The sequence below is a fragment of the Dermacentor variabilis genome, chromosome 11 (genome assembly GCF_050947875.1).
Source record: "Dermacentor variabilis isolate Ectoservices chromosome 11, ASM5094787v1, whole genome shotgun sequence".
NCBI classification, from domain to species: domain Eukaryota; kingdom Metazoa; phylum Arthropoda; class Arachnida; order Ixodida; family Ixodidae; genus Dermacentor; species Dermacentor variabilis.
Genome location: NC_134578.1, coordinates 60050951 through 60117557, shown reverse-complemented (window position 1 = coordinate 60117557; position 66607 = coordinate 60050951). Strand labels below are relative to the sequence as shown.

The window sequence follows — 66607 nt, the reverse complement described above, 5'->3', positions numbered from 1 at the left end:
CTCGTACGTATTGAAGGAAACATACGTGACGCATTTGTACACAAACAGTTTTTCTTATCGATATTCCTCGATATCGAGAAGGCGTACGATACAACATGGCGCTACGGAATCTTTAGAGATTTATCAGAAATGGGCATTCATAGTAATATGCTAAACCTAATAAAAAGCTGGCGTGCCCAGGGACGCGTGCTCTGTTGCACATTCTTTATTGTTAAGATGACAACTCTTCGCGCTTCCGTGCCACCGGCCAGTTTGCATTGCGCCTACGTGGGCGACATTCAAATGGGTTTCACATCTTGTAACCTCGCAGCGTGCGAGAGACAGGTACAGCATGATTTGACCAAAGTGTCAAAGTGAGCAGAGAAAAATGGATTTAAAATCAATCCTCACAAGAGTTCTTGTGTCCTGTTTATAAGAAAGAGAGGCCTGGTTCCGGATCGTTACTTAGAACTGTGTGGACAACAGATACCTGTAAACAAAGAGCACAAATTTCTAGGTGTTATACTTGACTATAGACTCACTTTCGTCCCACACATAAAACATCTTAATGAAAAATGTATAAAAACAATAAACCTAATGAAACTTCTATCCCAGACTACATGGGGTAGTGACAGAAGGTGCTTAATGAATCTCTACAAGAGCCTGATTCGGTCACGAATAGATTAAAAGTGCCGCAGTATATAACTCTGCCGCCCCGAGCGCGCTAAAGATGCTAGACGCTGTTCACCATCTAGGTATCCGCTTAGTCACGGGCGCTTTTAGAACAAGCCCGACTGAAAGCTTATATGCCTAATCGAATGAGTGGTCACTCCACCTGCAGAGATCATACATCATCTTTACATATTTCCTTAAAGTGCGCTCTGATCTTGAAGATCCATGTTTTAGTACCGTTACCAATATGACCTGCGCCACACTTTTCCGCAATCGCCCCTCTAAAGACAGCCTTTCTCGCTGCGTGTGAAGCAGCTTAGCGATGAAATGCTTGTCCCACTCCTCGAGCATCGCTTAATGCACCTAACCAAGCTCTTACCTCCTTGGGAGTGGCAGGTGATAGAATGTGACGTATCCTATATAAAAGTTACAAAGCACACTCCAGAGGCCGAAATCCGAATGCATTTCCTAGAACTTCAGCCGCAGAGTTCTACACAGACGCTTCAAATTGAAATGCCGAGGTGCCCTATGCAGCCGTGGGACCATCCTTTTCGGAATCCCAGGTACTGCATCCGGAAACAAGTATCTTTACGGCCGAGGCCTACGCATTACTCTCTGCTGTGAAGCATATAAGAAAATCAAAACTTCCAAGAGCAGCGATCTATACAGACTCTCTAAGCGTCGTGAAAGCCTTAATGTCAAACATATATACCCCATATTTATTGAACTCTATTCAGTCTTGTGCAGAGCGTACTCATCTAAACAGCATATCATGATATGCTGGGTACTTGGCCATAGGGGAATCGAAGGTAACGTTCTGGTGGACGAGATGGGGGGGGGGCACATCAATCACATAGCAAGCTGTTAACCCTACCGCTGATGTTGCTGTTACAGATCTGAGGCCTTTCTTACGACAGTAACTGCAAAACTACTGGTAGTGCACGTGGGAAGCGTAAACAAATAATAAGCCCCACGTGATAAAGCCACAGTTAGGATTCCGGCCCTCTGCAACAAAATCACGCCGAACACATGTCCTATTCTGTCGTCTCAGAATAGGACACACATTTGGCACCCATAATTTTCTGCTTACTGGAAGTGAACCTCCAGCCTGTGGCAGATGTGGTGAGAGGCTGACCGTCTTCCACGTGATCCTGGAGTGTTGGGAAGCCGAAATGGAAAGAAAGAAACATTTTCCACTTGCATGCCGTCATTACAGCCATCTACACGCTGCTATGTTTCTTCGTAAGGAACCGCTTTTTAAACAGCAAGGCAGTCCTCAACTTCTTAAATTATGTCGTTCTACATGTTATAAGCCCATTAAATTTGTAGAGCACTTGGCTCCAGAGGATGCCGCTGCGATATTTGTTTTGCATAGCACATGCCTCCACGCCCTTGTGTTTCAAGGGCTCTAAGGAGGCAGTAGTGCTCTAGCATATCTTGTAACCTGATATATTTTTACACATCGTATCATTCTTTTTAAATTCATCTTAATGTTCATAGTTTATGTCAAACGTCATCGCCATAGTCTTATTATACATACTTTGCGCACTTTAAAGCGACTATTCTTAAGGCCCCTTTACCGCCATGTCATACCAACTTCATAGAACTCATAATTACACTGCAAACTCATTACCACGGACATGGCGCTCTTTGGCCATACTTGGCCCTAGCGCCATTAAACATCAAACATTGATTCATTCATTCATTCATTCATTCATTCATTCATTCATTCATTCATTCCTTGATTTTTAGAAAACCGTGCCCCAACACAATCGAAAGAGGAGGGTCCATTGTGGCCTACGCACCTTCGCTTGCGGACAGCTCTTTTTGGACTACTCAGTTCGCGCCAAGGCTGCGATGGGGGCGCTGGGGAAGGGTTTTTCCGCAGCGCCACCTTAGCAGAGTCTGAGGTCTAGATCCATAAGGTTTCGGAATTGAAATCTATGCGCTCCGTAGATTCCGCGGCATCTGCTAGATGCCGCGACGAGCCCGCTCGCCATCCAAACGCCATCGAAACGTTGGGCTCGGATGGGGCTTTCTTGCGTTATGTGACTCCAGGTGCATGGGCGTTGCCACGAAATCCAGCGCGAGTTCGCAATCGTCGCGCTGAAATGTCTTTTCGAGCGTGAAAAGACATTCTAGAGAAAATCCAGAATGATTTCCTGTGCCGGGGGTTGTATTGGTCGATTGGTCGGCGGTGAATGACAGCACGAAAACATTGTGGGGCGGGGGCTGTAGCCCCATAAGTCCCCCCCCTGGTTACGCCCCCGTTACGCCCCTATTCAAGTCTTCCACCATAATAAGAGCCCACTAAAATGTGTATAGCATAGGCGACATAGGCGGTTACACATGCTCACCATGTAAGAAAGTTTTCTTGGTACAGATGCTTTCGTCCTAAAAATTAATTCGACATTTACGGTGCTAAAAATGCCGTTGATAACATCCAACGCTCATGGTGATAACCTCAGTGTTGTCTCTGAAATAGAAAGTGAAATATTCGACGGGAAAATTGAAGGTCACCAATAATGTACATTTTATTTGTGTGCATAGGTTGGAATGTTTTCAGAAATAAGCAAAGGGTTTGAGGTTGTCAAACGTGGACAGATTGTCATGTAAAAAATTGTGGAACGGTAACACAGTGCAGCGAAAGCTTTTCAACAAGCATGAAACACGGAGATTGTGGAGATTATGAGTTTTGTCGTATCATTCGATGAACAGGCCTGAACGATATGTTAAAAATTTATGGAAAATCATAGATTACCCAAGAAAGAGAGACAGGAGTTAACTATTTACAGAAAAGGAGAGCCCCCGTCCCGACCGGATGCGCTTTTGTTTGCTGTTGTTCAATGGCGAAGATAGCCATAACTTTTGATGATGGTTAGGGAAAAATAGGACACATGTATGCGCATTATGCGACCGCCCAAGTAGAGCCACGCGGGCAGTCGAGTGACAAGCAGAAATTCTAATAATGGTCTTCGTATCAGCCTCCTCGCAATCGCTGTACCAGACCATGAGCAGAGTAGGGCATCATCCCATAGTGCTTTGTAGATATTCTGGTCAAACGAATGGTCTTTGTTCCAGTGTTTCGAGGTTCTAGCAGTGCCCGGCACATGAGTTGAACCTTCTGCAACATGCCTAGTTTGCATAGTTTTCAGGAGCTCGTGTACTTTTTCACCTAGGGCAAAGACATAATTGTTTATTAAGGCAGTCATCGCTCTAAGCAAAAAGTTTATTACTGAAGTAGGCGAGGCGAGTAAGCCTCGCGTGCTGTTACTGCGGACTAGGTTAATGGGAGATCTCTCTATAAATAACCTGAGACCAGGCAGATGTTGTATCGGCCTCTCATTGTATGCTATTTGGCCCTATAAGGTTTATTCGCGGTATGTAGTGCAGTTGCCTCAGCATTTTCTAAAAAAGAAAGCCAGGGAAGCTTCTGGAAGCAAGAATCTCAATTAACTCCAGATAAGCGAACTGCACAGTATCCGCGGCAATAAAGGGCATAGAATTGAAGCGTTGATATTCAAATGTATCTAGAGCACCACCTAAGCAGTCTATTCTTCTTTTTTTTCATGTCAGCAGAAACCAAGCTAAATAGTGTCCTAACGTTGCCTAACAACAGACACGCCACACAGCTTGGCCACAAGCAATTTTAAAGGACCCTAAGGCATGTCAAAATATTTATGCAGATCCCACGCCCTGTGGGAATCGAGGTAAACGAAGCTATCTATGCTGTTTGCTTTCATTGATAATTAACGCTAACGTTGACAGCGAATGTGTAATTACTTCAACGCTTACTTCTATACGAGACTATTGCGACCACTACTACTGTCTCGATACTATTGTCTCGACCACTACTACTGTCTCGATACCCAGTCGATTCCCCTGATAGAGTGTAGAATGCACCTGAAGCCTTTGTTCTTTCCATTAGAGACTTAGCACACATAGCAGCTGCACAGTTCCGCGTCTCCTCTTTGTGGCATATTATAGATAATCTCAGCTCTCCACACTCTGACCCTTCCCTACGATCGTTTACACTTCTACAATGGCCGTCCTGACGGCGTTGAGCTCTTTCTTGTTGTTCCCACGTATCTTCGCTCTTCTGCTTTGGCCAGCTTCACAATACACCCACTGCCGGGCACTACACAACTTGGTACGCTGTAGCACAAACACATCCCACCGGTTGTGCTTCTCATGCAGACGATTTCATTCTTCTCAATGTTATCCTGGGTCACGGTGCTCTTCGTCAGTTAATCAGGGACCGCGTCCGCAGCTTCCCCTCTAAAATAATGGAAGATATTCTTTGCACAGGCTCGACCAATCACAAGTTCACCACAGCGTGCCATCCACAGACAAACGACCTTACTGAACGCCTCACCCGTACCTCCACAGATATGCTTGCAATGTGCGTGTCTGCGTACCACCAAGACTGGGACATCAACCTGCCTTTAATCTCCTTCACCTACAACTCTTCCCGTCACGTGGCAGCTGGCTACTGATCTTTTAATGTGCCGTTTGGCTACGACCCACCATGGCCCATAGACACCATGCTCCACCCTCATGCACACTCGTCCGCTATCTATGCTCGCAATGCTCTTACCCATGATGATATCGCCTGTAATGTTACACGTGATCGCTTATCGGCTCCACAGGTTAATTAAAAATGTATTTATGACAGCTGACACCGGGGGCTGAACTTCCCACCAGGATCGCTCGTCTTCCTGGGGTTGCCGTCACTTCGCGTGGGCCTATGCGAAAAATTTATCTCACGTTATAATCGCCCTTGCCGCATCAGACGCAAAGTCACTCGTGTGACATTCAATATTGCTCCGCTAAATCCTAAGTCAGCATCTGCAGCTCACTAATGACATAGTTCATGCCTAGCGCCTTAAACCGTACCGCTCTCAACCGGAGTCCTAATTGCACCCCGATGGTGCTTCCGCAGCCGGCGGGTAATGTCAAGGGCGGCGATGCTGTGGCCGCTGCTTCGACGAGGACGGCTACGGTGTTTCTATCTAGTGTGTACGCGCTAGTCATGTCATTCCTGCAGCATAGTGAGACTTTCCTTGTGAAAATGTCCTCTTTTAAGGTTCGTGTGGTCTGCTGGGCTTCACGATAAACTGTAAGAACGCAGCCCCCTACCGCTCTGTATTGTACGTGATTTGTTCGTGCTTGTCTCTATTTCTCTCTATCTCCCTCTTCCGCTCTCTTTCTCTTTTTATCTCCCTTCACTCTTTCCCCCGAGCAGGGTAGCCTACCGGGGCTGCCTCTGGTTAACCTCCCTGCCTTTCTATGCATCCTTTTCTCTCTCCTCTGTATATAGATTCTCCCCGTAGCAATAGCAAGCCAGCGCCTATGTGAACGCCCATATGTAGTCATCAACAGCATTTTTATGACCATCATCAAGCTATATTTGTTTAGGTTTATAACCTATATATTATATCTATATATTATAGCTTGATCTTCCTTGAAACAGTGAGAACGTCGCCAGTAGATGTGCAGCGTCGGCAAAGTACTCAGCGAAAAGATTACCTTGTTCTATCTTTGTACTGCTTGGATTTGGCGCAGATGATATGCGGTCTCTGATGCATCGTTGTCCTTGCTTTACTGGATATATGCGCCAGTACCAGTAGTAGTCTTACAGGACGGACGTTGGTTGTCTGTGCTACCTATGATCCTTTAAGTGTTAAGTAGATAATGCTGACGGCGGGAGACAGAGCAGTGACCAGACGCTGTTCTGCGTTCATTGCACAGTGATGACGAGCGTCCTGTGGTTGGCATCTGTAGTGGCTGGAATTCCTGCCACATCCGTTCATGCGGGCACCTTTGTGGTCATCAATGCAATGAGTATGCGTTCCCTTGCCTGGAAGGCGCCATGACTATTCGGTGAAAATGAGGTGTTCATGGACACCTGAACTATTCATGACAGACGCTGTACAACCGCGTGTCGCTATTTGCACCATTCTCACGTTCTGCAACTGTACGTAGGCTCTGCGGGTATCCCTATGGTTACAAGACCCACTTGTCTACTTCTTGTTCATCCTTTTGCTTTAGACGAGTCTATAAAGCCCAAATGATGACATCAATTGGTAGATGTTTTCAGCTGTCAACCAAGTCGCTACTCATGCTGCTATCGGTTTCAGACACAATTTTCCCTGAGGTACTTCCGCGTCATTGAAGATTTCTTTACTTATGCCGTTCTTTCTTTTAACTTCTGCAATGCAGTCATGCCTTGTAACATCGATCGTGCGATCTTTTACCGGTTGTATCTTTTGCAACGCTTCATGGCATGGCAGTTATTAGATGGCCATTCCGCTTCCATATATTTGTCACGCGTCTTCAGTGTTCACACTCAGTCTAATCTCAATATCGAGCAGGGTTATAGACTGAGTGTAACCAATTTATTCCTATAGTCTACCTGAATAGTACATTCTTCATATGTGCCAGACTTCTGTGTTAACCAATTTATCGTTATATTCTGCTTGAATAGTTTATTCTTCATATGTGTCATCATCAGAAATCAGTATTTCGATGTTTTCGTTTAGAAAACGAAGACTCTCATGAAGCATTTTGGGCCGGATGTTCATGAGGTAAACTTGAGTATTTGTGGCCTCACAGAGAACCGCGTCGTTATCGTCAAAGATGACGCTTACCATCCTTTTGGGAAGTGCCCTATCATTGATCAGCTGAGCCTCCTTGTAGCAGCTGGCTGTCGGTGGATGGATGATGGCAGTCCCTTCCATTGGCTCCGCACTTCCCAGCGTATCCGTGCGCGAGCTTGTTATTGGTCGCTCATGGGGACTAATCTGTCGTTGATGAACCCAGCTCCCGCATTTCGGCACCAGTTTGTGGAAACCCGTGAAAGACCGCACAGGAAAAGCGGTGGCCGAACAAACATTGAGTTTAAATGGAACTCTGAGGATAGCGATGATGATAGCAGTTGCGCAAGGAAGAAGTTTCAACGTTGATATTAGCAGTTTCGCTGATGGCTCGAAGCACTATTACCGACGGGTAGAACTCTGTCCAGTATTCTGCAGACTCAAAGTGACGGAAAGCGCGATATTGCGAAGTTCACGTGCAGCGTATACTCTCGATAAAGGTACAAATAGTGTCGTTGCTCCAGCTTGGGCACGTCATGCAACATCATTTGCGAGATGATTACAAGCGATGCCGCGATCTCCCGGCTGGCAATTAAAAATGATATCACGTCCAGACGCAAAGGCAAATATTGTTGATTTGGGACAACAGTTGGTCCTAATTTCCACGTCGTAAACCTCACACGCTTTCTTGGGCTGCTTTCGAGTCCCATAATATTGGCCATTTGCTAGGTAGTTCTCTACCAACGCATTCTACACCAGCGTGAAGAGCTGCGAGTTCGGAACCTGCAGATATTGTGGCGTGTGAAGGCTTAAACTTGATGACGACTAATCGCGATGGTATAACAATGGCGGCCATCGAAATTTCTGAGAGTGAACCGTCCGTGTAAACATTGATTCGCTTAGCGTCCGAACTATTCAAAGCTCCAGTGAGGTCAGCTTGAGAGCTGCGGAGGTCAGGCTAGCCTTCTTCGCAATTCTTGCAACAGCAATGTAAACAGGAGTCTTTATGAGGCACCACAGAGGCGGCAGCGTTCTTGCTGCGGGCGAGTACCTGAACGACAAAGAGTGCCAATCTGCCACAGCTCATCCGGAAAAGGCTGCATTGAGCCTTTTCTAAAGCAAGCGAGAGATATGGTGATCAGGAACTCTGGATATATGGCGAACATGCGCCCGGAGTGCGTCGACAGCAATATAACTCGTTATTGAGTGGTCTCTCCCGATAGCAGTTGTTGACATAGAGATAGAGAGAGAGCAAGGACAGGAAAGGCAGGGAGGTTAACCAGACGAGCACCCGGTTTGCTACACTGCACTGGGGGAGGGGGAAAGGGGAATATAAAGAGGAAAGAGGGAACAAGTAGGCACTGAGTGCGTGTGGGAGAGACACCATGCACATGCACACTATGAACGGTGTCTTAAGTTGGTGCACTTCATGTACTGCGCTACTGCACGAATCGCTTTTCGTGCCAGTGACGGGTGTGGCCAGGGTCCCATCATCTTTGGCATGGTCAACGGTCTTCAGTCCAGTCGGTGCAAAGTATCCCGCAGGGGAAGGCGTTGTACATCGTAGCGAGGGCAGGTATACGATAAGTGCTCGATGGTTTCCTCCCACCCACAGGAGTCGCACACCGAGCTATCGGCGATTCCCAAACGATAGGAGTAGGCGTTCGTGAACACCACTCCAAGCCACGCGGGAAAGGCTAGATGGCATTGCGGTGGAGCGTCGACCAACGTGCTGATATTTGCTGCTTACTTCTAGGGCCTGTTTCTCCGATCGCCAACTGCCCACCTGTTCCCCTTGCGGCCTGCTAGCTTGCTGGCCGGCTGATCAAGGAGGGAGTAACGGACAGCGTACGGCGCAACAACTAAGCCACGAGTGGGGGCGGTCAGCGATAACATCATCGCTGATGACTGATGGCAGCGGTGATGTCAGGAACCTGGACGGTGCCAACACCTGTACAAGGAAGGACCAAACGATGCTGGAGTGCAGTCCGGTGGAGCGTCTAACAACGTGCTGATCTTTGCTGATTACTTCGAGGTAAGAGGCGCCTATTTGGTGGGATCGGTCGTTTATCTTTTTGCTCCATTGGGCTGCCATCTTGTACACGTTCGAAAAACCGACGTTCAATTTCGCCTCGCGCGATGGTCCAGGCTGCTCTGATATCGCGGCCTAGGCCAATCTAGTCCAATCGCGTGAGGCGAAATCGAACGTCGGCGTTTCGAACGTGTACAAGATGGCGGCCATCGACGGCACTCCTGTCTCGAACCACGCCGCCGCGAGTGTGTACAAAGTGTTGAAAGCTGATTGAAAAAGATCAAGAGATATCGTGTTCCAAATGCAAGAAAGTATACCACGCGGGCAAATGTCCGGGCATGAGTAAAAAGGCTTTCAAAAACATGGGACCTCGCGAAATCGACGGCTGGATGTCTGATAGCTGTAGAAAGCACGAATCAGAGGAAGAAACGTGAGAAACCAGTGACGGGAAACGCGGAGAAGAGGGGAAGGAAGCAAAGAAAAATCAAATGAGTCATGTTACAAAACTGATTGAGGGCATTAGCCAAAAGATGGTGGCAGTCTTAGGCCGACAAGAAATGGAAAAGAAAGGTAGACAGACAGTGCACGACCACAGAAGGAGTAGAAAAATCTATGGAACTGCTGTCGCATGAATATGACGAAATTATGGCCACCACCGTGGGGCAAGAAAAGGACATTGCATAATCAAAGTTAACGTCAGCATAGCTGACGCGAAAGATGGCAGAAAAAGAAAATGAAATTGCAAGGCTGAAGGATAACGTCGAGAGTGCTGAACAGTACTCGAGGCGGAAAACCAACGAGGTACATGGCGTTCCGTACAAACAGGACGAAGATCTGTATAAGGTTCTAGCGGGGCTTAGCGCGAAGCTGGAAATACAGACAGTCGAACGTCACTCACTCAAGGCCATTCACAGGCTAAAAGAGAAGAAAGATAAGATACCCCCCAATCATTGTCAAATTTAAGGAATTGGCTGATTGTGACCTGTGGGTTTCGAAGAAATACGCACTTCAATCTGATGGCAGATACATAAACGAAAACTTGACACGAGCACAAAAGAAGTTGTTTTGGCTGAGCAGACAGAGGCGTAGACAGCAGGGCTGTAAATTTGTCTACATGCGCAATGGCGGAATTTTCGCGAGGCGCAACGAAGGAAGTCCCGCTATGATCATTGCATCAGAAAACGATTTGGAAGAAATAAACTAATGGCAGAGTTCGCGTCTTATTCTGAGTGGGATTGTCATATAAATCAGTTCATGAAGGTAGAACAGTTAAAGCAGGAGCTAAGTTTATTACATATAAACATACGAAGCATAAAGAAAATCTGGGACCAGTTATGTGCTTATGTAAACACTCGGCAGACATTAGAAGCTGTAATCGTCTTGACAGAGGTCAATCTCGATGCAACTCCACAAAGCTTTTACAGCCTTGCTGGGTACTCTCGTTACGCATGGTGTCGAGAAAACAGAAAAGGAGGAGGGGTGGTCGTGTTTGTGAGCGATGCCTGGTTGTCATGTGAAATTCACAGATGGTGTGATGCTTTTGTAAAACTGCTCTAGACACATACATTCAATTATCCTGTCTCTGCTCTCGTACGCTTCCGCGCTCTTCAGCCACTCGACTAGGTTTGCCTTTAAGTTATATGCAAACTCCGGATACCCCTCGTTATATTTCTTGCCTGTGCTCCTGTACCTTTGCTGAAAAGCTTCGGCTGAAAGGCAGTATTTCTTCAGGGGACTAGCCTTAACTTTCGCATAATCATACGCATCTTGTGCACTGAGTCTGGCGATTACTTCCGCCGCCTCATACGGCAACATAGACAGCAACCGCTGTGACCATGTACTCGGACCGAAGTTCATCTTCTCGCAAGTCCTTTCAAAATTGCATAGGTAGAAGCCTATGTCGGTCCCGACCTCAAATGACTTGAATAGCCTGTCCATGTGGTATGATTCTGCCTCACTTGATCATCCCAGAGCCTCTACACTTCCTTGAGACAACTCCAAACATTTGCTTTGAAGTTCAAGTTGCATTTTTCTTAACTCGCGATCTTTGTCGCGTTCCTCTCTCTCTCTGACCCGTTCTTCTTTCTCTCTGTCCCGTTTCTTTCTTTCTTTCAGAAGATCTAACCCCATTTCAATTTACTCCTCACTGACCTGTTCGGAAATTAGCTCCAATAACTCCGCTTTTAGCGTTTCTTTGCGTACATCTAGGCCCAGTTCCTTCCCAACAAGCAACAATTGGTCACTCAGCAGTGTCCTTAACTCCATGATTGCTGCTTTACAGCCTTGTTCCTGCTCGCTAAATCTACCTACGAAAACACAACCCAGCTAACAATCAACAGTCTCGCTTCCCTACAGTTCTAAACAGAACAACCACAAAATGAAGCCTAGAGAGTCAAAGCAAGAACCAAGCACTCACCGCAGACACAGCACAACGTCGCAGAGTCCGTCTCACCGCTGTCAGCTAGTTGTAAGGATTGGGAGGTCAGTCCCACCGCTCGTAACCAGTTGTCAAGATTGGAGTCTGGCATGAATTAGATGGTAGCTTGCCCATGCCTTCGTCCAACTTATCCACGCTGAGGACGTTGTTGAAGGGAAGGACTGCTTCTCTTCGAGAACGAGGAATATGGGTTTATTTACAGTATCTAAATAAGGACGTTGCAATTCATCAGTCTAGCATGACTGCGAGAGAAAGTACACTAAGCAGCCGCACAACAGCGGTTTATAAACGCTCGGTCCTCCCTCGATACCTAGGTGAGGGAAACGTTCGACCAGTCATCGTAGACGAGCCGCCTCTCTGCGGGAGGGCTTACACAAACACACACTTCCGCACAGGTTCACGGTCCCCACCGAGATCAGACGGTCTTCGCAGAACTCGGGGCTTACGTCAGGAAAAGCGCATCTTATTCCCCAAGCTGACCCCCGCAGCGTGGCCGCCGGTTCTCCATTGTCTTGCGTCTTGAAAGGCGCGTGGGACGTTGCCGCCAAATACGTCCCCTGGGGAACTCCCCCGCTCGCTGCAGACGAGGTCGGCGGTGGCGTGTTCAGTCACAAAGCCTGGTTCGTCGAAGTCATATCGGCAATCCCGCGACGCAGAGTGGCAGACGCCGAGCATTATCCGGCGCACACAGTAGACTTAGTGACGCCGTTTGGCTATAGGGTGATGGTTGCTTTCTAGAAAAAGTCGACACCGCTCTCGCACCTGGCTGGCAAAACTTGCACCTCAGCTGGCCGTTCTTAACAGCGCAACAACAACAACTCTTCGATCGCTCTTCAATTATAAACGTCGATGCGACACATTGGGGTTGCGCAGCACTCAGGGCTTCTACTGCTGGGTAGGAGGAACAGCTCCCTGGCCAGACGGCCCATGAGCTTTTTACGTAGAAGAGCGAAAGGGCATGGCTATTATGGCCAGACACATAAAAGCTATACATTTCGGTGCCCATACCCCCGGATCCGAACGCGTCCCCTTTAAAACCCATCTATCCGGACGAAAATCCGGGTGCACATGTAAAACTGCTGGAGAAAAAAAACATACCTTTAGTCTCACTGCCCAGAGCACTGCACCAGGGCCTTAACGGATAACATTTAATGTGCTTTGAATATTAGCCGACTACCTTTCCAAGAGCTTGCGGATCTCTTTAAGGAGCACTGGTGAAACTTATTATTGTTTTAGCGCGGAATCTGGAAAGAAGCAAACGGAGACACGAACGCAACAGGCGCTAACTTCCAACTAACGTTTCATGCCAGATGTTCTGAATACATGCAACAAAAGAGAGAAAAAGAAAAAAAGCACAACTAATCACTTCTCCGTAACAGCACGTGTGCGTTACCGAGCCTTTGTGACAAGCTGCCCTAAAGAAACCCTATTTCTTTGGCACATAACAAAAAAGACGATGAGCTGACTCACTTATAGTCATCACTGTTGGTTACTGCAGCACCCATAGTCTCGCGCGTGCAACGATCTTTGCCATGAACAATACTGCAGTGCTGTGAAGATATTGAGCACACCCAATGTCACGGCATTGTAACACCGTGTCCCTGTCCTTCCTCCCTTTGTCACCCTGTCTAAACAGGCGGGTGATTGAGCGGGTGAAAGCAGCAACGTGACCTTGTATTTATTACCCTAACAATTGATAGTTGCAAGTAGTGCTCAATTGGGTATGTTTCTCTTCTGTGTGCCAGTCAAAATGTTGCGTCATACAAGTACTAGAAAACACAAAAGACAACTTAAATTTCTCGAATCCACGAAGCAGTGGTTCCTCAAGAACAACTCCAAGATTTAGCAGGCTGCGCCACAAATGCGCTTGGCATGTGCCACTCTTCAATAAAAGTCTTTCACGTCAACTCTTTAGGGAGCTGCGTCATGAACTGCGTATATGCCGCTTGTCAGTGGACGTAAGATCACTGAACATTCACCACTGGGTGTGTGGCAAGCGAGGTCATAGACATCGAGGTGAATCACTCCAGCAGAAAGGACTTTTCCTCGACGTGAATTCCTGTGTGTTCAAATGATTAGATGCCCGTCGCATACCTCTGACGTGTTGAACTTTAAACGACAGATCGTCACGCGTCAAAGCAGTTTATGGCTCGGGCGATACACGTACCCATGCCGTTCCAGACATGAACCCTTGATAATTGCCAACATATATGCGGATGAACTTTTATGCCATCTGCTTAAATAAGAAGCGCTATCGCTCTCTCCCTAACCGATTTGTGCAGAAAGCGCTCCAGGCGTTAAACTAAATTTATTCACTGACGTATTCATTCACGGTGAAACTGGTCAAAATTCAGACCCATGCCATAAGACTTAAATAAAGCCTTTAGACAAGGCCTAGCTGCAGTAGTTGATATTAAATAGCTTAGGCTTTAAAGGTTGCGCTATAATTTAATATATTGTACTGAACCTCAGGAGCATAGATGGAAACATTTGCATGAACCTCGTGTTTGCGTTCCCGTTCCATGGCATTTGTTTCTGCTGCCCCCATAAGAGCCGCAATGGATTGGTAAAGCACCCGCCGTGGTTACTTAGTGGCTATGGTGTTGGGCTGCTGAGCACGAGGTCGCGGGATCGAATTCCGCCAACGGGGCCGCATTCCGATAGGGGCGAAATGCGAAAACACCCGTGGTACTTAGATTTCGGTGTAAATTAAAGAACTCCAGGTGGTCAAAATTTTCGCAGGCCCACACTACGACGTACTTCATAATCAGATCGTGGTTTTGGCACGTAAAACTCCATTATTAGTTTTTTTGCATTGTTAAAGTACAGCTGCGCTTGCACCCACGAAGCGCACTATTGGAATACGCTATAAAGAGACAGAGTTTTTATTTGATAGACCTTTTCATTTTCGTTATAAGAGCCGCAAGTATGAGTGATCTTAAATACATGAGTTTAGTGATACTTCAAAAGCAGTCGCATTGCAGCTCTGACAAAATACTCGTTACGTGCGATAACGTGTAAACCCGGCCTTGTGAAAATGTGGTCTTCCTATGGACTGGGGTGAAGATAAAGCAATTTATGTCAATAATTATGTATACATACAGCCAGTCATAAGGCTAAGGATGTACGTTTGTGTAACATGTACTCCTAATCTCTGCTTGCTTATTTGATTATCCTAGTTCTTGAGGAGAGTAGCATTACTGCTGTTTTACTGTAGCCTGCTCTGCTATTTGGCTGAGCAGGCAACAGATAAAAAAATGTCTGACGCATTACTACGTACAATAACCACACACTACCAATGGCTTTCACTGACAGTATTTAATGCAGTATGAATGCAACTTTATACCAATTCGTTCTTCCACTAAGCGAAATTTTCGGCTTTGCATAAAGAGTTCGGTAACTTTGTATCGAAAATGTCGCGTGGATTTCTGTTCACCGTCAAGAGACGTGCATGAAGGCAAACAGCCTCACGCGACGCTTGATAATACTTAAGCTTTTCAAGCCCAGAGCATCGTCACTACATCTTTGAGGGACATTTCAGTTTCATCTAAGAAAAGCAGTAAAAACTGCAAAAAGAAAGCTAGCATACGGTTAGTTAAATAGCATTTGACGAAGAATTAGTCAGTGGGCTTCGGTAAGCGTTATACTGATCCGTCTTCGTTTTTTTTTCCGCAACGTTATCTTTAGAAAAAGACAGTAATCGTATTACGCGCTCCGAATTGATATTGATTGGTTTTGTGTATGAATAATTCAACAACGCCTTTCTTATTCATTTTGCTCTTTTGTGTTACTTTATTAATTAGTGGTTTTATGGTCTTCGTGCGTACGCGTGAAACAGCACGAGTTGTGCGATTATCTTAACAATGTTCCTTTCTGTGAAATTGTATGTGTATCTATAAAATGCTTTCCCGCTGTTGGAAGTACACCATTTACACTAGAATGTGTTCAATGCAGCATTGTTTCCTATGAGTTTAAACATTTGGTGTGGCCATCTCTTAGAGTAATCAAAACATAGACCGAAGTACTTGTTTGCATGTTGGACGGAAGTTTCTTCGTCAGTGCATGCATCCTTCACATATGTTATCGCTACGTACCAGTGTTATTGAGAAGCATGACGCATAGTAGTTCTTGAAACGTGTCCGACCCGTCGTTGGGCTAACTAGAAATTGTTACGTGTCACTTTTGCGTCCAGAAAATTTCTTTTTTGTGGTCATCGCTACTTACTACAATTATAGCGCCATTTTGCGACTTTACCGAGTATTTCTGCGAAAGGTATAGATTGTATTAGAAATTAGCCATACCGAAATAAATGAATTGTTTCTTCGGAGACACGCGTCAATGATGGTGACCGTAGGGTGACGGTTTATGCTTGTAATTAGTCGCTTCTTAATAAAAAGCAGATTACTGCTTTTTAAACTATTACTTCAGACGGGCTCACCGTAGCTGGGAAATTGAAGCAAGCTCTTCCCCTACAGGCCATATGAACTTTTGTAGCTGGAAAATATCGATTACCCGTTGAAGTGCGGCACGACGAAATTTGGCTATCAGAGCACGAAACCTAAATTGCCAGGTTGCAGAGAGCGCAAAGCCCCTCCCCTTGAAGAGGTGTTCTGCATGACGTCACCCAGCAGCGGGCAGCCAGCAGGATGTGGCTCCTTGCTGTCGCCGCGCGCTGGTGGCCCGCTGCTGGGGGACGTAAGCAGAACGACGCCTTCAGGGGTGCGGCCTTCACCTTCGCTTTGTCTTCGGGCTGTGTCGATAGCCGAGTTTAGCCTTACCACGCTTCCGCAGTAATCACACTATGCCAGATCCATAAGTTGATATTTCATGCACGTAGAGCTGGGTTGAATTTCCCAATGACGCTAGGCCTGCTGAAACTGAACGTTTGAACGGTAATTGAAGGAGTTACATAGTAAAGGATTACTCGTCACCTTGTTCTCGGCAACCCTGGTGATATATCACCGAGGGAACCACCCTTTCATTTCAAAACATCTACTTTCAAATATTAATTAACGCCTTTGTAGAAACACCCGGTATATAGTGGGCTTGGAGTGCGCTAAACGCTTGGGACGAAATTCACAACACACTTGTGCCAGCATCAAGAGAAGCAAAATCTCGTAGCAATAATCCGCGAAAAGAAATAGGCGAGGAATAATGAATACCTTCAGAAAAAAAGCCCTAATGAAAAAATACCAAATGAAGTAGATATCGTACTCTCTTTGAATCCCAGCATAGTGCGAGATTAAAACTTTCAGGTAGCGTTAAGGGATGGAATAATAGGTTACTAAAGTATAGGATTGCTCTCAAGTTGAAGAGAATGCAAAATTTCCGCAGAATGAAATGAGAGAGACGATACGGGGCATGGGACAGGGCAAGACGCTTCCAGTAAATGATAAGCAGACTAATGTCATCAACAATTTTGATAATATAGCAAAATCAGCATCATAATTCTATAATGACCTGCACAGTACGCAGAGTAGCTACGCAACCTTCATTGGAAGTAGTGATGAACAGGATACAAAGGCTGGTGATCAGCTAGCGATCAAGTTAGACGGAGCTTGCAAGACAGAAGATGGAATAACAGTCAATTTAATCAAAGGTGAAAGAGTTATTATGCCTAAAAAGGTAGCGGCGCTTTATACACAATGCTTTGCGACTTCGAGGGCACCAGACAGCTGGAAGAATGCCCAGCATTATACTGCTGAATAAGAAGCGAGACGTCAAAGAATTGAATAATTATGCACCCATTAGCCTGCTTTCAGTATTTTTCAAAATATTTACCACGATAGTTTCCAATAGAATCAGATCGACGCTAGAATTCCATCAGCCAAAAGAAAAGGCTGCTTTCAGGAAGGAAGATTCTGGAATTGCTCCAGTCCGTGCCATCACTATGCGGAGTACAATGCACCTCTTTAGAGTCTCCATTGATTAAAGCTTGGTTACTTCATCCTCAAGATACTTGACAATTATTCTGCCCGTATATTTTTTAACAGTTTCTATCAATATTTTCACTATTGTCCTGTAAACAAAAAGACGTTCTCTTTATATATCTATTTCTTTGCCATTTTCATGAAGAAATGGCGGGAAATTATTTTTTTCAAATTTGTTTTTTTCTCACGACGAGAACGCAGAAAGCCATGACATTACCCATACTGCGTTGAATACTTACTGCATGTATGAATATACCTCATAAACCAAAATGTTTATGTAGAAAACAAAGCTTTTCACACATATACTCGGAAGAAAAAAACCTCGTGAGTCTCTGTTTTTTTTTGGCCGCCGTCTCACATCCCACGGAAATTTCCGTAACCTTGCGCTTCTCCGCGTCTTTATCATTGCCAGTAGTACAAAGTACTCACAAAGTAACAGTCTTATTTTTCTTTCTTACGAAAGTAATCCAGCGCCACTTATATAACGAGGACCCAGAAAGACATGACAGGATGGGCGTCCTCCCTGTCGTGTCTTTCTGTGTGGGATGTGCGTCTGTGGCTGAAAAAATAAAGAAACTCACGAGGTTTCTCTACCAAGTATGTGTGGGAATAAGCTGTATTTTCCACATAAACATTTTCTCCTTTGATGTATATTCATACACGTAGTAAGTATTCGACGCAGTAAGGATAAAAACAGACGGATTAAGGCTGCTGCTCGAAAACAAATGTGACGCTTTAGAACAGGAAGATGAAGAAAACATCGAGGTAATGTATGAAGCGTTGACTAGGCCGATTTCAGAAGCGGCAATAAGCTTCCTAAGGAAAAAAGGACCTAATAAAAAAACATAAAGCACGCAAGCGACTCACTCAAGAGATCAGCTTGAATTCGCTAGACTGATAGACCTGGTAAACAAGAAGAAAGTAGTAAGTATTCTAAATTATAGCGTCCGCAAATTGAGGAAGCAATAAAAGATGGCCGCAGCATGAAATCAGTGAGAAGAAAACTTGGCACAGGACCGCGCAGGACACATGCACTGAAAGATAAGTACAGCAGCTAAGCAGCATCAGCAATTTCGATAATTTAGTATGAGCAACGGAAGAATTATATACTGAACCTTACAATACAACGAGCAGTAACACAACCTTCACGGGAAGTAGTGAAGAACAGCATACAAAGGAACCTTCTATAACTAGCCACGAAGCGATGATATGGCCTGGGATTGCAGCAGGATAATAGCAGAATAAGGTGGAATAACAGTTCACCTATTCAAAGACGGATGATATATCATTGAAAAGCTTGTGGCCCTTTATACGCAGTGCCTTATGAGTTGAAGTGTACTAGAGAGATGAAAAATTACATAAATATTATTATCCATAAGAGATATGTTAACGAAATAAAGAATAGCAGGCCCATTGCCTCGCCTTCAGTACTGTATCAAGTATTAAAACAAAATAACTTTTAATAGCACTAGCTCAACACTTGAATCAACCAAGAGAGCATGCTGGCTTCAGGATGATATATTCTGCAATGGATCATATCCATGTCATCAATCAGGTAGCTGAGAAATCAACAAAATACAATCAACATGTCCATATGGTCTTCATAAATTATGAAGAAGCATTTGATTCTGTAGAGATGCCAGCAGTCATGGAGGCATCGCGACATCAAGGAGTGAAGGACGCATACGGGAATATCTTCGTAAATGTGTACAAATGCACCACAACTACCTTGGTTCACAAGAAAATTATATATTTACCTTTCAAGAAAGGGGTCACTATCTCTCGAATACAATTCACTGCATATTTAAAGAAGCATTCAAGCTATCAGAATGGAAAGACTTTCGAATGAGGATCAGCGGCGAATATATCGGCAACCTTAGGTTTGCAGATGACATTTTTATGTTCAGCAACACTGGGGATGAATGGCAGCAAATGATCGAAGACCTTAATCGAGGAAGAGCCAGAGTAGCATTGAAGCTTGCTATGCAGAAAACAAAGGTAATATTCAGTAGGCTGGCACGGGAACAAGAATTTATGATCGCCAGTCAGCCTCTAGAGCCTGTGCAGGAGTACGTTTAGGTCCCTCACCCATGGGGCACCCTGATCATGTGAACGAAATTTACAAATGAGTAAGAATGGGCTAAAGTGCCTACAGTAGGCATTACCAAATCCTGACTGGAAGCTGACAACAGTCATTGAACAGTGTACTGTCATTGTACTCTACCAGTGTTAACATATGGGGCAGTACCTTGGAGGATAACAAAGAAGCCGAGAACAAATTAAGGACCACGCAGTGAGCGATGGAACCAAAAATTTTGAGCCTTACGTCAAGAGAGAAGAAGAGAGCGGTGAGGACCGGAGATTAAGGGGGGATAGCCAATATTCTAGTTGACCTTGAGAGAAAAAAAAATGGAGCTGGTCAAGCCGTGTAATGCGCAGTGCGGTGTGCCCTTACAGTTACAGGAAGGGTGCCGAGGGAACAGAAGTGCAGTCGAGGACGGCGCAAAGTTAGATGGGGTGATGAATTTACGAGATTTGAAGGCGCAAGTTGGGATCAGCTAGCGCAAGATAGGGGTAATTGGAGATCGCTGGGAGTTGCCTTCGTCGTACGATGGACATGAAAATAGGCTGCTCCTGCTGACGATGATCTTCATAGACACTATGTGGCATGCGGTTTTCATGTGAAATTTTTATGCGTATACTTCCCTTTTAATGCGTAAGCACACTTTGGCGAGTTGCCCAGCTCCGTCAGGCGAAAAGTCATAAGAAAAAGTTCGGGCGCTGTGTCTCCGCAAAAATGCGCAATTTGCTAAGGCATTTATTCGTTATAATAAAGTAAATCTAGATGATTAGTAGCTTTATAAGCGACAAGGATGAATTTTAACCGAAAAACGTAAACATGATCGGAGAGAATACCCATATAAATACAGAGCGCTCCATATAATGTGCATGGGGAAGCTTATAGTAGGGTTGGGCCAACCTAACTTTTTGGATGGGCCAACTTGAAGTTTGAGTGGGGGCGGGGGTGCAGGATGTGCTGTTTAACATTGAAAAGCTGCTCTCCCTGATAAAAATCAGTTTCATGATACTTCATAGATCACTGAGCGCCATTTACTGGGCATTCACATGCAGCTCTTCGATGCATTTTGCTTGCGATAGCAACTATATGTACACTCGAAGCGAATTTCTGCCGTCGCCTTGAGTTTCCGTATTTGAGTTGAGCGAGAACTTCTCAAAATAACAGTACATTTGAAAGGGACACTCTACGGCGCTTTCTCACCTCCTTCCTTTCCCTCAACTCGTTCTCACTTGCTGTTAACGTGTACTGTTTCTGCTGAAGTCATGAACCAATTAGCCGAAACACAGTATTTGTGTGATTGGGCTGTTGTATTCTTCTTCGCATTAAAGCAGAACAAACACTTTTATTAATAAACTCAGTTTAGGACGCACTTCTCATCTTTCATGCCCACTGTTTCCGTATGCGTTTTACAGCTATCCTTTTTTCAATATGGTTAACCGTTTCGCCAATGTTTTCGTCTTGAGTTTCCCACAACGGTGCAATAGTAGGGCGTCTCATGGCATGCGAAGTGAAATTTGTTTTCGGACAAACTTATGTTTCCTCCACATTCGGACGTTGTGTAGAGCCTTTTCGATCCACTGCATGTGACTGGAGACCTGCGCGTAAAACGGTGGTCTACTTGGGGGGCATTTTTTTTGTCCCGAACCAACAATTCCGACTTGCAGTGTTCTTCCATCGTCGCCCCTGAGCGTTAACGGTGCGCCTGAATCCCCCTGTAGGTGACAAGGAAAGACATGATTATTGTAGGGGCACAATATAAAAACGAGTGTAAAACTGTTTTCTGATAAACTTTATTTTCAGCGAAGGTTTTGCTTTTGTAGCACGATGGACATCGGTCATAACAACTTTAGGCGTACTTGCAACGTGAAGACCTACTGACGTATCATTTTTATGGTAAATGTTTCTTGTCGGAATAATGCTAATGAAGTAAAAAATTTCATATTCTATACATCTGATCGGCAGAGTTGACGAAATAAAAGAAAATCCCACTGGAGGTTTCAGCAATAATCATAATTTTTTTCTCATAAACTGCCAGAAGCTCAGTTACTTGTGAACGGCATGTGGCTCTTCGTAGTTTCTAATTTACCAGCCTAATGACCTGCAATATGGCCGTAAATAACCTCAAGATTATTATTGAGCCAGCCGATGCAGGTTATGTGAATAAGGCAGCATGCTCCAAAAAAAATGAGCGCTGAGGCTTAAGCTCGAAGTGATGCGAACCATGGACATTTGTGAAATTTCAGGTGGAGCCATGTCCACCTGCACCATAATGCTGAAAAATTGTTTGATTAGCATTGTTGATGCGCACACTTCTGAAAATATCTTTCTTTATATTTCTCGTTGTCGAATATCTTGAGCAAGAGATTACGATTCATACAGGAAATCATCGGACTTCAAAGTGCTAAAATAGCATTTGGTAGTGCTGTACACATCAAATCTACTGAAGAACTTCGGTCCGTTAGCTTACCCAGTATATTTTATTACCTAGGGGCAATATCTTACTGACCACAAGCGGTCGTTCTCAATTGGTTGTTGTTCTTAAAACTAAATTACAATAATGTCAAGACAATCAGCAAAACGTAAACAAGATGAAAGCAGCAGCCGATGTTTCAACTAGCGGACTTGTCTTTTTTAAGGCGACAAACGCTCTCCTCGGCACAATATATCATCATCATCATCACCAGCCTGGCTACGCCTTCTGCAGGCCAAAGGCCTCTCTCATACTTCTCCAACTACCCCGGTCATGTACTAATTGTGGCCATGTTGTCCCTGCAACCTTCTTAATCTCATCAACCCACCTAACTTTTTACCGCCCCCTGCTACGCTTCCCTTCTCATGTGATCCAGTCCGTAACCCTTTATGACCATCGGTTAACTTCCGCCCTCATAACATGCCCGACCCATGCCTATTTCTTTTTCTTGATTTCAACTAAGATGTAATTAACTCGCGTTTATTCCCTCACCCAATCTGCTCTCTCCTTATCTCTTAACGTTACACTCATCATTCTTCTTTCCATAGCTCGTTGCGTCGACCTCAATTTAGGTAGAACCCTTTTCTTAAGCCTCCAGGTTTCTGCCTCGTAGGGTAGTACTGGTAAGACAGCTGTTGTACAGTTTTCACTTGAGGAATAATGCCAACCTGCTGTTCATGATCTGCGAATGCACGCCAAACGCACCCGAGCCCATTCTTATTCGTCTCATTATTTCAGTCTCATGATCCGGATCCGCGGTCACTACCTTCCCTAAGTAGAAAAATTCCCTTACCACTTCCAGTGCCTCGCTACCTATCGTAAACTGCTGTTCTCTTCCAAGACTGTTGAACCTTACTTTAGTTTTCTGCAGATTAATTTTTAGACCCACCCTTCTATTTTGCCTGTCCAGGTCAGTGAGCATACATTGCAATTGGTTCCCTTAGTTAATAAGCAAGGCAATTTCATCAGCGAATCGCAAGTTACTAAGGTATTCTCCATTAACTCTTATCCCCAATTAGACCATAGATAGCGGCGAAAGTGACAATAAATGAGACAATAAATGTAGTGGCAGAAGACAGTGCTCGTGAAAAAAAGACTAAATATATTAAAGAAAGAACGAAAAGGATGAAAAAATAGGTAGGTGGCAATGATAAAAAAAGATCAAAGAAAAAGAATAAATTAAACAACCCAATTAAATATAACCAAGAGCTCTATAGTTTGAAATTCAATAGCGAATGGCTCTTAAAGCTCCCTTTGAAAAGTTTATGCAATAAAAGTCCAATATTCCAAAATGTCCAAAGTGAATAAAAACCAGTAGGCATAAACTATGCCTAATTTAATGGCATAGTTTGAAATTTAGCATAGCGAATAGATTCTAAAGCTTCCTTCGAAACTTATATGCCTGTTGGTTTTTATCGAATTTTGGACTGTCTAGAATATTGGACTTTTAGTGCACGAGTGTTTCAAAAGGAGCTTTATAATCATTTCGCTATGCGAAATTTCAAACTATAGGCAACAGCAGTTGGTTATTTTTCACTGAGTTGTTTATTGCTTTCTTATTCTTTATTTATTGTTGCGTTGTCAACAATATTCCAACTTCCCCACCACCCTCTCTTTATTCATTCTTTTCGTTTTTTTAATAATATGTGTTTTCAAGAGCACCATTATCTGCCGAATCTACAGTGACAAGTCAACCGGCTGAAATGTGGCCCTACCTCACATTCCTTCACCTATGTTCAGTAGCACATAAACTTTCTTTTCGATTCCACACACTCGGGCCCGTTAACACACCCTCGGTCGTCACCTCGCCCATCCACTTTACCCTCTTTCCCCTTTAGAAGAACAGTGTCCATATATACTGTGCCGAGGACAGCATACGTCGTCTTGAGAAAGACAAGTCCACTTGTGGCTCCTGCTTTCATCTTGTTCACGTTTTACTCTCCGTCTTGAATTTTGATCTCCCGCATTCCACAAGTATTCTCTGTACTATTGTCAGGATTATCACAAATCGTATGTTAGGATCATTAATATTTTTACATGCAATATTGACGCAGCTATCAAATTTTCTCAATCTGCGCCAGTTGGAACATTTTTTGATGAGTGTGTAAGGCCACAACTTGTCATCGGCCATGAAAGGAAATGATGCAAACATTTAATCAATTTGTTTATAATCTCACTTATTTTTCAGTGCATTTGTGTTTCATATGCTAATTCATCTTATTTACCAATACCTATGCACATTTTCTTGTTTCATTTTGTATTTTGCTCCTCTATGTAGCTGGCAGTATAGTATAAGTAACCGTACTGGGCATTGTTAACGCTGCTCCTTCAAGCTTTTTTTTTATTATTATTGTTCAGAGACATAAATAATCTCGAAATAAATGGAAACACCTTTAGCCTAAACCAAAGGGTGTTTTAAGCAACCTGACTCATTGATTACATTAGGAACAGGCAGGGGGAGGCAATATCACCGCTTATTCGATCTATTCTTAACGCACCTAGATAATTAAGGGGTTATATCCATGTGTAATTGACGCTGTACAACTTGGCGCCTCGATTGATATCTGAAGCCGAAGTCACCGTTTCAATTGCCTACTTACCGGACAGGCTCCAGTGCCTATCCCGAAGGCGCAGATTACAGGTCCAGGTGTGCCTTCTTTCCTATTTCTCACTCCTCTTAGCTCATCTTGGCACAGCTCATCCGTTACGCCAACAACTTCAGCACGCTGAAGGCTCTTGCTGTAGTTTGCCGCTAGAGAAAGAAATACAAAAAGGCGGAAGGAGATTGCACCTCCAGTTCCAGTCGGTGAAAAAAGGAATGCCTTCCTGAACGGGTTGAGGTAGGGATGGGATGCATGAACCATGGAATTCATTCTGAGAGGACCACGGCGTCTCAAACGGCACCATCCGCAACTTGGACTAAAGGTGCAGCGTCTCGACGACAGCGTCTCGAAACGCTAGCTGCCGCAAGGGAAGAATGCGGGAACGCTCCCCACACCACCGGCGCTAGATCTACAGGACCGGCGCGCATACCTAGACTGCGCTATCTTTGAAACCCGCCTAAGAAAGAGGCTAAGAAAGAAAATGTGCTACTGAAACTAGGAAACGCGACATCTGCAATAAATTAGGAGAACGCATGACTTCCTAATATATGGGGTCAATGATTCAACAGCATAGTGTCACGTTGCGGTCACACACTGGCACAGTGGAACAAACCCCAGTCAGGAAACTGTCTATTGGACGAACCTGAGCCCAGCAATACAAGTAGCACAACGATAGGGGCGACCATCGTCGAAATCTTATCTGCGTGTCAAGCGCATCGGATTTAATAGGTGACTCGTGGACAGTTACATCGTAATCGCTGATGCTTGCCTACCTTAATTTCAGAAAGTAGACTACTAGCGTCGCGCATATAATTAATGCACGATGCTATTAACAAGGTCCGGTAACAAGGTAACAAGGACAACAAGGTCCGGCAAGAACATAGACAAGAGATAGTATGAACGGTAACATTCGAGTGAGTTCCAAATCAACCACGCGCGTCCAGCCCTGAGCGATAACTTTAGGCTATTAGTGGTTAAAATTCGGTCCCCCGAAAACTTATCAGCAAGTAGAGTCGAGTGCAAAAGTTTAGAGACCACGGCATACGTAAAAAAAACAAGATTTGTTTCCTCTAACACACCCATGCAAGGTCAAAAGACATAAAAGTATGGCGCTCGTCAAGCAGGCGCACGTGGACAGTACACTCGATTTCATGTTTTATGCCAAAACACTGAAGAAAAGAATTTAGTGGCACTTCTAGTCTTTGAACTTTCGCACTCGACTGCACACGTGCCAGCAGCGTAGAAATACTCAAGATGCCGACACGAAAAAAGAAATTAGGAAGAACCAGCCCCAGTTGCTATCCAAAATTACATTTAGCGTGCTTTGGGAGTTACTAAAGAGTTATATTAAAGACGTCTTTTATTACGACCGAGCACACTGGAAAGCAAAACCGATAGCCTCAGCTCAGCTTATCTAATTGAGAAGGTATAGCTCCCTGTCATGAAGCAACTACTTATGTAGCCTTTCTTAATTCGCCATTAGGCGTAACCCGCTGGTAGCATTTCAAATTCAAAATTTGTTTCAATTGTGCCCGCAGCAATAGCAACGAGTGAATCGAATTTTTTCTTAGGCCTGAAATGCCCGAGTTAACGATTGAGCATATATTCAGGAGATCAAAGCATAGAAGAATAAACACGAGACATGTATATTTTTTTTATCGCGAGAATGCTCATTCACATTTTTGCTTTCACGAAAATGTGCGAAACCTGCTAGTGCGCTTCACCGGACATCTGCTTTCACCTAGCCGAGATAGGTCTAAAATCGTAATAACGGAGCATGAGAAAGACTGCTCACGGTATTTCTCGTATTCTGCAGCCGTGGTTACAAATGCGTCAGTTTACCCACAATAATTAAGGTGCCTTGACCGGAACCCCCACCATAGACCCCCTACTCGCAACCTAAGAATGTTTTCGTCTTTATATAACAAAAATTTCTAATCGGCCCGTTTGACAATCTCGACGAAAAATGTTCATGTTTTCGCTCATGTGTTGATGTTAAGCCAAACTAGTTGAAGTTCTTGTGGCACTACTATAAGTTATCAGCCTGTCGCGCAGCCTGCCATGCAGCCTGCTGGACAGCCTTCCTGGCTTTCTTTTTTGTACAAATCTCGTTATTTCAAAGCACCGCCTGATCTCATTTTGTGGCTTTTTCTTTCTGCATGACCTACACAAGCAATTATTACAACGCATACCTTTCTCAGTGTTGCTTGCTACTTGAAAAGTTCAGTACCTTATATTTCGGGAAGCACTGAAAAAAATCAACACGTGCAAATGCGGATTCGTTGACCAGACTCACTCGCGGTGCCTGGCAAAGCTGAATTAGACGCCTACCATTTCCGACGCTCGCACCTCACACACATCGAATGATCGCTGTTCGGCAACAGCACTGGCTCACCATAACTGTTCCTCTGTGCAATAAGGTGCGCAAAAGCCAAAATGACGCGATGCAAATGTCGTCTAGGATATCAACTATCTCTTTCATTTAGGATTACTGCACCGACACACCTTCACTGCACCACATTTCTTCAACCATACCCTGCGTTCTATACTAAATTATTTTCTCACACTGAAGCCCCATCTGGGGACTCTGTCAGATGTGTGAATTTTCGCAATGCATGCGAAACTCAGAATGTGTAAAAACCTATTTAAGTACAAACAGCGGCTCAAAATACAAATAACGTTCGGCTACACGGAAGATTTCAATCAGCGGGAGAGTGGGCACATGACCAGCTTAGGTGCAAGAAATGATGATCGGGTACAGAAAGCCAGGCTCGTAGAGACCGCTCCTAGGTAATCTCAGCTGCTTCTAGGTGACCGGCGATATTTCTTAGTCACTCCCGTTACTGTGGGCACTGCGCCCCTCATACTGCCTCGCAGGGAGGCTCAGGCCAGAGCTTCTGTCGCGCATTTTTCTTCCCCAAAAATAGTCCCCAGAGGGAAATCTGGGAAGTTTTGCTGGAAAATCTTGCTTCGAAACGTGCATTTGCCAAAGTACTATACGTGGGGCGAAGCACTGCTTCATCCTCGTCTCACGGCCAGCTAAACTTCAGTCGAAATAGTATCATTGCAGCCGCTACACAGTTAAGAGTAACTGGATAAGTGCGGTTCTTCAAGGAACCTTTTTTAACGTAAACTTGGATCATTGCATATGTGCCGGTCTTCAGGGACAAGAAAAAATAATTTAAATTTTCCCGGATGCAGGCGGAGTTGAACCCTCGTCATATATTGGCGTACCAGCTAACATTAATAACGGTTTTCAACAACAAAAAAGATATAGCGAACACGTTGCAACATACGGTTTTAAAAACTATGATGTTCGGTTGTACACCGTAGGCTCTGTAATTTTATTTTGTATTCGCATTTTTCAATTTTTTCTTTTCCTTTCGCTGAGCAGCTTGGCTAAGCTTAGCTTGGACACACAATATAATCAGACGCACTTGTTTCAATATATATTCCCACATTCCTCATACATGACCGGTTTCCGCGTTTACAGTACGGTCTGTCGACACTTTGCTTCAATGCTAATCGATCTAACTTTGGCATTCATTGTGAGACTGATCTTGCCGGATTTGTTGGCTATGACAACGATCACGCGACGAAGCTTTAAGGTTGAATGCATCACACATTTATATGAGTTGATTTATAGCTTTATTGTGCTTTTACTTATGTGATTTCATTTTGCACGTCTGTGGTATTTCTTATTTGCCCATATTCGTGTGAAGAAGAGAACCAATGTCCAATTAAAGGTGGAAATCGTGGTACTTACATCCTGTCCTACCCCAGCCGGCGACAACAAGAATCTTTCCTGCAACGTCCATTTTCTGTGTAGGCAGGCACACTGGTTTCGTGAACCTGTCGAATTCCAGATCCACTGGCAGCTGTTAAGTGTAACGTTTAGCAGGGATCAATTGTAAACAAACCGAACATATTCTGAACAGATAACGTCCTTCTTATGTCACACTGCTTTGATCTAAACTCAATTTTGGAGCTAAAGTCATATCAATTCTAATGCACTGTTCCGTTGCTGAGAAGTATCTTTTTTTGCATATAGGCCTCTGAGGAAATAGTGTACAACACACATCTGTGTACCAATATAACAGTGATGCTGCTGTTTAAGAACAAAATTTTGCCAAGGTTTAACTGGCCAAATGGTAGGTGCATTTGCCTATAATTGTGAACTGTGATTCAACAGGTTCTATTTTATCATAACAAAATGTACCAGGTTATTCAATCGAAGCTGTATTTTTTAGCGCCAAATCTCGCAGCAGCTACAGCTGAAGAATTACTTCAAGTGCGACAACGTTATTCGCGTTCAAACGAAACAGAACCTCACTGAGTAGCCGTGTGGCCGTTAGTGGACAGAAGACAAATATTTCGAGTAATGAACTATCCTTAGCACTACTCACCGTATGAAGCATCTTTACAGCATGCTCCACACCAAACAACAGTAAGTCGACCAGAGCAATCGTGAAGCACTCATCAGAGTCATACCATAAAGCATTCATTTGATACTCGGCGCTCAATATGAGACAAACTGATTGGAGTTACGAAAGGTATGACTGCAAATGGATATGAAGGAGAATGAATGTCAGTGAATTTGAGTAGACCTTAGTATGAAAAGTGAGTGCCAGCTGAGTTAAGCATCACCAAAACACCATGACAGGACTGTGTGGGTTGCAGCGTGTTCGAGCGAAGCGTAAATGCTGGACATCATGAGTGTGTGAGGACGCATGTACGAGCACCTGTGATGATGATGATGGTGGTGGTGGTGTGGTGATGATGATGATGATTGGGGCCTATTGACGCAAGGTCCAGCAGTGGCAAAAAAAACGCCAAGGCTATTATAAGAACTTGTGGGTGGCGGGAAAAATAAGTGACTGCTGACAAGTGTCTATGTGCGTGAGTAGGATTAACATTTGTAAGCGTTGATGAGCGTGAATAGACACGAGTATCAGTGAGTATGTAGCCCGCAGAAATATTTGTGAATAACTATGACTGAGTATTAACCTATTGTACAGACCTTTAGGAGGTGCCATGCCTTCTAACAAGGCTCAGTTCTTGCGAACGCGGCGTACACAAAAGCGGCTTCTTTCAAATTTTTACGATCACGGTATGTTTAGCACGTGACGAAAGCTTAAACCTAGCTGTCTTCTTAATCGCAAGTTCACAAACTTAAATATTGGTTTAATGCTGCATTTGTTAATAAGATTCAAAAAATAAATATTATTATATAAGAAAGACAAGGGGACACATGATAAGATGCTCAGGCTAACACTAATGTTATATTTTCTTTAATAATCTTTAGCAGCCTATATGCGGCGACATTTGTGGCAACTTTTGTGCACGTTTGTTCCTTTTATTTGAAAATATATTTTTCGCTCTGGTGTTTCTTTTGAAACTGCAGCTCCATCCCGTGCATTTTATCCAAAGTTTCTACTGCTAAATGCTACAACCCCCTCCCCACCTCACCGCCGTTCAGCTCCCACAAGAATCACACTTCGCTTATACTCACTGTATTGAATGTGTAACCTACCACCGCTATCAAGAAAAGATGGCAGTTTCGCCGGAAAGCCGAAGCATAGATTGCGATAGCGAATTAGCAGACAGCCACACGAAATAAGATTGGTACTTTCATCGACCGTATCAACTTGTAAACATTTGCTTCCCAACTAAGTTAACAAGCATGGTGTGAGCGCACACAGCAAATATGAACACATCACACTCGATGAGAGCGGACAGTCGCTGTCAGAACGCTGGCGTGAGGAAACGAGGCAGCAGCAGTGAGCGAAGCGGCCTTCGTGTTGTCTATCGCTTCAACGCAAAGTGAGCACCGAGAAGACACAGCGCGCACAAGGCTACGGGCCGCCGACAGCCCTAGACTCTGCCCCAAATGCAGATCGCTGTCAAGACACGGCCGCGCGACTGGACGCAGCCATTACATGCGCAGTTGCAGCCGGAGAACAGGAGCGCCCTCCTTCCTATGCCTCGCGACGTTGGGTGCATCGCGTTCGATGGAAGACTGTGCGCTTGCTCCCCGCTTTCTTTCCTTTCGCACGGGTTACATTGAGCCGCGATTGCAGGCTCAACTGGCACAATTACACTTGCGCTTACAACGCAGGCCGAGCGGCGACGGTGTTGTCGCGCTTGGACTTTCTACGAAACCTCACGGTGGTGTGTGTGGCAATGCAACGACAAAGCTAAGCGTGAAGTTTAGCACAGGGAAATCGGGACCTATATTGCTTGATCAAGAGATGAGCGATGGCGTTGTCTCGATTCGACAACAAGTGATACCCATAGTCAAGCAATATAGATACTTTGGTGTACGCATAAATAAAGGAAAGAATAACTCAAGTATCTACCAAGATAATCTAAGATTGAAAAAGAAGTGTGCTGCAGCAATAATGAAACATTGAGCACTTTGGGGCTGCAATAAGTATGAGATGGTGTAAGGAATGCAGAAATGTGTAGTGGTGCCAGAGCTAATGTTTCCAAGTTCAATTCTGTGCTTAACGTGAGACATCATGTCGCGATTGGATGTTAAGCAAACGTCGGTAAGCCGCTTCGCACTTGGGAACCCATGGTAAAACCACAAATGAAGCAGTGCAGGGAGACGCGGATTTGGCCTGTTTTGAAGTCAAAGAAGCGCAGAGCAAAATAAATTGCGAGAAGGAACTCAGTGACATGGATGAAAATCCATAGATGGCTAAAGCACGCCAATATCTGAACCTGAAAAGCACGGCAATAAAACGTAGGGAAGAGGTCAAGGCAATTTGCAACCAGGTACAAAGTAACTGAAAGCCTAAATAGACAATCAGGAGTCATCAGAAAGGAAGCAAGAGGAAGAGAGACTGTAAATTCGATACCAAGAATGGAAACGAAAAAGACCATGGAGATTTACAAGAATGGCAAGAAATAAAATATCAGGGAAAATCTGTACGATAACACAGAGGGAAGTCGAGCTTGTTGGCCATAGACAAAAACATACCGGAGCAGATGTACGCAATAGGAGGCATGTTTCTGCCGCAGCAAAAACCCAGAGGAACTCGGCATAACATCATGGAAGGCGACGGTTTTCACCCAGCGAAATCTTTGGTAAACGTCCACCTTCCCGAAGCGCTTAGATATGGAGTGGATGTAGGCATTAACCGGTCAGTAGAGATAAGTAAGGGAGAGACGTTTCGAGTGTTGGTGGAAGAAAAGGAGAAAACAAATTGATAGCAGGACAGCCGTTGCAGGCGTATCAGGCTATATGTGGCAGATATAGAGGATATAAGGAAAAGAGAAAATACCAAGAAGACATAGACACAAGGCTAGACATTAATGTCTCCAGATTAATTGAGCAGATTTAAATACAATGCCACTGATCGTCAAAAAAGAAACTGCACAAATGCCCTCTCAAGATCTTTAGGGTCTGGTTGCAAACAAGATTATCGATAATGAATGGCTGATGCATGACTAACTTTCCGGAAACTCTAAATTTGAAGTTAAAGAAAGACCGAAAGTTGTGGTAAAAGAAAAGCTGCTAAAAAATTTGTGTGCAGCAGACAAATGCAATATGGTCTGTTCCAAGAAGTTCATCCCTGGTGGTAGCGTAAAAGATAAAGCTGCATTCTATATGACTAGACAGCAAGAAACACAAAAAACAGACCGCAAGCTACGATCACAGGGCTTCATTGAAGATACCGCCACGAAACTCAACATCCACTCGTGTCACCCATATAGTTCCTGCATTGCTCTGAAAGTATTTGTCCTTATTTCAGTTGTGATAGTTTGGGATACTTTGTTAAGCAGACAGATAGCAGTGAGCAGACTTTACGGCTGGAAGTTGTGAAATATTTGGTTAGCTTCATAATTCGAAAGCACCGAACTGTTTATTGTGCGGCTTTGTTACGTAAAGCCGTGTGAATCTTCATGCGGAATAGTTAGATATATTGAACGAATAATTACGAAACGGCTACAGCAATTATTTATGTGCGGACATTTCGAAGCTTTGCTACTGCTAAAGTGCTTGCATTATCGTAGATAGTGTATATCGGAAATAATAACTTACTTTCACAAGTGCCACGTCATGCACGATCTCCTCTCGTTTTATAAATCTTGGGTGCGCGATAACCTTATGAGCCTGCACTCCGGTGAATTTGCCATCCAGCGTGAAGTTGTACATCACGGTTACCTGCTCCACGTAGCGGCCTCTGAAAAACAACATGCGTCAACATTTCGGACAAAAACAGCACATCCAGCAAGTGCACTTTTTGCCATACGCCATGGAGCAAAAAAAGCGCACGAGAGGCTCTGACTAGCCGGGATAAGTTGGCGAGAGTGTGGCGGAGGTCACGCGGCGTTTTTTCGGAAGAAAGCACTGGCGCTGATGCGCCAAATATCAACGTTGCCGTAGCAACCGCGATCGTGAGCTCTCGCTGCTGCTGTAGGCCTCTGAAAAGTGAGTTAAGATTTCTTTCGGCCCGTGTCAGTTTTGCAAGACATTCTATTCGCGAGCCCAGCGGACTTAGGAGTGGGGTGTGCAAGCTTGAAAGTTCTGTTTTGGTTGTGTGAGTGTGCGGGTCAGCCAGACGAACACACGCTCTAGTAATGATGGCGCGATTTCTGTAGCACGTTGACGACTTGCTACAGAAAAACACAGGAGCATGTCTGTTTCACTAAAACTGTTACAGATGTTTCGTAGGCTTTATTCCGGTCAGCCGCACACACTTCCGGCGGCTCCTTACATTGAAAGTTGAAAGCTCGCGCTTATCTACTCCGGTGACCTGATTGGAGGTGCAAAGAGAGGTCGCACTCCAACATGGCTGCACTTCCGGGTTCAAAAATGTAACGTCAGGGCCTCTCCTATATTGTTTCGTTCCTCCATGCCACACGCCATATTGCAATGCTTCATTATCCGCACTATGCCCTCGTATGCTCTGCAATCAGCGCTCATGCGAGCAAACATGCTAGCAAACGTCCGACATTTAGAATTTTATGTTTTTTTTTAATTTCACTTGAATGAATTTACTACCATGGTTAGACTTTGCTTCCCGGAAGAAAGAGCGGGCCGTTTGGTGCTTTATTCTCTGCAACCTGCCCTACACATCAACAATAAAATAAATAATTTTAAATGTTAAACAATATGAACACCATTCAATTCGTAGCCACTGATCTTTTTTAAGTATTTTCTCCGCATCAACCAAAAAACTGGGGTCATGTTTTATATTTTGGTCATTCTTAAGCTTCAGTGGGGATGACGTTGCGCTGGTGACAACAATGTTGCAGGTTCGATCCCCACCGCGGCGGCAGCATTACGATGGAGGCGGAATGGGAAAAAATGACCAACCCTTCCCCTACCGGAAAATGGCGGTAAGCTAAGCTTGTCCTGCGTGCACTTGGCTTTCATCACAGTGAAGTACCCGACAGGTAAAGGTGCCTGAGTGCTTCGGCCTCCCGCTCTCTCAGCTCGGGACCTTCTCGTTGCTGTCGGATTGCCTGGGCTCGGGCGGTCCTATCGGCGCGTCGATGGCGAGCCCTTTCACGGGACAGTTCTCGCCACTGCTCGTCGAACGCTGCCCGTTCCTCGGGATGACGCACAACGTGTAGCCGTCCCATCCGCTTTCCGAGACTGAACTGAATGTAAACGAAGCCGGTGGGGGTGCCAGCGCGCGCAAGCCCCTTTCATGCCCTTTCCCTACAAGGCGGACGAGAAAAAGCTCTGACTGGTTGCGCACGTGGCGTGAGCGCGCGCCTATGCAGCTGAAATCCTCACTGATGACACGCTCCGGCGCTAGCTCAGCTATTAACTCATGAAACCAACTTTTCCTGCAGCTGATTGGCTCTGAAAGCAACTGGGTTTTTGCGTGACCACAACAATACCACTTGTGAGCCAATACAAGCTTGGCTTGAAAAAACGCTCGTGAGCCATGCATTCAGGAAGAGGAGATTTTTACTAATGAGAAAAGAGGAGAGGCAGGTCTGCAGAGCGTCTGTCTAGCCTGCACTACTCCTCACTGGGTCAAGGGGAAGTGGGATACGGTGCATTGATGCTGTGCATTGTATTATTGCGCGGCATGCCGTGCAAATGACGGCGTACCATTCATTGGACGCCCGTTGGCGAGCCCCAGGTGGCCAACATTATTCCAGTGCCCCCTTCCACTCCCGCTATGGCGTGCCTCATATTCAGATCGTGCTTTTGGCACGTAAAACCCGCAAAACTTAGTTTTTGAAATTTCTGAGCTGCTAAGAAAATATTGCGAAATCATTGTGCACATTGGATGAAACAAGTCAAATGTACACTGCATGTTTTGTTTTCTATTAACAAAATACAAAAAACACTCTGCGAACGCTTGGACATCCGAAAGGTGCCTTTCTACAGTGAAGCTGTATATAGCTACCCTCAGGCGGTGGTCGATGTCCATCCGTCTACGCATCGCGTCGACAGGAAAAAAATCTCGTCTCCACTTTCTCGCGAATGCTCTGTAGCTTCTAATGTAATATAGGTATCTTGGAAACATCGTCCTTAGATTGGCCGCAATATGACTCTACAATTACGCCGAGTTCCATTTACTTTTAAAAATTTGTTCACAGTGAAGTTGTGAACGTAACAGAATTACCGTCTGTTGGTAATGCATGGTCTTCTACGTAGGGACTATGGTTACAGAAAAACACTGTAACCCTTGTGTTATAAAATCGATCGCGAAACAAATTTTATAACAATTAGCCGCTAAGATGACTCTAGCGTTATGCTAAGTTTCATCTATTTTTCATAATTGCGTAGTTCACGGAGAAGTTGTAAATTTTGTAGAATTCACGTCTGCTGTCAATACATGGGCTTCTACGGGAGGGAAACGGACAGCCCCATATATGGAATAATAATAATAATAATAATAATAATAATAATAATAATAATAATAATACGTATATATACACAGATGCGTCGATTAAGCTAAAGCACACCCCAGCTTCACTGCTCGGCCTTCTTCACAGAGTGGGAGGGCTCATAAATTGTTTTCCAATGGTGCTGATTTATTCAAAAGAGCTCTAAAATGAGTGGGCGGAAGGGGTTCGAGAGGCCTAAACCTGAGTGTTTCTATAGCGATACCCGCTAAAATTGAAAATACATGATCCAGCCTCAAAATGGTTATCATGGCGTATAAAAGCAAGTAGCTTTATCGTTTCCCAATAATTCCCTTTGAAACATTGTCGTTGCAAAGGAAACATGTTCTCACGCAGCCGAGCTCGAGAAAGGCGTGTTCATAGCCAAGCGAGAACTACCGTAACTTATCCAATATAGGTACATCTTTTATCTGGGGAAGGTTCCCGAAAATAAGTAGCTTTTCTATATTCGTCAAGACGTAATGTCGACCTTGATTCGTTAACGAAACTAACGAATTACCGAGCTAACTATGGCCTATGCTTGGCAACGTTTGGGATCTATGCGAGCTCGCGGGGCACCCAGTCGCCGTTATATTATTATCGTCATACCGCCATCGTTGCGTTTTCATTTAACATCGTCATAAACGTCATCCGATAGTCGTCATGTCATCGTCGTTCCACCGTCTTCATAGTTTCATTGACATCATACCTCCTCCTTCATTCTAACGATATCATGCTGTCGTCATTCAATCGTGATTTATGCCACAATTCTCATGCCATCGTTGTCGATACGTTGTTGCCAGACATTCACTGTCGTGCGTCCGTTGTCTCACGTCGTCATAATACCGTCCCAATTGCACCATCATCGTTTCCAGCTTCGCTGTCCAGTTGTCCTCATACCATCGCGGACAACCTAGGCAATCGAGTTACCATACAAAAGTGGGTAGATAGCGAAGAAAGTGTTTGTCGTGTGTAGAATGACCACTGCAGATTTTGGAAAACCGTAGTGTCAGCAGTGCGATGTGTGGATACATTGACGGAATGCTGATCGAATTAAAATCGACAGTCATCGTGAGATGGGCGCTGCTGCAACGTTTAAAGCATTACGCTTCTTAGCGTACTTCCCGCACTTTTCAGGGGCTATGTACATATGTACGTTTGTATCTAACCGTTTTCCTACCAACCTGGGTCTCTAATAGTCCGTGGTCGAGTACGTGGATCATAGGGCTGTTTTGCTGAGGTAGCAGGTTTTGAGACCAACTATCAGACCAGCTTGGGTCGCTGAGTGTGTGGCATTGTTCACATACGTGCCGCCCGTTAACGAACGTCTTTCGTGTCGACGTGACTCACTGTGAGATGCAGGCAGGGCAGGTAGCGCTGTTCAAAGAAATTCTTTGGCGTCGACTTGAGTGAATTGGTGTGTGCCACTGGGAATGTGCCGCTATAGAACGACGAAAATGATCCCTTGAATTTTTCCGATGCTGAGTGGAATCGAGCGAAAGTACAGCGTTTCCTCAAGGACAGCAAGCCGACGAATTAGCAGGCTGGTGCCGCAATCACAATGTGCATGTGCCACTTTTCAAACAACGCCTTCCACGCCAACGCTTTAGTGAGCTGCGCCTTGAATGCACTGGGTATGGGCCGCTTTTCAATGAACATCTCACCCACTTGGGTCACCGAGCATGCGAGTCAAGCGAGGGAACAATTCTCAGCGTTCGCACGCACCGGTGCGTTTCTCGTCTCGGAGGCCATGAGCGGATTTCTCGGCCGTGCCACTAGATGGCGGAGTGTGCCCAGAAATAAGGACGAGAGAGGTGCCTGATCTCGTCTCCCACCTCCCCCTCACCCTCGTCTTCAATAAAGTTTATTTCCTCCAGATGGCCGCCTGGTTGCCGCGCATGACGCGCTTCTCGGGGCTCGCACCCGCCGACGCTTCACGGATTTCGGAGGCCGTGCGCAGGCTTCGCGGCAGATGCGCTTGGTGGCGCTGAGTGTTCTTAGGGAAGCGCAGGAGAGTCCCACTGCAGTATACACGATTCATACATAACTCGTTCCGACAGTGGCAAACGTTGACTCGCTATGTATACTAACGCACTACCATCGACTGCCATCATGAGATCGGTACCGGCGCTTTTCTTTCTACTGCTTTAGCGCCCACCACGAGGTCTTTGTTCACTGACTGCCGTTGAGCAAACTTAAGTGAACTAGAAAGGCGAGGCGTCCTGCTTAGAACTCCAATTTTCCTTCTGGCTATGTAGCTATAACACCAAAAACGTCGGCCGTTTGTGAATGCAGTGCTTTTTTAAAAAGGAAGAAAGAAAGAACTCACAGAATCCTTACGAGTGCATAACGCGAATGATTAAGTGTTAGCTATGGTCGGACTCGACGTTTTCGCTGCCTACATTGCTTGGGCACTTGAAGAGCCTGTTTCCTTCGGGATATGTCAGTGCAACGAATATTATATAGCGTTCATATTGAAACTGCTACGGTCCTCTGAGATACTCGAGTACCCGGCGGCTTTCTAAGCGCACAGTGATGCAGTGGAACGTGGTATGACCACAATGGTATTATGGCGGTTCTGAAGTGGTGACTATGGTTTAAAGAGGAGAGCGTGAAGTACGGCAGTAAGATGACAATGGGATGACGAGTGAGTTTATGACAACGATTGACGGGACAACGACTTTATGACCATGGTGGCGCGAGGACGACAGTATGACGAGGACGGAATGAAGAAGATGAAAAGAGGACAGTAGAAAGACCGTGGCAGCATCATGACGACGGTACGACAAGGATCCCCAGAGTAGCGCGGTCTAAAACGCGGCCCTTCTCATGGGTATGTGGCGCTCTTCAGTGAACCTCTTGACGCCAACTTATGTGCAACTGCAGGTGTGGGCCAATCTTCAGTTAAGCTGTTTGATGTCAACCTGGGTCACTGTGTATATGGCAGAGGTTACGCACGGTTCTCACGTTGGCGCCACAAGAAGGCTCGGCGTGGCCAGAGGGAACCGCGAAGCAGTTCACAGGCAGTACACGTCTCACATATGACCAGTTTCGTTTAATTGCACAGTTCACATAGTGATCGTAGGTACTGTTCCGCCGGATTTCTTTTATTGAAAGAGAGGGGAGGGGGGCAGTGTGTCGCTTCACGGCTTGTTTGCGCTATGTGTTAATTACCTGCTTCGCTGTGCACCCGGGAGAAAGATGCAGATACGTGGTGTACCGTGCATTGGGAGCACGTCAGAGAAACCCGGATGGTGTAAATTAATCTATAGTGCCCCACTAAGGGATGCATCATAGTAGTATCGTGGTATTTGCAAGTGAATCCCCAGAATGTGCTTAATTTATTTTACTTTGCCTGTTTTTCTGTCTCGCTCCACCTATGTCCGCCTATCTGTCCATCCGTAGCTTTATGCCCCCCTGTCCTTCTATGTTACTGTCTTCCATTAGATAGTGATGGTAAACACGGGCCATCGAACCAAAACAGGATGTAAACACATAAGTAAAATGACTGCCAAAAATCAAGCAAAGCAAACCGTAGCGCAGCGTCACACAATATTTGAACCTCTTGAGTAAATAGGAGGCTCAGAACGGCGTCCAGGCAGCTGTACCGAACCGAAACACCTCAAGAGTTCAGCAGAGTGCAGAAAAAAAAAACGTCCGTGAAAACCTATATTCGACAAGTTATTTTTTAGGAAATCCTTCATTCCCTTTTAGCTTTCGCTACACTGAACCCTCATAATTTTTTTTACAAAGCTATTGTCTATTCCATTAGTACAGTTAATGCGTGTCATTGCATTGCCGGAAGAAATGATATAGCTGCCCATCCACAATGGAACTATCATTAATTGGACCCGTCTTTTGAAAACGGGTTACTTCTAATGAGAGGTAGATATAAACTGGCCACAGCTATTCTCTCAGACCAGTATATTATGTACCTGCAGGCCCCTGCCCAGAAAAATACAAGCAGCGCCTCTGAAGCGTAGAGGCTTTGAAATGACTCACTTGCTCACCACACAATGCGCTGCCGTCAGAATAACGTTCCTTGTGATTATGCTTCCGCTGCACAAACCAGGCCCCTTCGCCGATCTTCTCTTGCTCAAAACTGTAACCTGACGAAGGAGAAAGACCAGACATTTTTTTCTTTTTTACCATAAAACCACAAGAAGGCAATTATTCATCGGCTGATTTAGTTACAGGCCGTTTGTTCCATCACATTTTAGCTGTAGTCCAGCGGTGAACCTGGCGCTGACCATCGAACATTTGTGAAAGAATGTCCACAACAATTGATGCGCTGAACGCCAACAGGCTACGTGTAACGTGCAACATTTATAGGATTCTGAGCAAACAAACGGTCTAGAGCTTTCAAAGGCAACCTGCGGCATAAATTGCGCGCGTGCAAAGGCGTCTTCATTATTAGGCTGTTTAATTCCCCGCAGCGGGATGAAGGCTGTTCGAAGCGACGATCATGTTACCTCTGTCTACGCTCGGAGAAATCCACCTGGTACCAGCAAACTTGGTCAACCCATCGCACATTTAATTTTATCGTTACCTTTTCCTTTTTTTCCTTTTTAATGATTTATTCGCAACCACGAGTTGTATTTTGATCATTATAACGTTACGACACCTTACGGGGTCTTATAGTTGTATGTTTTCAAGTTTTGTCGTTGCTATGTTCTTAAATATATTTGTCATCAGCCTTAGCAGGACTGCACTCAGCCTCCCACTACAAGACTTCCTTCTATACATACATATCCCGTAACTCCAACCTCACTCCGGACATGAGTAAAGTGAACTAATTCTGACACAGAATTTATGCTCTTGTGCCCTCTACTGTGTCTTACCCTTTCACTGGCCACCCGCTCTGTTGCTCTAATAAGCAACCGATCGTCGCCTCTGTCCATTACGCATTCCGCCCATCTCACGCACCGTTCCGCAAACTCCCAAGATTTCAGCTACAACAGTTTAGCGCCTTTGTAAGTAATGTTCAATTTCCTATATTGAATGTTACACCTACAAAATTTCAGGTCGTTGTTTGCTCTACCACGGTTTCTTCCTATGTTCCGTGTGCTCTATCTTTATTGGGACACCCACGGTTCAGTGTTGGCAGAATGCGCTAGGTATGCATTTTCTTGGTTTTCCACAATAAAAGTAGAAAGGTACCTGTGAAGAAAGGGGTTAGGCAAGGAGACGCAGTTTCTCCAATGTTAATCAGTGCATGCTGGGAAGAAGTATTGAAGCTACTTCCCCGCACAGGCGTGTGCGTCAGCAGGCGTGTGGTGTGTTGCGACACCGCGCACCCGAGCACACGAGGGTTGGGCCCTCTCGCGTCTAACCGTGCGCGGCTTAGCCGTGTCCGGTGAAAAGGCGATCCTGGAGGTTAAACTGATGCTGAGCGTCTGGACCTTTAGGGCCCCTTGGCTGAAGCAACAGAGACCATCGCCCTTGGCATCGCGTAGACTGCACCTCCTGACTGACCTGTCCGGCGGAAATCGGTAGTTGTTGTTGTTGTTGTTGTCCTGAGTGGCCGTGGCACATACCCACAGTGGGGGATTGGCCAAGAATCGGGCGGTTTAATTAGGTGCCTAAATAATAATGATAACAAGGGAGTTAACAATTTGGGCGTGTGAGTTTAAAAGTGAACGTTTTGTGTTTGGAGAAAAAGGAAATAATCAGATGAAAACCGGATATAAGATAATAATAATATTAACAATAATAGTTAATAAAAGATAAGAAATAAAAGAAAGCTATGGTTGGGAGGGAGAACGATCAATCTAACATGGAAATCGCTTGGTTTCAGTTAGGTAATTTTGGATCGCCAAGCAAACATTTCTGTTGCTGAACCCAACAATGGAGGCTCCAAAAGATAGGATCACTGGCACTGATAAAGTTAGACCAATAGAGCGAAGCGGGATTTCGAGTAGTCGTTTTCTTATAATAGAAAAACGTCTGCAAGACAACAAGAAATGGTCGATTGTCTCCGCCTCGCCGCAGAATGAGCATAATGGTGAGGGGACCAGACCAGACCTGTGGAGGTAGAAGTTCAATGCAGGTATACGGCAGCGCAGCTTTGTTATGGACACTTCAATTTTCCGTGTTCGGCAAAAATCTCTGTTCCAAGGGTGCAGGAGATGTCCGTAATCCACAGAGTTAGTAATTGTGGAGCCTGATACTGACTGTATAATGATACTCCTGCGAAATCTAGCTGCAGTAACATAAGCAGTCAAAGGGCAGCAAGGAAGAATCGGGCCACTTATTGATGCCTTGGCTAGAGAGTCTGCAATTTCATTAATGATTAGTCCTTTATGGCCAGGCACCCAAATCAAACGCACGCTTCTCAAGTAACCAGGTACCAATGATTGAAATGTCCTCATTACGCGAGAATCATTAGAAGCAGTAAGGGAGGAGCACAATGATAAAGAATCAGTGACTATCACGGCTGACGTAATTGATGGTCCTAATTTGCGTAATGCCAGCACCACGGCCATGAATTCGGCTAAAAAAATCGGTATGAAATCTGGCAGTCGAAGAGAAAATGTCCAATCGAGAATCGGGGAAAATATTCCTACACCTGACTTTTCTTCACATTGTGAAGCATCTGTAGCAATTACAACGTTTGTTTGAAGGTTTTTCAGGTGATCTTGTAATATACCGTCTAGAATACGGTGTGGAAGTAATTTTGCATTATTAGGAAAGATATCATCAAATTGAATATCCGTGGCAACAGCTCTGTCGGTAATAGGAAGAACATCGCATATGCGCACGCCCAAACAGTCAAGTAATTTTTGCACGAATATAATTTGCGGATTATGTAGTCGCGGCCAGATGACACCGAAAAACAACGCAGGTTGTGAAATAAAGATTATCTGGGGATGACGCAGTGGTGATTCGTAAATCCTTAAGAACGTCTGCACCGTCAAAAGCCGGAACCTGCACGAAAGTGGCGGGACACGGGATTCTAGATAAAGAATAGAATTTGCAACAAATTTAGGAAGACCTAAACACAGACGTAATGCCTCTCTTTCTAAGAGGATTAGAGGACGGGACATGTAGGCTGGAGCTCCAGAGAAGAGCACGCAACCGAATTCTAATACAGGGCGAACGTACAGACGATATATCATTAGGAGTGTATCTCTTCGCATTCCTATTCGACGACTGCTCAGCCTACGCAATATGCCAATTGCACGGGTACCTTTCCCAGTCAAATGATCTATATGTAAGCGCCAGTTGAGAGAGGCGTTATAAATAATTCCGAGGTATTTAACAGATTCCACCTGTGGTATGTCTTGAAGGTGGTAAGACAATGAAATGTGCACTATGTCACGTATCGGAAATACGAGAACAGCACATTTGCTGGCATTGAGTGTGAAGTGACTAGCATCTAACCACCTCTCCAGATCATAAAGGTAAGTTTGCAGTCGTTGGTATAGCGTGTGGATGTCGTTGGCAGATGCAAAAAACGCAATATCGTCTGCATAAACATAAGTGGTTATTTCTGGATGACAAGGTAGTGTGCTCATGAGAATATTAAAAAGTACCGGGGAAAGAACTGAGCCTTGCGGTACGCCTCTCGTTTGTTTGTGTCTAGAAGAAGAAACGCCCCTTTCGTAGCAATAGAATTCTCTTTCACCTAAAAATGACCGAATCCACGCTACTATATAACCAGGAACACCACAGGAAGTTAACCGATTGATCAATATACTGTGCTCCACAGTGTAGTATGCTTTAGCGATATCGAGCGTCACTAAGGCAGCGTATTGCTTATGACGTCGAGCGAGTTGTATTCGGCTTTCTAAGTCGACGTGGGCATGCCAGATGGAGCAGCCAGCCCTGAAACCAATCTGACAGGGACTAAGAATGGAATTATCATTAATAAATTTCATGATGCGACGGTGAAGAAGCCTCTCAATGAATTTTACTACGTTTGATGTAAGCGCAATGGGCCTAATGTTCTCCAATACAAACCCTCCTTCTTGTTTCTTAAGCATCAATATTACTTTCGCAAGCTTCCAGTGTAACGGAATCCATGCATATTTAATTGAATAATTCACCAGGTCTAAAAGAACGTTAGGCGATTCCTGTAACAATATTTTTAACATTGCATTTGTGACGCCATCAGGGCCAGGGGCTGAATTCGGTAAACATAGTGCAGTCTCATTTAGTTCAGCTAAGGAAATTGGAGTAAAGCCATCCCAATGACCTAATGTAGAATGAATAGCCGGAAGCCTGGCCGTAAATCGATTTTCTAAGCCTTCGGCAATCTCTTCTAGGGAGGCGCTCAGTTCCTGCGGGCTCAAAACAATTGAATCTAATGTTAAGGGTGTTGGTAGCACCTTCCTAGCACGAAGGAATGAAAATAAAGCACGCTTATTTTTTGACTTAGATAGATAATCGTAATGTCTAATATCGTATTCCTCTTTGGCTCGATTAACAGTACGCTTAAATACACCAGCATGAAACTGATAATTTTTCCAATTGGTCGGGCACTGATTATGCAGAAGCATTTTCCAAGCGGCCTTTCTTTTTCTATAGTCCCGCGTACACTCATCATTCCACCAACGACAAGCGGTGCCTTTAGCCGAAGGGATGACAAATTCAGCTTGCTTCCGGGAATCCTCTAGTATTGAGCAAATGGTTGAAGCGATTTCCTTATCATTGGCATTGGCAAGTTTCGAAACGGCAGAACGTAAGAAAGTCTTAAATTTCGTATGGTCCATAAATGTGCATGCCTTGTATTCTAAAGATGTTATTTGACAATTGATTTCAAATGACACAGGGAGATGATCACTGTTGGTTGCTGATTCAACCGCTACCCACGACAAAACCTTGATGCCAGCGCTACAAAATGTCAAATCTAACACTGAACGGAAGGGTCCTCTAACAAACGTTACTTGCCCTGTGTTCTGACATGAAAGGTGACTATCAATAGTCCACTCCCAAAGTCTCTTACCACACAAATCTGTTTTTTGCCCCCACGACACGTGATGCGAATTAAAATCCCCTACAAACAAAATTTCTTTTCTACATGCAGCCACAGCCCTATCAAGTTGACGCGTACTTTGCACACCGCTGGGGAAATAAGCATTTATAATTGAAAATGGATGGTATCCTGGGAGACATAAATCTATGGCCAAAATTTCACAGTCGCAGTCCATGATTTGAAAAGAAATTTTTGCCTTGTGACAAATTTTACTGGAAACAAGTATCATTAATCCTCCACCTCGCGAGTCTCTATCTAATCGGAAGGACCGAAAACCTTTTAAATGAAAATTTTTCTCTGGTGAAAGCCACGTTTCTTGAAGAAGTAAGATATCTGGATTGAATTGAATAGATAGGCAAGATAAATCTGTTGAAGCTGAAAATATAGAACGACAGTTCCACTGCAGCACTTTCAACTGTCCAATGGTGTTGAACGCACAGCAGCGGCAACTGCCGCCTTTAGAATACTTTCTGTAAGCACAGGCGTTGGTTGACTCTTTTTTGATTTTGGTTTCATAGTTGTTGAAATTGGGGACCCCATACGTTTGGGAGCTCGAGTGTCAAGTTCCATGTCTGTGACAATAGCAGTGTCTGAATAAGAGGGCTCATCCTCGCGTGTTTGGACTAGCGAAGTAGTGTCTGTGGAATATTCTGCAACTGTGGAAGGCGTCTCGACCTCGTTGCTAGGCGTTCGAGGTCTGGCGTTAGATACTGGGCACTGCATTGGTGTCCTAGTGGGCTGCATTATTTGCGTCATGTGACTGGAAATGATTTGCGCTAAGCAATCAGAGAGACTGGATATCAATTTATCCATAGCTTTAGCCATTGCTTTTTCCACAGCAGAGTCAATTGCTTCTGAGAGGTTAAGATCCATGCTTGGAGTGTTGCGCGCTGCAACACTAGAGTATCCGAAGGCCCTGTCTTTGATAACTGAAATTGCATCTCTTCGGGAGCAACGACGGCGGTCGATTATTTCAAGAATTTGTACTTCTTGAGCGCGAGCTGAGCAGTTCGAATAGTCTGCTGGGTGTTCTCCCGCACAGAGGCAGCACTTTTGAGATTGAGTAGAGCATGCACTTGAAGAATGACCATCCCCACAGGTGCGGCAACGCAAGCTAGACTTACATCCTCCTGCGCTGTGCCCGAATCTCCAACAATTCTTACACTGGATTGGACGTGACGCAAGCGGCTCTACACGGAACACAAGAGGCCACACCTTTATTTCAGATGGACATGATGTGCCCACAAACGTTGCAATAACAGATTCTGTCGGAACCCTCTCGTTATTGGCCAGTAGATGGCAACGGTAGATGGCAATGACGCCTGCTGCGGATAGCTTCTCCAGGGTTTCAGTAGGACTTAATCTGGAGTCTACGCCCCGTACAAGACCCTTGGTGCACGCAAGATGAGGCGGAATAAAAGCACTCACCGGGGTGGAAGCGAATGAAGTGCATTTCAAGAGGTCTTCTACACAGGTCTGGTCGGGTGAACGACACACTATACCTCCCCGTCCGAACGCTCGCACATCAGTGATGGTCTGGAAGTGGTTAGTTGTGGCCTTAAGTGCCTTCTGGACAGCCTGTGGATTCGTGATCCTGATGGAACCTCCATTGGTAGGCACAAGCGCCACAGGAATGGTACTGACGCCACTGCGAAAAAATAAATCTATGGGCAATTCATTAGGTGGTAGGGATGCTGACCAGGCGGATCGCGCCTGGCCAGGAGAACTGGTCGACATCAGCTCAAGACGGCTGACGCAAGGAATGCCAATCAACCAGGAACTAAAATACGGTTAATGAGACACCTTAAACCACCCGATACTCAGCCAAAACACCACTGCAGGTCAACGAAACGGTCGCTCTGTCGAGGCAAGCAGGAACCAGGGACAGGCAGGCACGACGGGTGGATGCACGACTGATCCTCAAAATGCCTTCTGTTCTGTTCGCCTGACCGACATCTAGTTGCATTTTCCTATCCTCACCTCCAATCTTCGTCTTTCTCTTGCACTTTCCATCTTTCCTGCCTCCTACTCTTTTTTATTTATAGCCGGCCTTCTGGGAAGCGAGGGTTAACCTTTCGTTTGATAATCAACTTTATTTATACATATTGGGTATTAGTGGATGTTTACAGCTGACGGTGGCTGGCTTTGTCTATCCACAAATGTTGTCACTTATGCGTTTGCCTTTTTGGGCTCCGTAGTGGGCGGCTGGCATGGCTGCCGAAATGAGTAAACAAGTTTTGGCTCCATCATTCCCCCGACTCAATGATCGTCCTCTTACAAAAAGAGGGTGCATCGACGAGAACTTTAAATTTTTTTTCAAACGCAAAGAATGTATCCCACGTTTTCACGTCATCTATAGTTTTAATCCGTAAACGATGGTTAGTGCAATTTCGTATCTCTATGTTTGCAAACATCTCAGCTACACACTGGGCCAAGGTTACAAATTCACCAAAATGGCCAGTGGCGACCTCCTCTTTTAACGCTGACCTCCTCCTTCAGTGCTCTGTCCTGTGCACTTTACTCGCTCGTCCTGTGTTGCGCTGTTCCTCTTTTTATTCGAACTACTTAACTGAGAAGGCTTAGGGGTGAGGAACAACGGCGAATAACTCAGAAAAATTTGGTATGCAGATGACATTGTCCTGTTCAGCAACAATGGGGACGAATTACAACATATGATTGAGGTCCTTAACGGAGAAAGTGTAAGAGTGTGGTAAAAGATTAAGATGCAGAAGACAAAGACAATGTCCAATAGCCTGGCAAAGGAACAAGAGTTCCAAATAGTCAGTGAGGTTCTAGAGTCCGTGAAGGACTACGTTTGCCTCAGTAAAATACTCACAGGGGACCTTGATCATGAGAAGAAAATCTACAGAAGAATAAAAATGGGTAGGATTACATACGGCGGGCATTGCCAGATCCTAACTGGGACCTTACCACTGTCATCGAAAAGAAAGGTGTACAGTCAATGCATTCTACTGGTGCTAACATATGGGGCAGAAACTTGGAGGTTGACGAAGAAGCTTCAGAACAAGTTGAGGACCGCGCAAAGAGCGATGGAAGGAAAAACGCTATGCGTAACACTAAAAGACAAGAAGAGACAAGAAGAGAGCGGTGTAGATCAGAGACCAAATGGATAGCCGATATTCTAATTGACATTAACATAAAAAATGAAACTAGGCAGGCATGTAATGCGTAGCATTAGAGTTACATTAGGTGTACCATTAGAGTTACAGAATGGGTGCCAAAAGACGGGAAGGGCTGTTGAGGATGACAGAAAGCTTGGTTGGGTAATGAGCTTAGGAAATTTTCAGGCGCAAGCTAGAACCTGTTGACGCGGGACAGGGGTAATTGGAGATGACAGGGAGAGGGCCTTCGTCCTGCAGTGGACAAAAAACATGATGATGATAATATTTCTACTCCATGATATTGGTAAGCTGCAGTTTATGACCTGCAAGAAAGGATGATGAACTAAGACGCAGGGAAACGTGTGAATGTGCGTGGGCCTCCCAACTTGCCCATGGGTGCAAGTGTTTCAAGTGAATAGGCTTGTGTCTCAGTCGGAGTTGTTGGAATTCGTGCGGAATTTTTAAATATCACTTACTAGGAGATGTTTGAAGAAGTTTGACACATAGCAGAAGGAAAAAAGTCCGAAATTTCTGGGTTCGAACTACCGTAATAACTCGTTGTCCAGGCTCGGTACGTTAAACCCCGCACATCATCTTTTTATTCTTTTTCTGTGGTATTAAACAGCGCAGGATCAAAATTCACGCTGATTTGGCACGGTTCATTGCCTGCACCACTTTCTGGAGCCGGTGTTCCACACTAGAGCGCACGAATAAGGAATTGCCCATTCCTCCTGAACGCCGAAGTAGGAGAACCATTTTGTGAGCGTCATTCCACGAAACATAGGTATAAAACAACCAGAGCCCTCCCCTTAGCGTTCGAAGCAATGCTCAGGCACCTGTCTTGGCGCTCTTTGGCCATACCTGGCCCTTGCGCCACTAAACCACACACATTCATTCAATGCTCAGGCACAAGAACGTGTGTGGCATGATAGCCGTTGGCACCGTTAAATTCTTCTAAACTAATATCGTTGGCTCACCTGGTCAAATTAGCGTATATACTCGACTAAAGGCCGCACTCCCAGCTCGGCAGCCAGAAATTCTTTTAAAAAATGGTGAAATTAAGAGTCCCAAGAGTTCCAGTTGACAGACGATTTCGACCTCCAAAAGAGTCCAGGGTACTAGGCACGGCCAGAAAACTTGCCCAGCAATGGCCCACCCTCGTGTTATGGCTGCCTCTCGTCAAGATTGCATAAAGAATATGCGTGACTTTTTTCAAGAATATAAAAGTTAACGTTTCAAGTGGTGTCGTGTTCATGAGATGTTCCCTCAAACCACATATTCCGTAATGTGCACGTGCTGAGCTATATAGCTGCTCGCTGAGTATGAGAATGATAGTCAGTGCAGGTATTCACCCAATGTTGGTCGTTGTAGCTTCGAGCGGGTTTCCTGAGTCTAATGCTACTTCATTATCGCGAATTTATTGCATGCTAGCGATTGCTCTTATCTGTACTTTAGTTTCTACGATTAGTGGGCTCTCAGGACGTTAGAAACAAATGGAACTTAGCACAAAACACCATGATAGATTATGTGATTTACCAAACAGCGCCTGTATTTAGCGACACATATACAGAGTGTCTTGTTTTATTTATTTCCTATATATTACAGGAATTAATCGTGAAAAAGCTGCTCTAAATAGACGTCGTGAGGTTACAAGCAGAACAACCGGACAACGAGCAGCTACGATAAAAGCCTGTGATGTGCTTTGTCGAGAAATCAATGCCACATTGCAGAAAAATCCCTACGTGATCGCAATGATTCCGGAGCAAACGCGAAGCCACATTTTCTAATATAGGCGTGATCATGTATGTACGAAGCACAATCAACCAATAATGTGGCTCGTTCGAACGACAACGCCAAACTTGCACAGAATGTCACCACGTTGCTAGAGCGAGCCACGATGCCATAGAGGATGGCACAGCTCAAGCGTTTGATGTTATGCCTGCAACCGATCATAGGCATGACATATTACGCTGATATGTGCAGCTGTTTTTGCTGCTGTTTGCTGCGCACGAAGTCAAATTCCCCTGTCCGAACATTAGCTCAAGACAGAAACAGCGCTTGTTTGATCGTTACGATCACTCGTGTAACCGCAATTCTCAGATTTTAATGGATCTTCGATTGTAACGCACACCCAAACTTTTCACGCCGAGAAGTATTTAAAAAATGCAATGTCCTCCATTGAGCGTCGTACCCCGACGCCTATATCGGACTGGATTGTATTACAGTAGTATGTAGCGGCTACAAAGAAATTCGGGATCCACAGTACCGAGGTACTGCGGGTGCCCTACTAAGGAGTCTTTGGGTCAGATGTTATTACTCTGTAGTTGCCCAACAAGTATAAGCGCAATTTTTCACTAGCTAATAATGGTTTCCAATTACGACAAGTTTCCGGCCCTCGCAATATAGAATCCCACAGTTTTGGAGATTCGAAGCGGCCAGCCGAAATTGGGGCTGGGATTTTGCTCACAGCCTATTGCAAGTTCGGTTTCGGGTTCCTCTTTTAAAGTGCATGTCATGTTTTAGTAAGTCCTGCCAGAAAACAAGGCCGGGTTTATATAGAGTGAATATATGTTCGTTGGTTCTTTGTTTTTGTTTTTTGCACTTCATTTTTCTTAAAAAGCACTTCTATTACTGCTTTGATGATCCTTGATTGTTTCTCTCGGCAGCTGGCCGCCCCAAATTTTTCTCGACGCAGGAGATGTGCGCAACAAACTGCGCCAGGGGCAAGAAGCCTTGTGCTTCTCATTGGTATTTCCATTTGGCACATTGTCTCGACACACGCTACTTTGTGGTCTTCATGGAAATAGAAACACGTTTCGCGAAATTTAGGGACCACTATTTTCTCCCCACGCTCTTGTTTCCCGTTAGATAACCACTCTTGAAATTTCAGAATCTAACATAGGCGTTGTCTTGGAGGAAAGTTTATCTCACTTTGGATCACGAGACGATATGAAAATGGAATAAAGTGTCTACTTTGTCGATTTCTTCTCTCAGAAAACTGGAATACCAAAACCAAGAAGGAACTAAACCTTCTCGCGTCTCATAATTATCTCAGTACTCCTAACTATCACTATAAAGCGATTTTACTTCCACTGCGGAACCAAGGAAAACCAAGGAAACACCCAGCTACCTCTGCTTACGCATATGGTGTGTTTCGACGTGAATAACGCCACCTGGTCTAACGAGCCCGTGACAGAAAAAAAAGAAGAAAAGTAGGTGATATATAGCGGGTGATTATTTTTCCGTGAGCGGCCGCTTAGGTTTTGTGCTGTTCTAACGTTTGAAGACACCCGCCGTGGTTGCTCAGTGGCTATGGTGCTGGACTGCTCAGCACGAGGTCGCCGGATCGAATCCCGGCCACGGCGACCGCATTTCGATGGAGGTGAAATGCGAAAACACTCGTGTACTTAGATTTAGGTGAACGTTAAAGAACCCTAGGTGGTCGAAATTTCCGGAGTCCTTCACTACGGCGTGCCTCATAATCAGAAAATGGTTTTGGCACGTAAATTTTGGCGCATAATTTAATGGTTGAAGACGCAGGCTCAAGGCCTACATTAACTAAAGGATGGTGGTGCCTCTTGAATGTTAATATATAGACAATATTATGCAGCGGCAATTATTGTCGCAAACGTTTTCTGTGCGTCCATCCTCTTGGCTATATTTTGACTATTAGCAGTATGTCTCGGACAGTGGTGGATAAGGTGAAAGGCGTGAATGAACTCTTAGTAAAGCTTGCCTAGTCAGATGTCTACGGGTCTTAGGTGTTCGTTCAACCCTTGTACGTGAATGAAAAATGGTCTGAGGCAGTTAGGCAGAGCTTTTGATGTACTTGAAAAATCCCAGTAGAGCTACATTCCTACATTCCCGTATTACGAACCTTTCTTGAGCTTTTATCATTTGCATTAAAGGACAACGCGACTACCACTATCATTCCCAGATTCATTTTTATTTCATCTTACCTCGACCCATCTTTACGTATGCGAAGCTTCCATGAAAGTGCGTGCTTTGGTCATAAATCGCACGTATAGCAAGCGCAATCAAGACCACCATTTTCACTTACAATCCATGGAATCTTCTCCTTGGTGACTGGATCGCCGTTGTATATCCTTCCCGTCGGCTCCAGTTCACCACACTCTGCAATGCATCGTACACACACACACACACATATATATATATATATATATAATCAGACCCGCCGTGGTTGCTCAGTGGCTATGGTGTTGGGCTGCTGAGCACGAGGTCGCGGGATCGAATCCCGGCAACGGCGGCCGCATTTCGATGGAGGCGAAATGAGAAAACACCCGTGTACTTAGATTTAGGTGCATGTTGAAGAACCCCAGGTGGTCGAAATTTCCGGAGTCCTCCACTACGGCGTGCCTCATAATCAAGAAGTTGTTTTGGCACGTAAAACACCATAATAAATATAAAATATATATCATCAGCCTGCTTACGCCCCTGCAGGGCAAAGGCCCCTCCCACACTTCTCCAATCACCCCGGTCATGTGCAAATTGTGGTCATGTTGTCCCTGCACACTTCTTAATCTCCTCCGCCCACCTAACTTTCTGCCACCCCCGCTACGTTTCCCTTCTCTTGGAATATATATATATATATATATATATATATATATATATATATATATATATATATATATATATATATGTGTGTGTGTGTGTGTGTGTGTGTGTGTGTGTGTGTGTGTGTGTGAACAATTAGAAAGGGGTTAATTTTATATTAGTCATCTCATAAGAAGCCAACAATCACTGACACCAAGGACAAGATAGGGGAATTTGCTGGTGCTTAATAAATGAAACAAAGACGGTAAAATAATGGAAATGAAATTGGATGAAAAAACAACTTGCCACAGGTGGGGAACGATCCCGACCTTCGCATTTCGCGAGCGATGCTCTACCAATTGAGCTACCACGGCGCCGTTTCTCCATCCACTTTTTTGGGTATTTATGTTTCCTAGTGGAACCCTGGGAGCGTTAGCCAGCGCCACCACTCACAAACTTTGGCGGCGCAACGCGAAGGCTGTGGGATCGTTCCCCACCTGCGGTAAGTTGTTTTTAGAGCGCAGCTCTTTGGCGTCCGTTCCTGGGTTTCGCGTCGTCGTCGGCCTCGTAACCAGCTCCGCCCCCCTTTCATCCCCCCAGCGCTAGCAGCGACCGACTGATACCGCTGGATGCCGCTGACGCCGCTAGAGAGTCAAGATAACGTGACTGCATAGAACACCGTCGCCGCCATGCAGAAAGAGGAGGAAAGGGTCCCCCCCCCCCTGTATCGGCGTCAGCGGCATCAGTCAGTCGCTGCTATCTCTTCCCTCCTCCCTTTATCGTGTTGTCCGCTTGCTGCGCGCGCTTCTGCCCCCATCGTTTGCCGCTGGGTGTACACGCCGCCCCCCTCCCCCCTCTTCCTGCGAGTCTCCGGTTGTCAAAGCGCCGGCTCGAACTTAATTCCTTTCTTCGCTCCTCCTCCAATGCAACCCCTGTGTGGTGGCAATCAGAGAGCCAGATCGGTGGCGGCGGATCTGTATATGTGCACCGCCCGAGCCGAAATTGCCGCTGCCGTTCGCCACTGCGAAATTATCTGCCAGTTCTTTCTGAGCCATGAGCGAGACGACCGATGGAAGTCCTCCGTCTGCTGCTGCTGCTGCTGCTGCTGCTAAACGAGCTGCCAGAGCAGAGGCCCAGCGCCGTCGCCGTCAGAATCCAGAGGTGCGTGCCGCCGAAGCAGAAGCTTACCGTCGCCGCCGTCGAGATGATCCAGGAGTACGGGAAATATAAAAAAAAAATTCTGTGATAGCGCATACATGTGTTGCTCGATTTCTTTGCCTCAATCTATCGAAAAGGTGAAACAGCTTATTTGCTGCGCTCAAATTTCGCATTAGGAAGTAACGTAATCGTCGGTAATTTTCTTTCATCAACTGTCATTTCCATTAATTTATCGTTTCTTTATTTCATTTATTAAGCACAAGCAATTTCCGCTATGTTGTCCTTGGTGGCAGTGTTTGTTGGCTTCTCATGACATGACTGATTGTATATATATATATATATATATATATATATATATATATATATATATATATATTTATTTATTTATTTATTTATTTATTTACTTATTTATTTATTTATTCAAAGGAACCTTACAGGCCCTATGGCAGGGCATAAAGTAAGGGGGGCATATTATAAAAAGTACAAATTTCCAACAGGAACACTGCCATAAAAAGATTACCGCGTTACACAATAGTGAAGGCACAAGGAATACAAAGCAATATGTGGAGGCACACGAACACTTGTTACTATATATATATACATATATATTATTCGTCTGATTCATCTATACTAATTAAGAAAGGACATAAGGGTAAGAGAATTCGTCTGGTTATATCATAAAAAAGATGTACGTGTTGCAGCAACTGGACAGATGACGCGATCTGATGATTTTACGCCCCGAGAAATTCCCTCCTCAGGATTTTAATCTTATTCAACCGCTCGAAGTGGATGAGATATATGCATGCAATGTCAAACACTTTCTAATTAATGAAAACTATGCTGCCTCTGCCATAATCAACTTCACCATAACGACTAGCCTATTTTACTTTCGTTGCTAAAAAGGAAGGCCTTTCTCATGGTTGCCCAATTACTCTTGCCTCTCATCTAGCGCCAGACTGATAAGCTGGCGACAGTCTAAGCTTTCTCTGACAGAAACGAAAAAACTATAAATGCCGATCCAACGCTCATGCTAGAATCTATGTGAACCGAAGCTTCTATGAAGCGGCAAATTCGATGCTTTAAACCTGTTCATCTTCTGCTGCGTGTTTTAAAGCATATAGCAGATAGGGCCTGGTCGACAAACCAGCAAGGCTCAAAGATCCCCTCCCACCTCCCCCGCCTCCCCCACCCCTTCCCCGACGTGATTCACGTGATGCATGCGACCGCTAATTACACTGCCTCTGGGATCGGTCCAGTTTGAACAACGGAATACTGACCGAGCAGACGCACCAGAGAATTGGAAATAAGGCATTGTAAAGTTCGCTTCAATAAAGGAAAGATGGACTTGAAGCCGCATGTTTGTTCCTGTGTGAAAATTTAAATGCCCTTTCTTGTTTGATGGCACAGTTCCTCAGAGAACGGAACCGCTCACAGGTACACCTTTAGGGGTGGTACAGATGGCTATACGTAAAGCGATTTGTAGAAGTGTGCTGTTATGTGCGTTAGTCAATCAACACGTTCGTACGCTATTCGATAATACAGTAAAAGCTTCGGTCAGCAAAGTGCAGAAGGGCCCAGAAAAAAAGAAGAGGCAAATTTTTTTTGCCCCTATGTGACGTGTAATAGCACTTTTTTGCCAAATATTAAAGCGAAGCCCTTTCCTCGGCCCTTCTCTCCACTTTTCGATTGCTGGCGGCTGCTATTTTGCCGATTATACAATACCTTGGGCCACATTGCGTCTAACATTGCGGGTGTGTTGGTCACTGTATCGGAATAGTGCAGAACGACGCAACCTGGTGCTACAGAAGTTCTGCGCAAGCGCAAACGAGTCTCAACACGCGCTTTTGTCGTCAGGTCGTCCTAGTCATCCCTCCGTTGCTATTTCTGTCGCCTTCATTCCCACCGTTGTCGTTCCGTGGTCGTCGTGCCGATAACGTCACATTGTAACCTTCACGCCGTCCTCCTCCTACAGTTACCATTGCAGCGTTGTCAAACCATCGTAATCGAGCGGCCGTCGTCGCGCCGTCGTTGTCATACTGAAGTTATCATTTTTAGCATCGTCATCACAGTGTCGTCTTGCTGTCGTCTGCATGCCGTCGTCAGGATAGCAATGCCGTCATTGCAGCTTCATCATTCCACTGTCGTCACGCCGTCGCTATCATGAGAAAAATCATTGATTCGAGAGTCATTGTACCATTGTCGCCATTCCGTCGCGACCGTAACAGCGTCGTTATGCAAGTGGCCTCGTGTTGTCGCCGTCGTACCGTCGTGGTCGTGCCGTCGTCGTCCATTCCTTTTCATCATGCGCAGGATGCTATCATCTTCACTGCAGCGTCGTCATCCCACTGTCGTGATGCTGACACCTTTACACCGTCGGCGTCATTCTATCGTCATCCTTCTTTGCTCATTACGCTGTCGTCACCAACGACAACATCGTGCCATGTTCGCCGTGTTGTCACTGTTAGGTCGTAGTCACCGTTATGCCGTCGTTATCGTTCCTCCGTCGTCATTATGCAGCAGTAATTCCAATGTCGCCATGTCATTGTCGTCATGCGCTCGACAACAACACATCGTCGTCATTGGGTCCTCGTTAAGCACCCGTATTCTTGCAATCGTGGTCGTTCAGTTGTCACCATGCGCGGGATTCGAGTGATCGAGCGCAACAACCTTATCTTTTGCGAGATGGTTTCCAGTTCAGATGTGTCCAAATAGTTCTTGCGCTGCATATTTTTAGATGTTCGCTAACCAAGAGCGCAGTCTTTCCAAACACCAGTGATAGCTTCACTTAAACAGATTCCTCCAGCGTGTGGGATCGGCATTTCACATGGTGCATTTATAGCTATCAACGGTACTTTAATATCGTTTTAATACTGTTCAACCCTTAGCGTGATTAACCTGTATTCGTACCAGTCGCTATTTCTTGTATGAATCCTCAGGGGATGGAAATATTTTTTTTTGCATACTTCCACAACTTTATAGGAGTGCGCCCCCAAGCAACTACGCTGGACGAAAGAAACCTGCGATGAATTCCAAAGACATTCGTAGCCCCAAGGTATCCAATAGTACCTTGAGATACCTGAACTTCTCATAAAGTTCGCACTTGTATTACTTCAGATGTAGGTCCACGAAATTCTGTACGAAGGTATTGAGCACTCTATCGAAGATGTAACATATATGTGGGCACCCCAAAAATGCAGTTCAACCAATTACACGATCCCTATCGACGATGACAGCACTCATATAGCAAGTTGGCCTATATTTAGCTCTACCTCGACTACATGTACAAATGTGGCAGTGACCGGCTCTGTTTTCCATACCATAATTGATGAAACAAGCGGTACCTAAATATTTTTCTTGCAGGAAGTATATACTTCAATAGCGGGATTTCTTGATGAGTAGAAAACAGTGTATGCTTTTCTCTTGTCTTTATTTTTTTTGAAAGGGGAAAAATATCAATGCTTCCGTTCGGTCGGTTTCTCGCAAAGATATTGATCAAGAGCCATGTGCACGAAATGCGTCCAAAGATACCGAATCAACTACACTGGCGCGGAATTCCGTTAGTCGTTTCAAATAAACCGTACTCGACGTCAAATAGTATGTTCAGCCATGTGCTAATGCGATCAACAGAACAGTGGCGCACAGAAAAGCAAACACGTGAATCCGCTTGCCAAGTATGCGTAGAGCATCCCATGACGAACACTGAAAGCTAGAAGGCCGTAAAAGTGGCAAAAGCTATTTCGTTTCGATAACCTCACATCAAGTCGGCGAATCTGTAAGGCGTGTTCCTTTGGTGCAGGAGTTATGAAGAATTTATCATTATGAAAGCAATTACACAAATTCCCGGAGCGAATTTCCACCGGTGGCGCCACCGTCGCAGCCGTCATGATGACCCGCTGTCGACGGCGCATGTGGACGGGGGCCCCAGCACTTGCGTCCCCTAAACCTCGAAATCCCTAGTGCCTCCAGTGAAGGCGAAGTGCGTTTGGCTACAAATTCGGCGAAGTGAAGTTGACGCTCCGTCAACGCTCCACTCTGCTCAATCGGAGCCACAGGGTGGCATAATGCAAGTGTCCACCTAGCGTACATGTGTGTATGTCCACTACGTTGGCACAGAATACTACACCTGCCGCCTTCCCCCCCCCCCCCTACCCCAGGAAGACAGCCTTATGCCTTCCACTGCTGGCGTGAGCGTTGCACCTGAGCTTCTGCGCGTGTGCGCGTTGGTCTGAGCCGAAAGGCAGTAAACGTCGCGATAACGTTGTTTTACAGTTGACTGGCTCTGCTGACCAACGCAGAGGCTCTTGGGTCCGTCTCATTCAGTGCACGCTCGAGTTGTGATTCCCGCGATGCCCCCACCCCACCCCCACCCTGGCGACGCTCCTCATCACGCCAGACTTCTGAGATAGTCATGTGATAGGAAGGCAACTGCCTAGTTGTGGGCTGCCTTCTGACTACGTGTCGGGCACACGTTTGCTTGGAGCACCATCCGAAGTGGTCCAGTGCAGCTCTACGCCTTGCTGTCGATGCGATTGCTTCGACCATGAGGTGAAACTGTCACGATTTTTTTTCATCACCTCCACTGAAAAAGGGGCACAAAAGTATTTAATTTTCGACTCGACCATGCTCTTCGTTATGCCATACCTGAAATTTCAAATGGTATTGCAAACTTGGCGTTTAGGAAATCAAGATTTCACTCACCGGGCGGGTTAATTTCAGCGTCTATTCTCTGTGGAAAGAAAAATAAGGGTCACATTTGAAGGGAGAACACCTTATGTTAGCTTCACCGCGGACAGCAGCTTCCAAGGATGGAAAACAATCAGTCGTAGCAAATTTATTCGTAGCGCTTCGGCTGCACATTTAAAGTGAGGCTTTCTGTTGCCTTGTTTTTTTTTTCATACACGAAAATAGTCGCTCTTCGAGTCGTACTCTGTATAGTCAAACTTCCTTTTTTTCCTTTCTCATGAACGCCTCTGCGCATGCGCGAATTACACATGTATATATAATAAGCAGTAGAGGTTAGCACTTGTTTTGTGTCCACCCTCTTTTTCTCTTGTGCTGTGTTTACTTTCTGTGCTTCTTTATTTATGTCGCGTATGCGCCAACAGAAAGTCACTTTAGGCCGTGTTATCATCCTTCAACATTGAACAATCTTGTAGACAAGCCGACAATGCTATAGTTGCCTACATATTTAAGTTCATTGAAAAAATATATAGGGAACCCTTACCCAAAAGAACATTTCTCCTCGTCTGTCGCTTATGTCAGAACAAACCGCCAGTTAACGCACCGTCGCTATATAATATGAATATAGCGCACCGTCGTGAATCGTGCGCTTTACAGCACGCAATTTTCAGCCACTGCGACGAGAAGCAATGACGCATTTACAGGTCACGCGTTTTGCACTTGACATTTCCACCTTGTTCCCAACAAGTTATGGGCGTGAGAAGCTCTTTTCTGAATTCCCTATACAAGCGCACATTTATCCACATCGTTAAAGTGGAGCAACAAATATATATTCAACCATACGCAGCATATATCATCCAGTAACGTTTTTATGACTGAAGAAAATACAGCCGGCTTGGAAGCTTTTAAATTTCGGGGAGGTAGTTATTAAATATAAGCGGGAAATCATCGCAGGTTTTAGCACCGTGGTCAGGGAATGTCATCGTGCACGGTCCAACAAATGGGAAAAGAAAATTGCTGCTTAAGGCATGTCGGGGACGCCAGCTTTCGCTGTTGACATTGCGTGATAATGTTAAACGCGTCTCTAACGGCTGGGAAATTGCAGGGAATTTCTGCGACGTTATATCTGCAGCATGACATGTTGTGCACCAGATTCCTCTACAATTTTGAAAAAAAAAAGGGCTTTTGAGATCTCAGCAAAGACATACTCTAAGTGCCCCTAAGAGTTCGCAAAAGTTCTCTTCCTTTTTTTTCCTTTTAATTTTTATAGCTTGTATCAGCCGCATAGAACCGTAACTATGAGGCTTTAGACTACGATATGACCACTAACGCACTTGTCTTCTGAATAGACGCACTGAAAAAAAAACACTCGTACAAGTAATATTATTTATTTCGTCGTACTTATGATCTCTATAGCGTGCCTGTAATCACATTTATAGCTGTAATATTATGTCCTGTGGAACACCGTTTTGGGTTACTCGCACTTTGTATATGTAGTATTTAACAAAATCAGGTTGTCTTTGATTGCTTACGGATCCAAAAACGAAATAGGAACAAGATGAACATCGTATTTGTAAGCTAAGGAAAGAAAATATTACACGTTTTAATAGATTTGACTAATTTAAGATATTTAATAATACGAGTGATGTTCCTGGCGTTTACTTTCTTTAGAAGGAGCTATTTTGGTAGTACTTGGGCTGATTCTCTGCATCTCAACCTAATAAATTCAAAGTGACATTCAGTTCAAAAATATGCTTTCATAAGCAATAAATTCTTTATAATAATACTTTCGAATGTCTTCGGAAACGCAGGCAAAGAAATAAAGGGATTGATAGTCGGTTATATTAACTTGATTGCCCCCTTTAACTAAAATACGTACCGTTGTATTAATCATACCGGCCGGGAGAATGTCCTTTTATTAAAAAAGTAACAATATTTCTACTGTATAGTGCTCTAAGCTCAGGTACAAGCATTAGTCGACAAAGTTAAATCGATGATAATCTGCACACAGAGCTGATTTCAATTCTATTATTGTACTACGCGTTTTCTTTTTCTTCATCATTTGGCTTTCACACGAACGCTTCAATCGAAGCGGGCTTAATAATGTTCGATGCCATGTTTTCTCAAGAAGAATGCTTTTCTGCCCGGCAAAAACAACGTACCGGCAATTTCGCAAATGATAAGATTACATAAAACACAACCTTTCGCTGAACGAATGCACAGTTCTGGACATTCCAGAACAACTCAATGATCGCGTGCCTGAAAACATGGCCGATTGGCCGTCATAGCATGTGCAATCCGTGTTATGGGTACTGCATTTCAAGCCCAGCACGTACGAGTAAAACGACTTACGCAAGCAGCTACCGGAAGCGCCATGGCAAGGATTACGAGGGCAACATTTTTCAGCTGAAGAGCCGTAGGCCGTAGTACGTAGTCGTCACCTGCCGAGGCAGCCATGCCTTCCGTGTTTCTCTCTTGCAGAGGTCACGAAATCGAGATGCGTCCCAAGAGATCGAGATCGTCAGTATGACGTAGCACTTTCACTGCTTCTTATCGGTCGCCACGGTAACCAATGGCGAGTTGAAGAAAAAAAATGTGCCAACGTGAAGAAAAAAAGCTAACCGTCTTTCATTAATGTATGAAGCTTGAAAGCTTCGTGCAAAGAGCTTGCCACTCGAATTTTCTTCGACTTCAGGAGTTCATTTCTAAAGCTTTCCGGGCAGTCACGTCGACTTTTGTCTGAAGCGACGAACCTTAAGTGCCCTATATGGGTTCTGGCTGTCAGACATCAAGTCGCACCTCACGCTTAAGTGGAGCGGCTCGGCAACCGTATAACCTCCTCTTTTTAAGTCACTCACGCTACAAAATGATTGCGCTTTCAGTCGGCAGGCATTCATTGCGTGACACTCTGTATGTGCCTTGAACGGAGGACGAGGGATAATGCCCTCTGCGTTAAGAGGCCCGCGCATTTCTATGCGCGTCTCTCAATCAGTCCTATGCTTCACGGTGAGAAGTTTAGCAGCACCCCGTGTGATGTTTACAGTCTGCAAGACATATGAATGGAAAAAGTGCTAGTTGTGAATGAGTTTTCTTGCGAACATCGGTGACTCTTCCAAAGCTAACTGTAAATAAAAGCAAGAGAAAACCAACGCAGCGTCTGGTTCGTTTTTTTTTTCTTTACATGGACGATGTTTCCGTAGAGATATTTCTCTGTCATTACGATGTGCGACGCCAACTAGGCGTCCTCTATATCAACAGATCATTTATGAATTCCGCGAACGCTTACGTATATATATGGGAACATTGAGACGGCTAAAAAGGTCCAGAGATTGTTTAGAATTGAGTGGCTCAGGCAAGCTTTCTTTGTAAGGAAAATAAGAAATTGGTATGTTTTATCCGAGAGTCATTGTCTCCTGTACCTGATAGCTTTTTTCTTTAACTCCCCTGTAGGCCAAGTTCTCTTTCTCAGCTTCTATTTTCAATATATGCCACTTTTCCTCCTGATTCGTTTGAACAGGATAAAAGTAAGCAGTACAGCTCCACATATGGAGGGCTTTTGTCATGCCGATGGTATCTATCGCCTGGTGCAGTGCCGTATACTCTGATCGTCCTCGATCTTCGCTTTCAGTTGAAGAGGGAAAGATGGTGGATCCCAGGAACATGTGCGAATCGGTGATAAGTGCGCCTTTATTGTATACTGAACCATTCTTGCCTCACTGTCTCCTTCAATCCTACGTAGCTCAACGCTCCTTGCCCAATGCGATGCACTGGTCTCTATTGTTTTCACCTAATTTCTCGTTTCGCATTCGGCCGTTTCTGGAAGCAATTTGTTCGATTCCCTGTAGCCGACTTTCGCTCCATTTTTTTCGTGGCCGATTCCGCTTCCTCCTCTCACCATGCTTGACCGTTCGGGCATCTATACATAACGTCACATACTCATTCTGTGGCACTGGCCGAGACAGTCGACATATTCAGTGGCGCATACCGAATTGCACATGAAGAGTGTCACAAGTTGCCCCTCCGCGCACACATGCCCATTGTCTCAAGTTGTCTAAAGGGCCTATGGGGCCCACATGCATGACCTGTTTTAGGGCGATGACAACAACAAAGGCTTGACCGCTGTTTACAGACATATTTGATGAGCAGCCATTTTGGCCCCGATTTGGCAAGAAGTCATGGCGCATTCCTGCACTTTTTTTTCTTGTCATGCTCTGATATGCCCATGTTGGTACGCGATCTGTAAAATTTCTTCAATATGGTTTTATACCAATGCGCTCATGAAATCCTCCCGCATTTTTAATATACTAGATGCCTTTCCCTTTTGTTTTACCACATAAAACATTCGCTTTTTTTCTATTGGATGTCGTGCGCCGCGTTTAAAGCAACAAGTTATAAGGCACCATGGCGTGCTCGTGGTGGTAGTATCCAAGGAGGTGTTAAAAATATTGATATAGTGTCAGCCCTCGCAATTTCTTCCCAGCACAGGTGAAGCCAGAATTAGCCTATAGTTCTACGTTGAAAGAGGGCAGCGACAGCTGAAATTCGCTCACAACTTATTTCTGTTTGCTTGAGTAACTGTTAGCCAAACTGAAAAATAAAATCTCATTTTTCATAGCAAAAATGTTAACTTTGGCTGCTTAATGACATTATCATGAACCGCAATATTTCACTAGACGTTTACACTTCCTTCTCAAACCAGTGAGAGAAAGAAACACATCGAACAATATCTGTATGGCAAAATTTCCCATCCTAAATAGCACGGAGTAGGAAGAAAGTGCTTCGTGTAATCCCCGCTATTCGTCAACGTTTTTTCGTGCCTATGGTAAGATGGCGGCCGTCCGGCTTCACTTTTGAGACGTTATCTCCATTCCAGCAATTTCTTTTGAGTCCCCTTGGTATTATCTCACGCCAAGAATGTGAACGCATCAAGCATCGTCATTGCCTTCCACTTGTACGTAATATATAAAGGGTGTATTTCGAAGTGTGTTGCAACAAATATTATCCTTGGTAGCCTGTTTAAAAAGAACGTATACGTGCCGTGTACTGCGCTCAGACACGCTACATGTCTCGGTCTGCTGAGGACAAAGTTTATTGAAAGAAAGTTAATTGGTTTCACGTCACCAAAGGTCGTGGGAAACATGGTCTATCGGCTCGCCTTTCGTCATTTTCCGTCCCAGATTTCATAATTTGTCGGGAAGTTTAACGCACCCATTTAGCTGGCGACTACAAGTACCTTTACAAAGGCTGTGACCGCCGTAAAACAGCGCTTGTGTGTAGGCTTCCTAGTGAGGCCCGATATCTACGGCCACATGTGTACAGTGGCACATACGTAAACGCCCAAGTTGTTCTACACTCTGCAAGGAAAAGCAAGCTTCACCTAAATATCGTTTGAGGACAAGCGACATGTGCGTGTGTGGGCGGTGCTGGGCGCGATAGAGGAGTTCACGCAGACGGTGAAGGACGAGGCATTCACGTAAGCTCGCGTGCGAACGATCTAAGTGACGTGGGCCTGAGGTATACTCTATGCTGTGAGGTTTGCCTGATTCGGGAAAGAAGTAATTGTCGCTCATCTCGAAGAAAGCGGCCACTGCCTCGTGCGCCGGGTGTCGTTCGTGATGTTCCGTACAATGAGGGAGCCTCTGTCGGGGATGTGGTGTGCGCAGCCTGGACACGTGCAATGTTGTCAAGGCAGGGCTTAGTTTCGGTTTATCGCGTACAGCCACGGTGGTGCCAGATCTCAGGTGAGGGTGCGTTCGCGCTGCGTGAATGTAGTCGGCATACTATATGTTGGCTAGTTGGGGCTATGTACCAGCAGCACAGGTTTTCTAGTGGTCACACGATGACGTGTCACCGGCCACGTGTCAGCTAGTGACACGTCAACCGGCTGACACACGTCGCTACCTCACATTCCTCCACTGACGTTGAATGGCGCGCTTTCCTTTACAAATATACACCCTTGCCGCTAACACAACCTGGCTCGTTGCCTCACCCACCCATCTTAGCCTCCCTCTCCCCTTTAGAAGAACACTACCTGTATATACTACGTCGAGGAAAGTATATGTCACCTTCAAAAAGACGAGTCCACTTGTCGATACGTTGGCTCCCGCCATTACCTTGTTCTCCTTTGGCTCATCGTCATAAATAAGGGCTCACTGTCAAAGCACAGAAAGCACTCATCCTGGGCGTTTTTGGTTTTCGTTTTGCTTTCACGCTTTTCGTACATTGAAACACTGCCATGGAGATTGGATTCTCAGCTAACCAGCCAGCAAAGATGGCTATATATACTACACTATATGTACACGATATGTACTATATAGATATATATGTACTCAGGGTAAGATTGGGTAAGATTAAGTGTCATATAGACCGTAACCTTTAATCTTTATACCTTTTTAATCCGTTAGCATTCGTTGGATACTTCACGCACTTTTGTGGGTGGCTACCTGTGTATCTTTGTATGTTGCTGTTTATGTATCTAGCCACTTTCCCGCCTAACTGGCTCACTGGGTAGTCGTTGGTGGAACGGGTACCGCATCGGGGGCTGCTGTGCTGAAGTAATAATACTGGAAACCAACTGTCTGACCAACATGAGTCACTGAGTATGTGGCAATGTGAACATACGTGCTGCTTTTTAAAAAACCTCTTTCGTGCCGTCATGGGTCACTGTAGACGCGGGTCTGCTTAGTTACTGCTGCTTGAAGAAACTCTGTGACGTCAACATGCAGTACTGGGTATGTGCGACTCGGTATGTGTTGGTCGCCATTGAACGTATTGCATGCCAACTTGGGTCACTTGGTATGTGCCAGTATGTGCATGTCGCTCTTCAATAAACGTATCTGATGCCAACTTGGGCCAATAGGTATGTGACACCGGGAATGTTCCGCTCCCCAATGAGGGAAAAAGATATCCCTTAAATGTATTCGATACTCAGCGGAACCAAGCCCACGCCGCAAGGGTTGCTCAAGGGCAGCAACCCTTCGCGTTATCAGGCTGCGCCACAAATGCACTGGGTATGTGTCACTTTTCAATGAATGCCTTTCACGCACACGCTCTAGCGAATTGCGCCATGAATGCACTGACTACGTGCCTCTCTTCCATGAACGTCTCCCCAACTTGGGTCACTGAGTATGCGTGACTGCGCTGCAAGCGAAGGAATCATTGGAGTCTTAGAATAGGGGCCCCAGAAGTTGGGGTTCCTAAAGAGCTTCGCGGGTGCTATAGTGTTGGGTCACGCAGGAGTGAAGAGTTTTAGAATAGGGCTTCGCGTTTGCGGATAGCGTCATGCGCCTGCAGCGCCGCTACGGCGTCAAAGAAAAGCTATTGTAGATATTAATATAGTATATACTGTATTATGATTATTATACACTTTGTTTCTGTGCTTGAATTATTTTAACACTGTGTAATCCCTCATCTGTCTATATGCTCATCGAAGTGTACATCACGGTCCTTTGTGTGGGTTTGTGTCTTTGTTTACGAACTCATTGTGGTGCAATTTGCATTTGACTTTTATACTGTTATGTTCACGGGCATATATGACTGTGCTGTGCATTTCTGACCGTATGACGTGATTTCATTTTGCTACATATTTTTTACATTGTTGTTCCCGCTATGAAAAAAGGAGTAGCCGCCACCATTATAAGATGACTACGCCCCTTTCTTTTATTTTCATATAAATGAAAAGAAGAGTAATTTTGACGTTCGTGTTTCCGCGTTTAATTGCGATTTAGAGGTTATTCTATTAGCAGCAAGCAATTGCGCTTAGATTTTATTAACCAAATTTACGTGCCTGCACAAGCCAAGTTAAGCCGTGGTAGGCCTACGAGCCATGAAATCGTCAGCTGATTTCGCAGGCAGTGGCATCTGATGAATCAATCTTCAATACACACGCTAGTTAAAAGAAAGCGACAATCGCAGTCCCTTCGCCTAGCTTGCGAACTTCACACGTTACCACGAATCGAACCCAGTTTGGTGCTAGGTAACAGACGTCGCTTCGATGGCTGCCGTCATATGTTCGTTGATGCAGAGCTTCTGGGGCAGCCTTTGGGGACTCCCGCTAAATCATCGAAATAGCGTGCCCGACGCAACGCCAAAACGCAATTTGGGTCTCGCGCATGCGCAGCGGCTTCGACGCTGCTTCTTTGGGGCTCCCAATCGTTTGCTGTCCTTAATCTAACGCTCTCTATTCTCAGCGGACGCAGGCAGCGCCGCGCCACGCGGGCACTTCTCGCCAGCACCGCTAGATGGAGCAGCGTGTCCAGAACGAAGCGCGAGAGAAGAGCCCGGTTGTCGCATGAGCAGTTGCTGCGCGTTAGCACGCGCCGGTGCACGATGCATTTCGGGCGTCACGCGCAGGATTCACGGCGGCGGCACTAGATGGCGCCGAACGTCTGAGGGAAAACAACAAAGAGGAGTACCGCTGCAGTACACGCCTCACACGTTTCGACGGTTGCAATACCG

The 66607-nt window shown here is 45.1% G+C and overlaps 2 protein-coding genes across 2 annotated transcripts; both read right to left on the bottom strand.

Annotated features, from left to right (window-relative positions):
• Positions 1 to 21080: 21080 nt before the first annotated feature.
• On the bottom strand, positions 21081 to 28671 carry LOC142564498 (fibrinolytic enzyme, isozyme C-like). The gene is made up of 3 exons (XM_075675516.1): positions 28566 to 28671; positions 24797 to 24948; positions 21081 to 21438 (listed from the first exon to the last, which is right to left on the bottom strand). Exons 1-3 carry the CDS (start codon positions 28615 to 28617, stop codon positions 21220 to 21222), a joined length of 423 nt encoding a protein of 140 aa, XP_075531631.1. The 5' UTR covers positions 28618 to 28671; the 3' UTR covers positions 21081 to 21219.
• A 3788-nt stretch (positions 28672 to 32459) lies between these two features.
• Positions 32460 to 60687, bottom strand: LOC142563294 (brain-specific serine protease 4-like). The gene is made up of 6 exons (XM_075673848.1): positions 60503 to 60687; positions 58169 to 58196; positions 51819 to 51892; positions 39662 to 39768; positions 32850 to 32991; positions 32460 to 32534 (listed from the first exon to the last, which is right to left on the bottom strand). The coding sequence occupies exons 1-6, from the start codon at positions 60605 to 60607 to the stop codon at positions 32460 to 32462; spliced, it is 531 nt and encodes a 176-aa protein (XP_075529963.1). The 5' UTR covers positions 60608 to 60687.
• Positions 60688 to 66607: the final 5920 nt, after the last annotated feature.

What these genes read in the sequence shown, in the direction of transcription:
- LOC142564498 (XM_075675516.1), bottom strand. Translation starts at nt 28,617, where the DNA reads ATGGACGTTGCAGGAAAGATTCTTGTTGTCGCCGGCTGGGGTAGGACA. An exon ending in CGGCTGGGGTAGGACAGGAT is followed by an intron (nt 24,949 to 28,565) that starts GTAAGTACCACG and finishes TTCTTTCTCTAG; the next exon opens with CGGCAAACTACAGCAAGAGC. An exon ending in TAGGCACTGGAGCCTGTCCG is followed by an intron (nt 21,439 to 24,796) that starts GTAAGTAGGCAA and finishes TGTCACCTACAG; the next exon opens with GGGGATTCAGGCGCACCGTT.
- LOC142563294 (XM_075673848.1), bottom strand. Translation starts at nt 60,607, where the DNA reads ATGGCTGCCTCGGCAGGTGACGACTACGTACTACGGCCTACGGCTCTT. An exon ending in GCGCATTGTGTGGTGAGCAA is followed by an intron (nt 32,992 to 39,661) that starts GTGAGTCATTTC and finishes GTTGTTTTTCAG; the next exon opens with AGGCCGCTACGTGGAGCAGG. An exon ending in ATGACGTGGCACTTGTGAAA is followed by an intron (nt 32,535 to 32,849) that starts GTAAGTTATTAT and finishes AAATACTTTCAG; the next exon opens with AGCAATGCAGGAACTATATG.